The 58,727-nt window shown below is 36.4% G+C and overlaps 1 protein-coding gene, 1 long non-coding RNA gene and 1 pseudogene across 2 annotated transcripts in view; 1 reads left to right on the forward strand and 2 right to left on the reverse strand.

Moving 5' to 3' along the window:
* Positions 1-2,296, reverse strand: part of LOC141549444 (leukocyte elastase inhibitor-like) — an 8,569-nt gene extending 6,273 nt beyond the window's left edge. Inside the window, exons 1-2 of the mRNA XM_074278982.1 lie at positions 2,143-2,296; positions 1-83 (exon numbers count right to left, since the gene is read on the reverse strand). The exon at positions 1-83 is cut by the window's left edge and continues 94 nt beyond it. Coding sequence (XP_074135083.1) covers positions 1-74 — 74 coding nt within the window. The 5' untranslated portion in view covers positions 75-83; positions 2,143-2,296. The remainder of the gene's footprint in view (positions 84-2,142) is intronic.
* A 17,327-nt stretch (positions 2,297-19,623) lies between these two features.
* On the reverse strand, positions 19,624-44,118 carry LOC141549447 (uncharacterized). Its single transcript, XR_012484362.1, has 3 exons — positions 43,757-44,118; positions 20,686-20,784; positions 19,624-19,757 (listed from the first exon to the last, which is right to left on the reverse strand). It is a non-coding gene; the product is annotated as an uncharacterized LOC141549447 (long non-coding RNA).
* On the forward strand, positions 34,844-37,713 carry LOC141549445 (DNA ligase 1 pseudogene; annotated as a pseudogene).
* Positions 44,119-58,727: the final 14,609 nt, after the last annotated feature.

Here is a 58,727-nt window from a genome sequence, read left to right on the forward strand (position 1 = left end):
GTTGGATGAACTTCATTCAATGTCTTATACAGCTCAAGAGCAAAACGGGAATTCGCTGCACTCAGTTGTTCCATGATTTAAGACTACAACAACAACAACCAAAAAAACATTCAGTGATATGTCTGAGGGTCATACCAACCAACCTTGTTAGCATTTTTCCTAATCCTCAGGCCCTTCTAACTGGACTATAGAATCCTAGAATTACAGAAGTAGGGAGAGAGAGAACGAAATACTGTTTAGGCTTTTCTACCTTTTTCCTAATTTATAAAATGTGCTTTCTTGGAGGAAAGCTGGGAAGACTAATCCAAGTTTATGGTCAGTAATAATAACACAATGTCTGGCTCTACTTTTCTAAAGATGTGACAATATCTTTTCTCCAGGTGGATTGGATGTGAATAGAGAGATAAATCTGTAGTATCTTTACCATAAATTCTGTCAATGAAATATCACATTTACTGTAATTATCCATATAAGAGTCATGCCTCTTATGAGACTGCAAGATCCAGGTGGTTAAAGGGTATACTTTGCCTTTTCAATTAAATAAGCATTTACAAAGCACTTACAATGTATAGAACACCATCCTAGGTGCTGCATATACATAGGGATATAGAAAAGACAGGCCTGTAATTTCACTAGTAGGAGAAACTCCCTGGTGAAATTGTCTCTACTAAAACAAATAAATTTTCTCTATAAATTAGTGTTAAAGAGTTACTTAAAGCCTAGGGAAAGTTAGTAGTAGTATTATTAATATAAAATTTTTAGTGCTATATTTAGCTGTTATTTAAGATTTGCAAAGCAATTTACAGATATTATCTCGTTTGATCCTGGGAGGTAGGTGCTGAGATTATCCCCTTTTTTGCAGAAGAGGAAAGTGAAGCAAATAGAGATTAAGTGACTTGTCCACCGTCACAGAGTTAATTTCTGAGGACTCATTGAACCCTGTGATAAGTCAGTATCTGTCACAGGCAAAACAAAATCAAGATATCAACAAATTTGGAACTCTTCACATGATGCTCTTCTTACATAGCAGTCGTTCTGCAAATCTTTCTTAAATTGAGTTGGTATTCCTTACGCTCAGCATTAATTTCTTTTTTAAAAATGTACTTTTATCAGTTAACAAAAATCTATCGTTTCTTCTCCTTTACCCAACTGAAAATCCCTTGTCACAAATATGCAAAATTCCCACAGTGGCTAAGCCTTACCCTCACCCTTCAAAATGTATCTGATTAATTTCTCTGCACTAACATTTGGGAGGAATGCATTTTAGGGTTTTATAGAATTTTCCCTAACTTTGCCGGAAAAAAACCGAAAATGTGGATTTGAAAACCGGGAAGAACCGAGCCCTATAGATCCCGGGTAAACCTGCAAAGTAAATAATGAGGGAGGGGAGAAATGAAAGAATAGTCCCAACAAAGTTTGAGGTCCCTGGGCAATTCCAGGGAAATCCCAGGTCAATCCACCTCACTCCTCCCAGATACAGCCGCGGATCCCAGACCTAGAGATTAAAACCCTCCGGTCTATAACTTCATTTTCGCCTCTGAGAAAACAGCACTTTTCTCCTTCTTTGCCTTTCTCTCTCAGTCAGGAGAGAGAACCCTTAGAGATTTAGATGCGTTTTTAGGTTCTTAAATTTCACTTCCTGCTTTCGAATCTCAGGGAACCACCCCTAGTCTAGTTTAACAGATGCAAGAGCAGTACGGATCGCTTTAGCTGGGGGCCTAAGGTAGGAGGGATCACGGTTCCGCCCAAAAGATCCTGTGATTGGGTGGTGGAGCAAGGGGGAGGGGGAGGGGGAACTGCAAGCTGTCTGCTTTTTCTTTCCTGTCCAATTGCTCTCTCTATTCTTGCAATGAGCTTGAATGTGTGTGGATACGCATTCGAAACTGTGGGAGCGGATCCTGAACTGGACAGTTCTCCGGGAAACTCTGGAGGCCTTCCTGAATTTAGTGGTCTTCTCTCCTTTGCACCTGCCAAGTAAAGTCCGATGTCCGGCTAGGAAGAAGTCTAAAAGCTCCCGCAGTGAGGAGGGATCCTGGACAAAGGCTAAACTGCAGATTTTTGGAAACACACACACACACACACACACACGCACACACACTCCCCTTTTTTCTATTGATGTAGCCATCAAAGTGGTGCTCTTACCGGGTCACGGTCTGGGTAGAAGAAAGTGGATAAGACAGTCACCCTTCCTACAAGGAGATCGGGAGATAGCTTCTGAGACTGTCAGCCCAGGGGCTGTGCCTTCTATAGTCTGGAAGGCCACTAGAAGGGGTGGGTCCAGAGATGCTTTCGCCTGGGGTGGGGAAGGAGGAGGGAGGAAGAGCGGAAATCACCCGGGGTGGAGAAATCGGGTGTGTTCGTTTTCCCCGAAGCAGGTAGGACAAAAGTCTTTGGGTTATTAATGGGTTTACCTTTTGTCCTTTTCCCCTCTCTTCCACACCATTTTTACTTTCCTATAACCAACAGTTTATAAATCACCTAGGTCAATCAAGAAATTATACCACTAGTTAATTAACAAATTAAATTAATGAATTAATAAATATTTGTAAATATATTGTTGTTGAAGAGACTATAAACAGCATATCAATATTCAATTAGCATCTGCAATTGAAATAGATTTATTATTTTATGTTGAGCTTTCTTTTGGAGAGACATCAATCCAGATTAGGACTTGTTTTGCTGCAGAGTCATGGATTGCTCATCTATTTGTTAAGACTGTACATTTCCCAGTGTAGCCATCCCCACCCCAATAGCAGAATCACTTCTGGGCTAAGAGACTTCTTTTTGGACAGAAAGTTTGATTAGTTCATTGTAGGAATTCTCTCAAACAGTACAGACCTACACTTCCTCTACAACATGGTTTTAGAAAATTGTCTGTGTCTTTTCACCCAGGGTCACACGGCTAATGTGAATATAAGTAGTGGGTATTATTCTTCCTGATCATCATGACTGTCTCTTCACGAAGAATCTTTTAAACTAATTAAACTATCAAAACTATAGCTACCAGACTAATAGGATGGCATAATGGAAGGAACACTGAATATGGGATCAGAGGATCTGGGATTTAATTATTTATCTTTTCTTACTGTGTGACCATGGATAAAATAATTCTCTTCTAGGATTTTGGTATGTGTAAACAGGGGTTCTCAAACTATGGCCCATGGGCCAGATGCAGCCGGCTGAGGACGTTTATGTGGCCCACCCGGTTATGACAAATGGGCTGAGGGGCGGAGACAGTGTGAGGTTTTGTTTTTACTCTAGTCCGGCTCTCCAACAGTCTGAGGGACAGCGAACTGGCCCCTATTTAAAAAGTTTGAGGACCACTGGTGTAAAACAAGGAGACAGGACTAGTCATTCTCTAATATTTTTTCTACATCTAAATTCAAAAGCTTTTCCCTTTCCAAAACTCTCTTCTTCCATGTCATTTTAATTGTTTTTTTTTTCTTCTTCTTTATTTTCAGGTATTTGCAATTGAAGGTAAACATCTGTTTCTTCATTATGATATACACTGTTTTTCATGACAGGAAATGAAACTAAAAAGGAAAAATAGAAATTTGATAAACAATAATGCCTCATTTGTTCATGTTCATATGAATTGTTACATTTCATAGAATAAGTAAATTCTTCTTATATCTGGTTTAAATGCTATAACTTGTTTTTTACCATGTTTGATGGGATGTATTTCTCTTTAACAAAATATGTAATCTAACCCCTCCTTGACAGATCAAGGACATTATTATTAATGATATGTATTATGCTGTATTTGTTTTTCCATGGGGTTGCACTGTATTAAGCAGTTTGCTTTTAATCTAAATGGCCCCATACTGTTATATTTTTTGAGCATTAAATTGAGCCTGCTTTTCATATCTTTCTGTTTTTTTCTTTCTCTTTCTCTTTTTCTGAGAAAGGGGATTTGAGGGTATGTGGTGACACCTGAAATTAATGATGGTGCCCTTTCCCTCTTGCCTCTCAGTATTTAGCAGTTGTTGGCACATACTAAGGGCCTAATAAATGTTTTTTAATTCATCGGTTCTTTCCCCTTATGTGTGTGTTTATATTCTAATATTTTTATTTGGACATTCTCTCTTTTTACATATGGTCATGTTGTTAGGTGCATTGGATCCTCAAAATACATTGGGGTTCTGGACCAATATTACAAATGTCCCAAATGAATTTGGAAGCTTAGATATTTTCTAAGTCAATAGGTGAAGTTTTAGTATGATTTTAAGCCAATTAAAGCACATTAAGTTCCAAAAGAGGTAGAAAAGAGCAGGGAGCAAGCAGGTAAATTCACAGGGAAAGATATTAGAGGTGGAGTTGGAGAGTGTAGAACAAAGAACTGATCAAGATAAATGATAACATGGAATTGGTGTTCACATGATTGGTGGCAAATTTGGTAATGATGACTAACAACAACCGCCTTTGTTCAATCATAAATTTAAAAAGTACTCATTGTTTGGGTCCCAATTCAAGATCACAGTCCAAATTTTTGGATGACAAACTAGATGTCCTTGAAGCATAGCTTGGTGGAATAAAGATGTCAAGCACAACGCCCTTTCTTTCACACAAATTCTCCAAGGTTATGCCATATAACTTCCCAAAGCTTCATTCCTGAGGTGACTACATCATTCCCAAAGCCTCATGGCCTGGGGTTTATTAAAAAGTATTGACGTTTCTATTAAGGTTTCCACTACATCATTTCTAAATCCAGGTAGTCTGGGGGGTATTATTACAACATTCCTAAAGTGCTGCACTGCATCATTACTCACTCAATCAATTAGGACCCAAATCCATTTGGACTTAAGAGACAAAGTTTTCATCTTCTGTAACTACAGAGGGGTATAGAGCTGACCCTGCCTAGTGGGGACAACATTGAAGAGGGTAGATGCTAAGGGCTGATGAATCTTGGGATCAGGTAGAGGAGAGTATCTGGGTTGAGCAAGTAGTTGGAAGTGCCTGGCATGGAGCCCAGAAGAGTCAAAGTTCATTAAAAGGTAAAATAATAGGTGGCATGGAAACTCTTCCACTCCTAGGTCCAAAGGTTGCACAAATTAATTTACTTTTAAGAGACTGCCTTTGCTCCAGTTATAATAAAAGGCTTGGAAAGGTACTGAAGTACTTAATTCTAGAACAGTACATATCAAATAAGATATTTATAAGAAAACATGTTTGTACCATGGGACACATTATTTCCATACTAGTAACAAACAAATAAAATTTACTTTTTTCATTGATATAATAAAATATTCCATAAGTTATATCCCTCTTAAGAAAACTTATTACATTAAAATTATCTTCTCCAAACCATACTGAAGATGTTTCTGATTTAGTTTCAATAATCAATAGAATAAGTGAAATGTGCTCAAGCATACAATTCACTGATGATCCAGCAAGTCTTCTTAGGTATTTGGGATGCCCCTATTATAGAACAGAAGATTATCTTTATCTTCTCAATGTGAGGGATGTAGAAGACCCTTACCCAAAATGACTACTCAGAGATCACTCAGTAGAAGGCAGAAAAGTTGTTTATTGAAAACCTCTGGAGGATGAGTCTTCCCATCTCAAGATAAGAGAAAGCTTGCGGTAGGAGGGTTAAAGAAGTAGTAAAGATGCATAGCTTTTATACAAGAAATTACATCACAAGTAAGAGAGCATTGAGAAGGGGAGGGGGAGGCATCTAATTGGTTATTGCTTTATTGGAATGGAAGGTTTCTGTTACAAAGGATTACATCATAAATTGGGGAGCATTGAAAAATAGGAGCCTAACCAAATATTAGACATGGGTGCCAATGGACCTTCAAATTTTTGATTATTAAGCTAACAGCATTCAACTAATAGTCTAAATATTGATAACATTGAATAGTGATAATGTCACCATTTCAGGTCAAGTAAATATATCTAAAGTTTAAGTAAATATTGGCTAACACACAACATACTTATGCAGGTCACAAAGACATAGAAATAATGAATAATAAAATACAGAAAAACAATTTAAACATTCTGCATTCCCCACATCAACAAAATAAGGAAGTGCATTCTACCCAAGAAAGCCATGCAAAACTATTGGGATTCAGATGTGCAAGGCTTCCAAAGTATATTAGTGTCCCAGACAAGTGTCATGGAAGTTCCCAAAAGAATTTGGAAGCTTAGATAATTTCTAAGTCAAGAGGCAAAGTTTTATTATCATTCAATATTGTATCACTATACATACATATAGATGTGCAAAGACTAAGTCTGTGTGTGTATGTGTTATCTCTACAATAAAATATAAAGTAAAATCCTTTTTGGTTTTAAAGTCTTTCAAAACTTGCATTCCCCCTCCCACATTTCCAATCTTCTTAGACTTTTCATCCCTCCAAATACACTGCAATCTCCTGATACTAACCTGCTATTCCCTACATAGGATATACTGAATCTCCTGACTCTAGTTGTTTTTATTGGCTGTCCCTCATGACTATAATTCTCTTTTCCCCCATCTCCAACTCCTAGTTTCCTTGACTTACTTCAAGTTTCTGCTAAAGTCCAACTTTTAGAGAAAGTCTTAATTTTTCTCAATTATTTTTATAATACAGTATTTCTCCCCCCCAACTAAATGGAAAAACAATTTTAAACATTTTAAACATGTTTTTAAGTTCCAGATTCTGTCCCTCTCTCCTCCATGAGAAGACAATCATTCTGATATAGATTATATATGAGCAATTATTATTAATCATTTTGTGGAAGAAAACTCAAATCAAAAAAGAAAGTGAAAATAATGTGCTTCACTCTATGGTCAGATTCCATCAGTTCTTTCTGGGAAGCAGAAAGCATTGTAAATAAAAATGTATTTTATTTGTTTCAATGGCATCTAAAAACAATTTAAAACATTTTTGTTTGTTTTGAATTCCAAATTCAATCTTTCCCTCCTCTGCCCCTTCTGTGAGATGGTAAATAATATAATATATATTAAACATGTGTAATCAGAAAATATATTTCCATATTAGTCATTTTGTAGAAGAAAACAGGAAGAAAGAAGGAAAGAAGGAAGGAAGGGAAGAAGGGAAGAAAAAAGGAGGGGAGGAAAAAATAGTATGCTGCAGTCTGTATGCTGGTGCCATTCTTTTTTTCTCTGTAGTCTAAGAACATTTTTTTGATCATTTAAGGCAGATTCATCTGTGGGAAAGAGGAAGCAGTCTGCCCTGGACAGGTGAACTTCTTCTGGGAAAGGAGGTAGCCTATCCCCCAAAGAGTCCTGGAGGTTTATAAAAGTAGTATCATGGTCATGAAATGCTTAGGAGTGGTTGTCTGGTTCTGGGTGAAAGAATAAGAACAGTTGTATCAAATAGACTTTAATAATCTCTATGGGGAACAATTGTGATTTTGGGTGATGACTACTTTTAATACCTCAACCAAAGCCCTATTTACTCCTATTTGCCCTAGTTACTAATCTGATATTTCTTACCCCATAAGGTTGCTCTGAAGTTAGCACTTTGCAAACTCACAAAGTTCTATATAAGTCACATATCCAATTTTTTGGATTATTCTTCTGTGGATGTGAACCCACCTAGTTTTTTGTTACTTCTCATTTTCTTCCTCCTTAATGTGGTAAACTGCACAGACACATTAAATAAAAAATAGAGGGCTTAACAGTGAGAGCCAAGCCCATGATTTACTTTCTCCATAAATTTAGAGAGCTTAGCGTCTATGAGTATTGAGCCTAGAATGACTCAAACTTGGGGTGGGATGAGGAAGAATATATTTATTTCACTTTGCTTAGGCTGTCCTGATTAGATAATCCAGTGTTTTGTTCTTGACTGAATGAAAAGGTGAAAGCCACAAATCAAAATTTGACTAATTCCTTATTCAGGTGTTCTTTCATCATTCTCTGAATACCTGCACTTACACAGACTAGATGAATACTCTTTTTCCAGGAACAGTCACATTTTATTTTTTTATTTTATATCCATCAGCTCCAAAATTTTCTATTAAATTTTCGGAGGGGAAAAGACTTAAACTTTTTTTGTTGTTGTTGAATATAACATCTTTTAAATGGTAACCATCAAGAATTAGTTAATAGTTATTAGTTAAATAGTGATTAGTCAATCAACCATTCAACCCACAAACATTTTTTAAGCACATTATATGTGCCAAACACTACACTAATTGCTGGAGATATAAAAGTAAAAGTGAAACAGACCCTACCCTCCAAATGTTTATATTGTAGCAACTTAATATTCAGTGTTTTGCAACCAATAGTAAGGAAACTCATTTTCCTAACTAAACAGTGAATAAAAATTTCTGTAAAGAGTGTTTTATAGTTGTATTCATATAATTCTCATTCATATGCTAGATAGATTATCTTATACATTCTATGACTATTTTGAATTAACTTTGTTTTTTTATGTCTTCCTAGGTCATTTTATTGTTAATATTCAGTAAGGGATATAATTAAGTTAGGTGGGTTTCATTTCTTTTATTGGTGCCATTGTTTCTATTAGTTTTTAATTGACTTAAGGGTTGTCAGAGTATACCATGTTTTATTTACGAAATTTGATAATTTTATTTTCTCTTTGATCATGCTTTTTCCCTGAGATTTTTCCTTAACTCATCACTACAGATGATATTTTGAACATAACATTAAATAACAATTGTCATAAATGGATCTTTCATACCTTTATTATTAAAAAGGCTTCTTGATTTTTTTAAATGACATTTGGTACTGCCTCTTATTTTTAGAGAGATATTAATCAGATATATTCTATACTGAACTCATTGTCTTTTCTTAGAAATCTTTCCCTCCTCTTAATTTGCCTATTATTGTTGGACACCACTATCCAGGCATCCAAGTTCACAAACTAGTTATCACCCCCAATTCCTTACTCTCTTCCAACCTTAATATCCAATCTGTTGCCAAGGCCTGTCTCATATGCTTCATTTTCTCTTCTGGATTATTTCAATAGCCTGGTGGTTATTCTACCTACCAAAGGTCAGCTATCAAAATGATCTACCTAAAGTAGAGGTTTTATCCCCACCCACAAACTTAATGGCTCCATATTACCCCTAAGATCAAATATAAAATCCTTTTTGACACTGAAAATCTTTATAACCTTACCTTACTCAACTTTCCTGTGATCTTACACCTTTTATACCTCTACATATTCAGAAATCCAGTGACAGTGGTCTCCTTGCTGTTCCTTTGAAGATACTCTGTCTCCCAATCCCAGTCATTTTCATTATCTAGCATGCTTTCAATCATCTTTTCTACCTCCTTGCTTCTTTGGCTACTCCGTCCTTTGAAAAAAGCTAAAATCTCACCTCCTACAGGAAGCCTTGACTTGTCTCCATTAATTCTAATGCCATCTCTTAATTACTTCCATTTATTCCTTTATATAGCTTAGTTGCATTTTCTCTCTCCCATTAGACTACAAACTCCTAAAGCCAGAATTGTCTTTTACCTTTTTTTGTATCCAGCCACTTAGTACAGTGCCTAGCACCTAGCAGGTGCTTAACTGTTGTTTGTTGTTCATCCTTTGTTTTCCAAGAGGACCAATGACATCATGGGTGATGATTTGTGAGTAAATTGCTTCTGAGTGAGATAGTTGCACAAAGTCATCAGCCTTACTGTCTTCTAGTCTTCAAGTCTAATGGCAGAATAAAAGTCAAGAACTGGAACTGGATAGAAGTGCAGTATATGATCTTGGCATCTTGGATGTCTGACCAAGCTTTAAACACTTCACAGAACCTTCTTCAGTCATCTTCATGGCAATTGGAACAAATTCTTCTAATGAATGTTTATTTTAAAAAATTATTATAGCTTTTTATTTACAAGATATATACATGGGTAATTTTTCAGCATTGACAATTCAAAACCTTTTGTTCCAATTTTCCCCCTCCTTCCCCTCACCCCTTCCCCCAGATGGCAGGTTGATCAATACATGTTAAATATGTTAAAGTATATGTTAAATACAATATATGTATACATATCCATACAGTTATTTTGCTGTACAAAAAGAATCAGACTTTGAAATAGTGTACAATTAGCCTGTGAAGGAAATAAAAAATGCAGGCAAACAAAAATAGAGGCATTGGGAATTCTATGTAGTGGTTCATAGTCATCTCCCAGAGTTCTTTCACTGGGTGTAGCTGGTTCAGTTCATTACTGCTCTATTGGAACTGATTTGGTTCATCTCATTGTTGAAAATGGCCACATCCATCAGAATTGATCATCATATAGTATTGTTGTTGAAGTATATAATGATCTTCTGGTCTTACTCATTTCACTCAGCATCAGTTCATGTAAGTCTCTCCAGGCCTTTCTGAAATGATCCTTCTGGTTGTTTCTTACAGAACAATAATAGTCCATAACATTTATATACCACAGTTTATTCAGCCAATCTCCAATTGATGGGCATCCACTCAGTTTCCAGTTTCTGGCCAATACAAAAAGAGCTGCCACAAACATTGTTGCACATACAGGTTCCTTTCCCTTCTTCTAAATCTCTTTGAGATATAAGCCCAGTTAGTAACACTGCTGGATCAAAGGGTATGCACAGTTTGATAACTTTTTCTCTCTTTTTTTTTTTCCCCCTGAGGCTGGGGTTAAATGACTTGCCCAGGGTCACACAGCTAGGAAGTGTTAAGTGTCTGAGACCAGATTTGAACTCGGGTCCTCTTGAATTCAAGGATGGTGCTCTATCCACTGCGCCAACTAGCTGCCCCCTCAGTTTGATAACTTTTTGAGCATAGTTCCAAATCTCTCTCCAGAATGGCTGGATATATTCACAATTCCACCAATAATGTATCAGTGTTCCTGTTTTCCCACATCCCCTCCAACATTCCACATTATATTTCCCTATCATTCTAACCAATCTGACAGGTGTGTAGTGGGATCTCAGAGTTGTCTTAATTTTCATTTCTCTACTTAATAATGATTTGGAGCATCTTTTCATATGGCTAATGAATGTTACTGACACAATTTACTATGTTTAGCATAGGTGCATTTTTCCTGTGCTTTTTTAGATTTTTTTTTTTTAACAGAAATGATGATTGTATTATATCAAAAGTTTTCCTGCATATATCATGTGAGTTTTTGTTTTATGTTATTAATGTGATTTATTATTGTTACAACTTAATTTTGAACTATCTTTTTGTGCCTAGTTTAAACTAATCTGGTCATAACAAAAATTTGTTTAATCTACTGTGACAACCACTTTAAAAATATTTTGTTTATCTTCATTAGGGAAAGAAATCTATTTTGTAGAATGAACTTGGCAGGATCCCTTTTTTCCATATTCTTGTAAACTACAGTGTTGAAAATAATTATTCTTTGAATATTTGATAAAATTCACATAAATTCAAGTCAGGGTTTCTTTGTGAGTTTTTTTTTTTTCCAATTTCTTTTGCTAAGTTTAGATTATTTAAATTCTCTATTTTTTATTTTGTTTAACTGGAATTGTGTGTATTCATCTATGTTATTTCATTTGTTGTTACTACTTTATTGGTATATAATTGAATAAAATAACTTCTAATAATTTCCTTTCTTCTTTATTTGTTATAAATTTTCATTTTTTATACTAGAACTTTTATCTTCCTCTTATCGCTGTCTCTCTGTCTTTCTTTCTATCACACACATATGTACACATGAAGGTGAATGTACAGGTACACACTTCAAAATAGGATTGTTTTTATAATTCATCCATTTTGTTAATTTAAAAACACATGTTTTGTTTTATTTTTAAATTCAAAGTCTTATACTTTGCTTTCAGTTTTCTATTTTGTTATTAAAATGTAATTCTTTTAGGTTTTTTTTTTTTGTGAAGTGTAGCTCATTTAAAATTTATTTTTCTGTTCTTTCTTTTTTGACAAAGGTAATAAGAAATTCAAATTTTCTTTAAAGTTCTTTGATTGCATTCTAAAATTTAACAAACTCTCTTGTTTTCTTGATGAAACTACTGTTCCTATAATTTTGAACTACAAATTCTTTAAAATTAAATTTACTCTCCATTTGGATTAAAATTCTTTCTTCAAAATACATTCATTGATTATATTCTTGAGTATTGTTAGCAAAGGGTGTGTTTAATATTTTTGCTTTTCTGTATTTTAATTTTTATGCCCAAGAACAAGGTCAAATTTTGTGGTTCCATAAATAGCTGAAAAATATGTATACTTCTTTTCTACTTAGCAATTGCCAAGTATTTATCATAACTACTTCATCTTGATATATAATAATAGAGAAACAACTTGATATAGTTGATTGATAGAGAGTAAACAAATCTTGGTGACAGGAAGATCTGGGTTCAGATGTTGTCTTTGTCAAATAACAGCTGTGTGTTCCTGAGAAAGTCACTTAGTGCAATTCTGTCAAGCTATAAATTAAAGAATTACTGACTTGCTCTGACAAAAGGAGTTTCATTTCTGTGAAGCTATCCTATAGTGATGATATTATAAGTCTGAGCCAAAAAGAGAAAAAGAAAAATCAAGCATATGGACACCTTAAGTGAAACATTCAAAAGTCATCTGCTTCTTGGTGTTTAGTCATAAGGCTGATTTTGAAAGTAACTTTTGCCTAAACAATAGAACTCTCACTCCAAGCAAATGAAACTACTTTTGAAAATGTTTTATGGAATGTATGGTGAGCAGCATATTTTGTTTGAGTGGATGTAGAAGCTATCTGCCCCATTATTTCTTCTTAAGCAGTAATTTAGTTCAATGTTCATGTAAAAGCATATGTAAAAGCCATGTGATCTAGAAGGGAATTCATGCAGAAACTGAGTAACATCTACAGAAGCCAAATTATTATTGGGAGGAGATGGGAGTACAATTGTGACACGACCATACAAAACATGCCAGTAAGCAAAGATGCTTAGGTAGAGGAGACAACTAAGTCATTCTTGAATAAGAGATTCAAATATTAATTACCAGAAGATCTGTGCAAGTGTTAAGTACTGAGTTTTTAAAAAATGTTTCCCCTTTTATCTCTTGCCCTTGAAATTTTTCATTCTCTTTTCTGATTTTGTAGAATTATTTTGCAATTTTAAAAATGGCCTACAGAGGCCATAAATTTCATTACAAATAGTTTTATATTTTTAGAGACATATTCATTCCTCTGAGGACACTTTAGCTGAATTCCCAAAATTTTTGCTTTCCTGTCTCATCCTTATGTTTCACCTAGATATTTAATGTTTCTATTTGGGTTTTTATTCTGTGCTTATCCAAAATGTCATTATGAAATCTACATGCTAGTCTGTATCTTTGGATTTCATATAACATATTAGTAACTACTTTAATGCATTAAGTTTTGTAAAGAATATGTTTAGCATTGTCTTTTAAAATATGGTTACAATTAACTTTTTTTTTCAAATAAAATATTATTATTATTATTAATTTTTTGCCCTCCTGCCTTACTCTCCTCCTCACTGGGAGAAAAAAGAAATGCAAAATTCTCTTAGTAAATAAGCATAGTAAAGCAAACAAATTCCCATGTAGGCTATATCCAAATATTATATTTTTAAACATAATAGAATAGAAATTAATCTATCACCTCTCTTTATTGAGGTAACAGTATTCTTCACCATCAATTCTCTGGAATCATGACAAAGTTCTTAAGTAATTCAGTAATTAAGTAATTCAGAATTGTTTGGTTTTATAATACTGATAGTATAGTACAAATTGTTTTTCAGTTCTACTTACTTCACTCTGAATTAGTTCATTCAAGTATTCCCAGATTTTTTTGAAACTGTATCTTCTTTTATTTCTTTATCGCACAATTAGATACTATTACATTCAAATGACATAATTTGTTCAGTCGTTTAGTTACCAATTCTTTGTAACTACAAAAATAAGTTCTACAAATTCATTAAAACATAAGGACTTTTCCCTCTTTTGTTTAGTAATTTATAGTTCTAAATTGCTTTCCACAATGCCAGAGTAACTTCATCAACAATGCATCAGTGTATTCTGTCATCTGTCTTTTTTTCTTTTGTCTTTTTTGTCAATCTAATAGGTAGGAAATGGAACCTTAGAGTTGTTTGAATTTGCTCTTCTCTAATTATTCGTGATTTAGACTTTTCTTTTCATTATGGCTAGAGATAGTTTAATTTCTCTCTCTTTTTTTTTTTTTTTAGAACTGTTTATTCATATCCTTTGAACATTTTTCAACTGAGGAATGGTCTTTATTCTTATACATCTGAATCAGTCCTTTATATATCTTAGGAATGAAATTTTTTTTCCAGAGAAACTTGCTGCAAATCCCCCCCACAACTATGAATGTTTTCATTTTTAGTTTTAGCTGCATTGTAATTATGCAAAAACTTTTAACTTTTATTAATCAAGATTATCCCCAGTTTATGTTTTGCATTTCCTCTATCCTTTGGTTATGAATCCTTCCTCTATCTATAGACTATTTATAGACTTAGGTTCCCTTTCTTCATATTAAATTTTTTTTTTTCCTTTAGATTCTCCTTGATCTTTTATCCTTCCTAGTGAATTTCATTATTTTTACTTAAGTTGTACCAATCAAATAGCTCATTGATAAATCTGTAAAACACTGAATAAGTATGTGAATTTAAAAATTGTCTTTGTTGTTTCAGCTTGTTATTGTTCAGTCATTGCCATGTCTGACCCTTTGTGACCTTGTGGGGTTTTCTTGGCAAAGATAATGGAGTAGTTTGTATTTCCTTCTCCACTAGATCAATTCAAGGTAGTGACTCAGATAATCCCATTTACAAATGAAGAAAGTGAGGGAAATAGTGGTGAAGTGAGGTGCCCAAGATCATATAGATAACAAATGTTGCAGTTGGATGTGGACTCAGTATTTTCTGTCTCCAGACACAGTGCTCTATACACAACACCACTTAGATGCCTCATTCTTACCTTACCCATAAAAAAAAAAAAAATCAATCTTCTCCCAATTATTAGGTATGTATTCTTATATTACCTTTATATTTTTAATAGATTCCCAAGTAATTTATACATTTCTTAGTTATTTTAAATGAAATTTCTCTCTTGCTGCTGAGTTTTGCTGGTAATATGAAGAAATGCTGATTGTGAATGTTTGTCATATGTAGCCTCTTACTTTGATAAAGTTATTCTTTCAGTTAATTTTAGTTAACTGAGTTCTCCAAGTACCCTATCATTATCTGTAAAAAGTGATAATTTAATTTCTTTCCTGTCTATACTTATTCATTTAATTTCCTTTTCCTTCTTTAGTATAGATAACATTTCTAACAATATATAAAATAGAAGTGGTGACAACGGACATTGATATAATCTTATTGCAATGGATTCCAGTTTATCCCCAATATATATATAATGGCTTTATTATAAATATAATCTATTTAACATTTATTCCAATATTTTCTAGTATGAGCAAATTTAAAAAACAAGAATACATATGAAAAATTTACATGCCTATTCATACATTTATATGCTTTTTTTTTGTTTATAGTTTTAATACTGCACCAATCCTATAGTCCTGTTATAAATCCAATATAGTCATACTATTTAATCTCTAACACATTGCTGTAACTTTTTTGCTGACAATTTCTCACCTCAAACCTAGAGTATTGTAATAGTCAAATTATGAGTTATTAGTTTCCCTGCCTAAAAATCTGTACTTTCTTCAGTCAATCCTCTACTTATCTTAAAGCACAGGTCTCACACTGTAACCTTTTCCTCCTCGTGATTCAGCCAACTATAGTAGTTTTCTATCACTTTTAGGATCAAATATCAAATCACTTTTGGTTGTGTTTTCAAAGCCCTGTATAACCTAGTCTAATCTGTTTATAGTTTGCTCTCTTCTACATATTATGATTTAGTGACACTAGCCTCTTTGCTCTTACTCACAGAATATATTCTGCTCTCATTTTTGTGCATTTTTACTGTCACTGATGTCTGGAAATTTCCTTCTCTCCTTCTCCACTGCCTGGAATCCTTGAAATTACAGCTACCTGCCCATATTCTTCAAGAAGTAGTTGCCAATATCTATTAATGCTAGTGCCTTCCTTCAGTTGATAATCTCCAACTTATTTCATACATATCTTGATTGTACATAGTGGTTTGCATAATCTTTCCCCCATTTAGACTGTGAGCTCCTTCAGATCAAGGATTGTCTTTTATCTTTCTTTGTATTCTTAGCATTTAACTTGGTGCCTGGCTTACATAATGGGCACTTAAATGCTTATTAACTAACTGGACATATACATTTCTATTTATATATAAATAAATACACATATTTATATGCACACATACATATTTATTATATATGAACACAAATATGAATAAATGTATGTTTATCATTTTCTTTTTCACCTAACTAGTTCTGAGTCAAGTTGGTTGTCAATAGTTCCTTTAAGCAAAATCTTATAAGGCTTCCCAGGACAAATTAGATTCTCTTTCTTGCTGCTGAAAGTATAGAGCAAGGGAAAATATTTGCTAATAGCCTTAGACTCTCTTACCCAAGTGACCCTAACACAGACTTTTTCCTTTCCAACCTGTTTTCATACTCCCGACCTTGACCCTGGAGCCTGCCAGTAGGTAGGTATATTTTATTAAGGGCAACAATGTATAGGGTTGTATAATCCATGTGCAATATTTCCTAATGAAGTGCTTTACTAATTTTTCTTTCCTACTGCACTTAATTGATAATACCACGAATTGCATACACATATAGCATACTTGTGCAGCTTAACTAGGGAGAGCAGACAAGTAGCAGATGTAGCAATGTCATCGGGAAAGTGATCGCATCTTTTCAGGGATGGAAACTCTGCCACAGAACAGAATGCTCTTAATTTTATGGCTCCAGATTAAAAAAAAAAAAAAAAAAAAAAAAAAAAAAAGAAATGAATTAGGTATCATAAATTCTATTCTTCTTCTTTTGTAGTTCCTGGTATCTCTAATGCTACTGTGGCAGCAGATGCTTGGATACCTTCTTCATTGAATTCCAGAGAAGATGTGTGAAAAACACTTAATAGCTGGAAAAACTTGAATATTGACAGTCCAGAAAAGTCAGCCTTATCCTCATGAAAGGCATCACACATTCCCAAACTGCAGAGAATATGAACTATGTCATAAGATTCCTCAATCTTGACTCTGGGGATGAACAATTGTTCGCTAAGAATTTCCATCAAGGCCAATTTTTCTGGCTTTGTCCAGGTTATAAATGTTTCATAAGTAAGCTCGTTTTCAACCTGTAGAAAAGAATTGAAAATCCCAAAATCATGCCGATTATATAACTTCATATGTTCATTCTCTTTGTACTATATATCTAGAAATTTATTGCTTCCCCAGGATCAATTGCAATTTTTGGTATATTTGTCAAATATACTATGCTGGATATTGTCTTTGCCTCTTTCTCTCCAAATCATGTCCAATGCTTTCATCTCTTAAAATATAACCATTACTATTCTGTGGAATTCTATTTAAATAAATATAAACACAGGGGAAAAGGTTTTCTGTTGTGACAAAGAAATTCTTGAAGATCAGGAGAAAACATCCTCTGACAACGTAGTATAAAGAATAGAAAGGCAATCTTAGAATTTGAGTCCTGTCTCTGATATATAGCATCTGGTCAGACTCCTTAACTTCTCAATCCCACAGGTAATTCTTTAACAGATTATGTGTTGCAGATTATGTGCTGATCTTTCCTGGGAGAAGGAGTTTGTCAGATGGTAGCTTTATCTGTCAATGAAATGATAAATCCAGTTGCCAAAGTAATGACAATAAAAAGATCCTAGGATTAATAGATTTAGAGCAGGGAGTTCTCATCAATGCTCTCACTTTACAAATAACAGGAATGAGGTCCAGAAATTGAAGTGATTTTCCTCAGGTATGAAAAATACTTTACCTTCTCTCCCTCAATGATCTCAACTTGTTCTAAAAAGTGACAAATGAAAAGACAACTGCTATTTTTGACACAATGTTGATGTTTTTCCAGATAATCTCTTACTTATACCTTCTCTATTACCCAGCTAATTTTTGTTTAGTTAATTTTTGTTGTGTTCTTTGATAAATCCAAATATTATTGTTTGCTTTAGAAAGCATGAAAGATAGATTGGCAATATCATCTTTGCCCCATCATTCTCTCAGGCCTATTTTTACTTGTCAGAATCATTGCCTTGGTTAATGAAACTCTAGAGATAGGGGGTCTTAATAGAAGATTTGGACCTAGAAATATCTGGTGATGGTTCTTCAGCCTCAAACTTTTCTTGCAATCTTAGTAATATCAGTTGAAAGTTGTCTGAATATGAAAATTCATGATCTCTCCCTTTTAAGTCATCCTCAAATGGTTAAGTCTGACTTATTCTCAAGTTCCATTGAATTAGGCCTAGAATTATTTTAGGATTCCAAAAATCTTACTCCTATTCATTTTTCCAAATATTTATTGTTGCCAGAAATTTGTTTTATCACAAGACCACTTTCATTCCTTAAGCAGAGGTCAAAAGAAGAAAAATTATGAAATAACTTTTACTTTTGAAATGTGAAAAAAAAGTTCTATCTTGTTTGAGAGGCTTAAAAAAAATCCTTTTTAAAAATAGGAAACTAAAATCTAAGGAAGATACTTTAGTTTTGCCAATGTCTAATTTTACCTTTAACTAGGAGACAAGAGATAGAAAAAGTACCTGGAAATAGATAACTAACTTCATGAGACTGGATGCTTCTTTTGTAGGAGAGAGGCTAAGACTTTGAAATCCACAATCAAAGAAAAATATTCAAGATAGGTCGAAAGCAGTTACCCCATGAGAAGAAAGGGAATGGGGGGAGAGGAAGAGAAAGAAAACAGGAGGGGGAATAGAAGGAGAGAGAGAGTGAGAGAGAGTGAGAGAGAAGGAGACCGAGTGTTATGAGACATCATGCCATCTATAACTGATATTGGCTCTAACGAGAAAGGGAAAAGCAAGCAAACAAGCATTTATATAGCATTTACTATGTCAGGCATTCTGCTGAGTACTTTAAAAATATCTTATTTGATCCTCACAACAGTTCTACAAAATAAGTGTTGCTATTATACCCATTTTACAGTCAAAGAGAAATTAAATAATTTATTCAAAAATTTTCTAAATCCAATAATATTTTGAGTCTTATAATAAAGAACATCAGGAGCTGATGGTAAGTTTTAAAAAATTAACTACACTCTTGGCCTTTTGACAGGTTAGCATGGGCTAACTAATATCCAATGTCTATCGTTAACTCTACAATTAAAAAAAAAAAAAAAGAAAGAAAGAAAAAGAGCAGTTGGAGTAAGGACAAATAAGGATGACAAATTGTCATTGTAGCCACTAAGTCTTACCTTTTTGCCTTCATCAACAGGAAACACAAACATATAATAATATGGACTGGAATATTATTTACTTATGTGAACATTAGCATCTAGCTCTTTTATATAGAACCCCAGAAATAACTCTCTCTCCATTATGCTGTATTCCTCCTTAAAGGAAACAAATGAACATTTTATTAAAACCAGATTATGGAAAAAGGCAGGAAAAAAGCAAAAATAGCTTATTAAAAAACATCTGTAGTTTTAAACCATTCATTTGTCTTTACAAATAAAGACATTTTGCATTTTGCTTTTTACATACTGAACTTGTGACAATTCTAGGTTATCTATGAATCCCTTCCTTCACCCTCCCTGTTTCCATCCTACCTCTCTGACTTGATGACTTCTCAGGGAATCTTCATAGAGGCAAGATTATCCTTCCATTGCATTTTAAAGTTGGTGGTCACAAAGATCAGCAGGCTAAGTGGATTCACTGAATCTTTAGGAAGAGCCTCTAAAACTTTATCTTTAAGAAATTTAGAGAATAGGTTTCATTCCTAGACATTGCTAGACATTGAAATGAATGTCCAATGATCCTGGGCAAATTACAGCTAACTTTTCCCTGCCTCAGTTTCCTTATCTGTAGAATGAGGATCATAATGGCATCTACATCACAATTTTGCTACTAATATCAAATGAAGTAATACTTGGAAAGCACTTAGCATAGTACTTTAACTTATATTTGTTTATACATTTGTTTCCCTTTTCATCAATAAATACAGGAAAGATGCAAACATGCAATCTGATAAATCAATAATATGTTGGGCACAATCAATTGGAAAAACTCTGAAGCATTCTGTGACTAAAAAGCAGTACAAGAATATAGGCTATACCCTAGTACGGACCAAAAAAGTAAGCAAAATTTAGAAAGTGGGAAAGGGATGATTGTGTGCCAGTACTTCAGCATAAGGTTGTCTGGAATGGAGGACATGACATGAGTATCAGTGTTTAAAAAAATGACTGTGGTAAAACAGGATAGGAAAAATATGGTAGAGCTCTAGGATTCTATACTGGCATCACTATATTTGATCACTGGTAGTGCCAGAAACCATTAGATGTCTGTGATATGGATGAAAAATGTAAGACCATGCTAGGGTAAAAAAAATACAGAAATATTTTGGAGTTCTTTTTAATGATGACTTTTTTTTTTTATGGATTATGAAATTGGAATGGGTCACTTCATAGGATAAAGCATTACTTTCAAGAAAAATTGAGAGATCCTTTGCAGGTCTTTTAAGAAAGAGATCCTTGGTGAGATGCAATTAGGACCAGAAAGCCTCTGAGGTTTTATAGTTCAATAAAGATGTAGCAACCAATATGGATATTCCTAAAAAAAAAATAACTAATAGGCAACATAAAAAGATAAATTTATGAGCTTCAGTCTTCTCTTTTACCCAAGTATTTATGAGTTTTCTAATGGCCTCTGCCTCTTCAGAAAAGCAAACATCTTCCAGTAGTGAGTTATAGAACTTTTCACAGCATTCTTTAAAGGACTAGAAAAGAGCAAGGAAGAAAAAAAAAGTCAGAGACATTTCTCTGGCATGTTTCTAAAAAGCAACAAAAAATTATAATTTTTAGGAATATATAACACATTTTTATTATTACTATCTCATCAAATATACACACATATACATGTTCCCAATAAATAAGATCATATATATATATATATATTCATAGCCTATTCCAAAGAGGTCTCAGAGACAAGTTATATACTCCACCTCATTTTTCCCCTTCCAATGTTCATGCAAGTTAAAATGTAATTTTAGTATCCATAGTATCCAAATATCCAAGGATACTATTAACATAGTATCCAAGCAAAGGCAGCAAGGTATAGTGGAGAGAAGATTGATCTAATTTAGTGGTTTTAGAAGTGTGGTCCAAAAAATCCTGAGAGTCTCTGAAATCCTTTCTATAAATTCAAAATTAGTTTTTATTTCTATATGGTAAATATCTATAAATATAATCCACAAAACAAAAACTTCTTTGGACAGATCCTCAACAAATTTTTATAATATAAAGGGATACTGAGAACAAAAGTTTGAGAACCACTAATCTAGTCTAAGACTTAGACTCCATTTTCCTCATTAAACATCTGTTTTTTATTTCCATTCCTCATTACCACCTTATGATTAAGTAGAAACTTACTGGTAGGAAATTAGAGCATTTTGTCCAAAGAGCCTGTTGGTAGTTCCAAGCAGGTAGTATTTGTTTTATTCATTTCAGTGAGAAGTGATTGGAAGCCCAGGTTAATATCTTTATCTCTGTCTAAAGAAAATAGCTGAGAAAAAAAGGTAGGGGTAAGGAGGGGAAGGGACATTAGCTTTTTCAGTTGGCCTCTGATAAACAGAAAACAAACCTTTCCAGTGAAAGCTTTGTGAAATCTTTGCTTAACTATGGAGAAAACTGATTAATTGTGAATCGACTATGTGAAGGATATCCTAGAAAGAAATATTTGCTTTTACCCAAAGAGAGGGAGGGAATCGGGGAGTGGGGAACCTAGCAAAACCAAACATCTGACTAAATAAAGGATATCATTCTGGAAGAACAAAAATATAGAGAAACGAAAAGTAGCTTTATCATCAAAGCCAAAAAAAATAGTTCTTTAGACTCAGATTCCAATTAGAATTGTCCCATGGGAATGAAATTTTGAGATTATTTTTCTCCATCTGCACTGATAAAATCTGCACTGGCCCATCTGGAACTCGAGTATGGTTTGGAATTTGGATTCATAAGACTTAGGTTTGAATCATGGTTCTCCCATTTAAGAATTGTGTTGTTGTCAAGTCAACAAGCATGGGTAAAAGTGTTGCTCATTGTGTTAAGTACCTAAGATAAAAAAGAAAGTCAAAAACAGCCCCTGCCCTCATGAAACGTATAGTCTATTGAGGGAGACAACCTGCAAAAAATTATCTACAACAAGAAATGTAAAGAGATCACTCAGTAACCTATTCAAAATTAATCTCATGGGGACAAGTTATATTTTTCCTTTTTTAATATTCCCTCTTTTTACTTTTGACCTTCTTCAAAGACATCAGCTTTCCATTTTTATTGTTGTTTCCCTTTCTTCTTATAAATATTGGCCAAGCCACATCAATCTTCTTGCCAAACTTCTCAGGCAAATGGCCTAGCCCCTACCTCCATTTTTTTTTTTTTTTTTTTTTTTTTTTTTGCTATCAATAAATGCCTTTAACCTTTAATCGATTTACTTCATGCTATTTTAAGATATATAATTCCCATCTTGATTACTCAAGCTACATTTAACATCAGAAATCTTTCCATGGCCTCAAATCCTTCACTTTTTTTACTCCTCTTACAACTCTATGAGATGGGACATTGAAAGTATTTATGATCCCATCATTTCCTCTTTATAGATGAGCCCCAAGGTAATAATAAATGTCAGAGCCAAGCCTAAAACCAGGTCTTTCTTGACTCCACATTCAGAATCCTTTCTAATACCACAGGCTATCCCTTTCAGTTTATTAATAACCATGAAAACCTACTACTCTTTTCTCACTCATTCTTCCTGCCTGATTTGAAGCATATGACAATGTTAGCTGCCTTATTTTTTCATTTTCAGATGAAATTATACATCAGATTCAGATGTATACATTAGCATACAGAGAATAGATATTTAATAAATATTAAATCAAACCACAATCTCAGATATTAACAAGGAAACAAAAGAATGGACTACATAAAAACAAATTCAGAATCACTGTGTAGCCCATGATCTATACTGAAAATGTAACAGACACTCTACAACTATATTTCCTACCTGTTCTTTGTTCTTTGATTTTTACATCCTCATGCAAAAAATCTTACAAAAGACATACAATTCTTTTCTAATTGTTCCTAATAGTTCTTCATATGGATCCCACCTATGACCTCAAGGGGAGGGAGTGGGCAGTAAAGATGTAAGATTAAGTATATTTCTATATAAAATGAAAATGTGAGATGCTTTGACTTACAAAGGTTTACCATGATGGAAAAAGTGAAAAACCTGCTAGAATCTGAATGGGCACAATCTAAAGACCATCCCAATGGTTGACCATCCCTGATGCCCATCCTGCTTCCTCTTATGGAAGAAAGACCATTATACCCCAGGCTCTGGATACTGATCTAATGGCCATGTTTCAATTATATTCTTTGTTCCTGGGTTCCCAGTTATTTCCCCCAAAGTAATTCAAAATAAGCTCTTATATCTTCCTTTCTATGAGCAACACACATCAAATAAAAGTATGATTGACTTATGCCTAACTAGTCTGTGTCATTTTCTTTGTGAAAACTTTAGTATATGGTAAATCTAATTAACTTAGGCAAGCGACTTTATCTCTCTGAGACTACTTCCCTATTTAAAAAAAATAAAGGGATGGGACAGAGAACACTTTCTCTAGGGAAGCCAAGTTGGCAGAGTAAAGGCAGAGACTTACCAAATCTTTCTAAAATTCCCTCCAAACAATTTTAAAATAACACTTCAAATTCTTCGAGCAGGAAAACTAAGAAAAATAGATGATGTGAAACAAATATTCTAGTCCAAAATAAGTTAGAAGATCAGCAGTAAAGGACTGTCTCACTGAAGTGAAAGTGGAATGATACAGGTCTTTCCCCAGCAAGTTAGCAGCAGGTGTTGAGGAAAACTGAAATCAATAGTACTATAAATGGTAAGAGCTTGGACAGCTGATCAGGAAATAATAGGGGACTCTGTTGGTAGAGGTGGGGGAGCAGCCTCTGTTGCATTGCCCATATGTAATTTTGGGTCATAGTCCCAGAGTAAGGAGGAACACTAGCATAATGAAGGTTGTAGTTAGAAGGGAATAAGGAACCTGATCAAAGTCCCAGGACAGAAAAGAGTGCCTGTGGTCACTTACAGACAAGAGTAGAGACCAGGAGAACAATGATGATGTCTCCTTAGATCTTAAAAGCACCAAAGTGCTTATAAGTTACTCAGAATTGGCTCTGAAAATACCTGAAGTTTAGAACAGTACCGTTCCCAGCTCAAGAAGCACAGGCCAACTTTAACAAAGTTAAAAGTCCAGAAATAGGGTTAGAAAAATTGATCCAACAACAACAACAAAATCTAACCATGAAAAAGTTATGATTTTGACACAAACTCAAAAGAAGAAAGACAAGATGTCAAAACATTTACTAACAGAGCCTTGAAGAAAAATATGAATTGGACACAAGACCATCACAAAAAAGATTTTAAAAATCAAAAATGAGAGGAAAATTTTAGAAAAGAAATGAGAGTAATACAAGAAAATCATGAGAAGAGAGTCAAGTTTGGTAAAAAGAGGCACAAAAATACTGAAGAAATGAATTCCTTTAAAAGCAGGATTGGCTGAATGGAAAAAGTGGTACAAAAGTTCACTGAAGAAAGTAATTACTTAAAAATTAGTATTGAGCAAATTGAAGCTAATGAATTAGTGAGACATCAAGAACAATTAAATAAAATTAATTGTTTTTAAATAGAAGAAAATGTGAATTCTCTCATTGGAAAAACAACAGATCTGGAAAATAAATTGAAGAAAGATATTTTAAGAATTTTTGGACTACCTGAAAACCATGATAAAAAATCATCTAGACATCATATTTTAAGAAATTATCAATTGAGATGATATGCTAGAACCAAATATCATGAAGTCAAGCTCACAAGATTCAGCTGCTTTCACAAAGTATCAGAGCACTAGTGCTTGGCATGTGATATATTTCAGAAGGCTAAGAATCTAGAATTACAAGCAAAAATTACATGCCCAACAAAACTGAATATAATCCCTTCAGAGCAAAAAATTAATATTAAATGAAATAGAGGACTTTCAAGCATTCCTAATGAAAAGAGCAGAGCTGAATAGAAAGTTACATTTTCGAATACAATACTCAAAAGAAGCATAAAGAAGTAAACATGAAAGATAACTCACAATGAATCAAGAATTGTGAAAAAAGGATTAATAGCTTAGTAAAGGAGACACAAAAATGTACTTTAAAAAACACCTTAAAAACAGAGTAGGACAAATGCTAAAAGAGACACAAAAATAAACTGCAGAAAATACCTTAAAAGGAAGAATTGGAACTTAAAATTAAAAACAAATGTTAAAAATTGTTTTTACTTGTAAATGGAAAGCAAAAAAATATTAATGAAGTAATTGAATTTTTTTTTTTTTTTTTAGTTATAGGATTTTGCCTGCAAAAAGGAAAAAAAGAACCAAAAGAAAAGATGGTTAAGTTCAGTCAAGATTCTTATGAAAACCTTCTTGAAACTGACCAAAGCCTGAATTATTAGAACAGGGATTCCTTTAAGGATAAAGGATGTGAATATCAAAGAATACTTAAAAAAAAAAAAAAAAAAAAAAAAAAGTTACAAAGGCTGAAATTAAACATTTAAACAAAGTTTAAAATCATGCTAGAAAGCAGGAATTTGGAGGATTTCAAATCTTTTGACAAGAAAACCTAGGTTCCATTTCTAAATGTATTACTTTCTAAATACAAGAAAGTCATTTCACTACTTGTCCACATTAGTATAGGAAATCGAAGCCCAGCCTCTGAAACTTCCTGAGAAGTTACCTAGCAGAAGACATCCACCAACTGCTAGTCTATAGAGTTTCAGACGTTATTCTGAGTTCATAGCATAAATTTCCTTCTGAAATTCAAAGATTCTATAAAGATATATTTGAAAAGGATGAGGAGAAAGTCCCATTCTAGTTCAGCAAAATTCAAGAAATAACTCATATATTGTTCTGGAGTTACTATAGTTAGATAGTTTTTGGCTTTTTAGATTTTTTTTTTTTTTTTTATGCTACCTCCATAAGAGGTCCAAAGAATTTTGTAAAGAATAAACGTTTTCAATATTTTTAAAATCCACAAGATTAAAATCTTAAAATGTTACAAGCCCTGATCTTTTTTTTTTTTTTTCTTTTCTTTTAATTGTGCATAAGCAGGGGATAACTTAGCAGTCACTGACAAAGGTATCTCTTCTTGCCATCCTCAAGGAGAGGCAGTGTGGAGCAGCAGAAAGAATAATACATTTAAGACTTCATACTTCATTTTTAATCCCACCTCTGCAATTTCCTATCTTTGTAAACTTGGACTAGTGGCTTCATCACTCTGGCTCTGTTTCCTTCTTGTTGTTTGTCCTTTATTCTTTAAGAGGACCATGCCATCAGGGAAATAATGCCATGCATAAGTGAGAGAGGGCTGTACAAGGTTACCTGCCTCACTTTCCCCTCCAAAACAATCTGGATCCAGTGGCCAGACGCAGATCAGGATGACTGATTTTTCCTTTTCCAGTTTATACTACAGCTTTTCATTTTTACTAAGTTTTTCATTTACACCTTACTTCTTTTCCTATTTCCTGCCTACAATTTCAATTCATGTTAATTAAAGATATTTTATGTGGCAGTCCAAAGTTATGAGTTTAGAGCTGAAAGGGATCTTAACAATCATTAAAGAATAAGATCAATTTTTTTCTAGATACTTCTAAGTGCCCCACTATCTCTTACTACACATTCCCAAACAGAATTTTTACCTGCACAGATTTTTTTTTTTTTTAATTCTGTCCTCTTCTTCCTATTCACACGGCTTCCTAATTGATTTCCCTGTTTCAAGTCCCTGTCCTTTCCAGTTCATCATTTGCATAGCTACCAAAGTGTGATTGTGTCATTCAACTAATACTAGCAGCTCTTTATATCACACCTTGGATCAAAGCTAAATTTCTTTATTATTTAGAGCACTTCCCAATGAGCCCTCTAGTTTTATTTCCAGTTTTTTTCTAGTTTTATTATCCATTGCTTTTGTTCATATACACTATAACCAATCCATGTTGACATTCTTCCTGTATCTAGCATTTATCATTATCTCATTATCTTTTCCTGTTATCTTAGATAATCTGAGAAGTACATAGTATTACCTCAGAGTTGTCTTAATTTGATTTTCTCCAATCAATAGTGATTTAGAGTATTTTTTCATATGACTAAAAATGGTTTTAACATTTTCATCTAAAAACTGTCTGTTTGTATCCTTTGACTATTTGTCAGTTGGAGAATGGCTTGTATTCTAATAAATTTGAGTCAACTCTATATATATTGTAGAAATCCCTCCCCCAATTTTCTACTTCCCTTCTAATCTTGGCCACATTGGTTTTGTTTGTACAAAATCTTTTTAATATAATCAAAATTATCCATTTTGCATTTCATAACGTTCTCTAGTTCTTCTTTGGCCATAAATTCCTTCCTTCTCCACAGATCTGAGAGGTAAATTATCTCTTGTTCTCCTAATTTGCTTATAGTATTACCATTTATGTTTAAATCATGTACCCATTTTAACCCTATTTTGGTATAGGATGTTAGAATGGCCAATGCCTAGTTTCTGCCGTACTATTTTCCAAATTTTCAGCAATTTTTGTCATATCTTACCCAGAATCTGGAGTCTTTGGATTTATCAAACACTACTACATCACTATAGTAATTACTATTATATCTTGTAAATCTAATCTATTTCATTGATCCACTACTCCATTTCTTCCTGTTCCTCATATATACCATTATACCTCTCTTCTGTTGCTTAAAATTCCAACTGCCTAAAATTGCTACTTTTTTTTTTTTTCTATAGGAAGCTTTTCCTGTTTTCCTTCTCCCTGTTGCTGGTGTATTGTACCTCAGAAATTATCTATATCTATTTTATATTTACCTACACATGAATATGTATATCTTCTCTGATAGAAAGTAAAATCTGGGCAAGGACTTCTACTAGTTGAATACTCCTCCCCCTCCCAGGTTTACAGTTTATGGTCCATTAGACTCTCCTTGTGCTCCATGAAGCCCAAGTCAATAATTCCCATGATGATAGTTAAAACTTACAAGTCTTCCATCTTACCAGAAGAAGTTGGTGACTCCCTGCTCATCCAAGCCATGTAAACAATCAAGCAGTCCATCTGGACTCTAAGTAATTTAGTGATATAGTCCAAGAATTAAAGTTATAAGTCACTCAATCAGAGACATAATGAATAAGTATATGGTAGATATGACTAAGTTCTCTGACTCCATATTTTGTATTCTTCACACCATATCATAATAGATAAGAAAAAATTATGATTATACAGTATTTGTTTTCAGTGATGCTCTAACTTCCCTTTTGAAGTCTTCCAAATTCCCAGCTTCCAAATGCCCTTTCATTTCCTTTCTTAAAATATCAAAACAAAACAAAAAACCTTATAGCTTTTCATTTCAATATTTTTTACTTTAAAATTCTTTATTAAGTTTGTTGATGTTTTTAATTTTCATATCACATACATTTTCAAATCTATATCTTCATTTTCATTTCTTCAGCAAACTATATCTTGTAGCAAAGACTAAAAAAAGAGAGAAAAAAATAGTTCAGAAAAATAATAAACTAACACAATGGCCATGCCTGACAATTTATGCAATATTCTATACTCATATTCAGTGAAGAAGGCACATTTTCTGACATACTTCCTGGCACTGTTTGTGTTTTGTAATCATGCAACAATCAGTTTAATTCCCTTTTGTTCTAGCTATTTATTGTATATACTGCTTTTTTTTTTTTTTTTTTTTTTTTTTTTTTTTTTTTTTTTGGTTCTGCTTACTTCCCTTTGCATCAAGTCCTTCTGAAGCCTTCTCATATTTTGAATTCTTCATATTTGTCATGTCTTAAGGCATAATAAGATTCCATTACAAATGAAACATATGAAAATGTCTTTAGCATTCCCAAATCAGTGGGCACATATTCTGTTTCAAGTCTTTTAAAAGTGCTACTATGAATTTTTTGATGTAAGGAAATTTCTTTCTGTCTTTGTTTTCCATTGAGTTATATGCCTAATAGGGGATATCTGATCAAAAGGCATGAATACGGTAATCACTTGGCATAATCCAAAATTATACTTTTTTTAGAATGTTCAGGCCACTTCAGAGATCCACCAACCAAGTATTAATGTGACTCCCGGCCCACCAACCTCTCTATTACTGATGATTTCCTTTTTTTTTTTTTTTTGGTTACATCTGTCAGTTTATTGGCTGTAAGATGAAACCTCAACATTGCTTTGATTTGCATTTCTCTCATTAGTGATTTGGAGCAATCTTTCATATGATTGTCAATAGTTTACAAGACCTTTAAGAATTATAATTTAATTCCTCCATTTTTTTGCTCTCAATTATTAGGTTTAACTCTCATAATGCTATTTAGGCTTTTATCTTCAGTGCCTTCACTTTTTGGATTATTCTATTCTATTCTATTCTTTTCTTGATTTCTCATGACAATGGAGTAGTAATCAGTTACTTGAACTGATACTCTTTACATTTGAAGGTCTTTCTCTTTTGAGGGAAAAATCAGTAGTTTTATTTTAGACATGTGGAATCTGAGATGCCTATGAGACATCCAAAAGGGAGTTGGTGATGTGGGAATGGAGCTCAAGAGAGTAAGGCTGGCTTTGTGATAAGGGACTCATTTGCATAGAGATAACTTAATCCTAAGGAACTGAAGAGATAATTTAGAAAGAGACGAAAAGAGAATAGAGGAAGGAACATTGGGAGATGTACTCTTTTTTAAAGTCATTATCTTTTGCTTCTGCCAAATTTTCTTTCACTTAAGCATTATCTAAAAGCTGTTATTCTCTTAAAACAACCACTACTTCCTTAGAGAGATTATCATATATTCAATATTTTTTCTACTTTAATTTTTGTGGTAGTGTTTTAATCCTGAGTTGAAGCCTTCAAGTTCTCACCTACTTTAATTGCTCGTATTGTCTTTTGAAAATTATAATTCTATTAAGAACAATTTTTGAGTTTGTTAATATCTATTATCTCTGGAGAGTTTGTACAATGTCTTTTTTTCTTCAAAAAAAATTTTGGTTTCCTTTCCTACATGATTTTATTTTTGTTTTTTGTTTTATTCTGACCTTTTAATATTTTTTACTCATTTTTCTTCTTTTCTAGCCTCTTTGTTATTTTATTTCCTGTGATTTTTTGTTTTTTTTAAATTTCCCTCAGGCTTTGTCCCTGGAACTTTTTCCTCTTTTATCCTTTATCATTATATTCTCAGATGCTTGTCTCTTGTATTTCTTGAGCAATAAATTAATAAAATAATCGAGAAGTATTTGTTATGTGCCCATCGCATTTAAGACAGGGCATCTAGGTAGTAATGTGGGAGGAGTGCTAGGCTTGAAATCAGGAAAACTCATCTTTATGAATTCAAATCTGATCTAAGACACTTAATAGCTGGGTGATCCTGGATCAGTCACTTAAACCTGTTTGCCTTAGTCCTTATCTGTAAAATGACCTGGAGAAAGAAATGCCAAATCATTCCACTATCTTTGGCAAGAAAACCCCAAATGAGATTATGAGTAGCTGGACAGCACTGAAATTACTCAACAATTGGTATTCAAGACACTGGTCTAGGCACTAAAGACAGAAATGAAATAGTCCCTACCCACAATGGACTTATAGCTATTAGCAGAAGACAATAAATATGCATAGAAATAAAAATGTAGAATGTGAAAATAATATAATATAAATATAATGTAACATATGAATATAATATAGAACATAAATGTAAAATATAGACCAGTATTACCACTAATAATCATTATTATTAAAGGCTAATATTGACATAGAACTTTAAGGTCTGCAAGACATTTTGTATATTTGATTTCATCTGATTCTCACATACCCATGTAAATGAGATCATATTATTATCCTCATTTTGCAGATGACAAAACTAAAGATGCAAGAAAAGAAGGATATGCTTAAGATGATTTAGCTAATAAACATTTGAAGCAGTACTTGAACTCAAGTCATCCTGACTTGAAGTGATTCCAGGTTCAATTCTAAACTCCTTATATACTATATACACAATACATACAATATAATTTTTTAGGAGAAGGCAATTAGGTTTCAGTGACTTGCCCAGGGTCACACTATTACGGAATGTATGAGGCTGAATTTGAACTCGGGTCTTCCTAGATCCAGAGCCAGTGACTATCCACTGTGTCACCTAGCTGCCCTATAAAAAGTAAAAAAAAAAAAAAAAAAAAATGTTGGGGGAGTATACATTAGGATATGGGAAAATCAGCTAGCGCCTCATTTAAAAGAGGAGTTTGTACCTCTTCAAAGGAAACTAGGGATTTTAAAGAGTAGAAGTGAGGAAAGAGAACGTTTTAGGACACAGATTGTTGTATGTGAAAAATAGTAAAAATATTAGTTTGGCCAAGTCTTAGAGTGTGGGGAAGAATTATATAGAAGGTAATAAATCTAAGAAATTAGGTTGGAAACAGATTGTGAAGGGCTTTAAATCCTAAACACACATATGTTCATTTGACCCTAGAGGTAATAATATGATTTGAGTGTAGTATATGCTTGATATAATCAAATCTGTGGAAATTCAGCTGTATGTGGAACAAATTGGGGAGAGGAAACATTTGGTTCAGGGAGACCAATCAGGAGGCTATTGTAGTAGTTTATGAAAGAGGTGATAAAAGACTAAATTATGGTGGTAGCTATGTCAAGAGAAGGGGGAATAAATGAGAGAGACTCTGTAGAGATAGAATCTATAAAACTACTAATTGCAGATATAGGGTAAGGAAAGATGCAAAGTCAAGGATGAATGTTAAGCCATATGGGAAAGATTGGGGTACATTCAATAGAAGAAATAAGAGAGTTACATCTGGAAGAAAAGTTGAGTTCAAGTTGGGCTTAAGATATCTTTAGGATACAACTTATATTTTTATCTTAGGAAGTGCTTCTGAAGAGGGGACCCTGAAACTCTAAAAATCCTTAAAGGAGAAAATCTCCTTCAATTGCCTTGGTGAGGGACCCAAGGAACAGTTTCATCTTTGTTATCTGGGTGGGGTAGGCTCAGTCCTGAAACTCATTAAATTCAATTCAAATTCCAGCTCAAGCTGGAGCCAGCAAGGAGCCAATTTGGGACTCCACTCATGAGTCCCCTTCAGCTTGTAGCCAAAACTCCTATTATAAAAGAACCAAACCAAAACCCTCTCTTTGCAGAGGTTCCAAACATGCCATGCTTGGGATGCCAAGGAGCCTCTGTCCACTGGAATACTCTTTCCAGTGCCATACTCTTTTTACCCTCACCTATTTCCTAACCAGACTTTATGCCTCTCTGTCAGGATTTCTAACGTTACTTCTATCCACATAATAAACCTCTTATCAATCTAGATTTTCGGGTCCCTAAATTCTTTTACAGATAATCTCTACCCTGCCAGAAAGGAGTCCCCAAAACTCCCTATCCTGGTGCCATTTTCACTTAGTAAATAAAACCAGAAGAAGTGACATTTGAGCCAGGCCTTAGGAGTTGTCGAGGATTCCCAAGCAAATGTAGAAGGGAGACAAATGGATTGACGTGGTAAGAAGAGCATTCTAAGCAAAAAAGTTATATAAGAAAAGATACTTAGCTGATGACCATATTGCATGTTAAAGACAAAAATAAGTAAATTTAATTATTTTAGCACTGAAACTATTTGAGATTAGTTTATCCCAGCCCTTTCTAGAGAACAGCAAACAGGTCTGTTAATTATAAAATGACTCATCCAGGTCACATTGTAGTGGCAGAATTGAGATTAGAATACAGAACACAACTCCCAGTCCAATGTTCCTTACAGAATCTTGATGCCTTTATTGAAATCTGCATAGATATACCTCAACTTTTTTTGAAGTTAAAAGGGATATTTAAAATTGACATTGAGTAAGCATCATGGGTTAAATGGACAAAGGGCTGATTTCAAGTTATATTTCTGTCATATGTTTTCTATGTGACTTTGGCCAAATTTCTTAATCCCTCAGCAGTCTAGAATTATAAGTCCCAGAGAGGATGTCTGCCTTCACTGCTAGAGGGAGCTTTCTTACTCTAATGAAATCATGGGTCCAGTCTTTATCTGTAAAACTTTTAAAGGAACTGCTTCTAAAAGCAACTATCCCTTTTTTAGATTTGGTCTGATTTAGTATGAAATTAATTTATTTTTCTTTTCTTAGATAAATACTGAAGAGTTTAAAATAAAAAAATCATCAAATGTGAAGACTATATCGATTTAATACATTTCATTATCTTATCCATAGATTGGATTTAGCTGATTTAAACCTATCCTAGTGTTCCGTTGAACTAATTCTGCTTTACAGTGACAAGATTAAGTTACCAATTATTCATTACCTATGGAATTCTTTTCCACCCCTTTTTAGTGGTTAATTTTTCTGGATTCTTAACCTCTAATACCTTCTCAAGTATATGGATTCTAATCAGAGGTATAATTAGGACCAATGGAAGAGGAAGAATACTTCCTCCTTGGAGGGCTGCATGTCTATGTCTGTTTGTTTACATATATTCCAGCTCTCTACTCCATCCACCTCTCTATATCCAAAATGAATTTGACATCGTTGAGAGCAGAGACTTTCATTTCTATCTTTGTATACCTGTATTGGGCCTGGGACATGCTAAATTCTTAATAAAAGCTTATTGAATGAATGCATAAAAGTAACTCAATGTTAAAAAATACATAAAATATAACTCTAAAATGTCTTTAAAACCAACTTTTAAAATTTTTGTAATGTAACTTTAGTTATAACTCTGATGATGGTTTTTAATGCCTGGGATGTATGCAAAAAGGCAAAGACCAAATCTGATCCCTGGGTTATAGTTTGCTAATGTTTAAATTAGATGAATCCTTCCTCCTCTGACAATGTGTGATCCTGTGACTATACCTGAAGAAGAAAAACCATAAGTATAAAAAAAGGGTATTTCCCTCTCAGTAATTGCACTTTTTTTCCTTTTTTCCCCCTCTATTAAGCGTAAGAAAGAACAGGAGCATAACATTTTCAGATACATTCTTTCTATGAAGTACAAGAAAAGACACGATCTACAGGGATGAGGTCCAGGGTAACTAGATAGGATTAGCAGAAAAAGCCTGAAGTACTGATAAGATTACTCCCTGATGCACTCAGGGAAGAGTATTGATGGGGGTCAGTCCCACCTCCCAGTGAAGGTGTTGGGTAACCCCACCTTTCTGTATCCAATCACAAAACCAAGTTATGAAGTCAAATCCCCTAAGGTTAAATTTCCCCCATTGCTCTGCCCAGGCCTAAACCATCTTTGCAAAATTCCTTTTGGGTTAGCCTACTACAACATTTCACTTTTGGTATCTTTCTTCCCATCCCTTCCTCCCCATGCTTCATTCCCCCATGTGTTCTCTTTATTATAGCTAGCTAACTCTTTCTGGGTGCAAAACTCCTATATGGATTTAGCCTGCCAGTCAATGTATACTCCCACACCATGGTATATTCCCTTTCTCCTAATTAATTTTCACTAGGAAACTTGTCTTTTCCCTTGTTAATTGTTTTCTTTTTTTTCCCCTTTTTCTGAGGCTGGGGTTAAGTGACTTGCCCAGGGTCACACAGCTAGGAAGTGTTAAGTGTCTGAGACCAGATTTGAACTCCTGAATTCAGGGCGGGTGCTCTATCTACTGCACCACCTAGCTGCCCCTCCCTTGTTAATTGTTAAAAAAAGAAAACTCTGGTGGAGTCTCGGCAGAGTTGCCTAAGGACGAGGCAGCAGAGAGGAGCCCCCGGAGCCACCATGCAGAGATCCATCAAGTCGTTTTTCCAGCCTACGAGCGAGGACAAGGTGAAGAAGCCGGAGGAGCCCCCCAAAAGCAGCAGGGAAAGAGAGCCAGCCTCCAACGCTGCCTTGAAGGAGAGGAATGGCGCGGAGTCGGAGGGCGAGTCACCAGTGAAGCGGCTGGCCAGGAGGACGCCCCGAGTCCTGGGCGGCGAAGGCGAGGAGGCCCACGAGGAGCCCGAGGAGGCGGCCCGCGCAGCCCCCCGACAGGAGGAGCTCAGCGGTCCCTCCCCGGCCAGCTCCAGCCACTCCCCCTCATACTGGCGCCCCAACAGCATATTCTACCCGGCCTGGATCCCCAAGCGCCGCACAGCCCGGAAACAGATACAGAAGCGGAAGCCACAGGAGCTTTCCGATGACCCGGAGGGCAGTGAGCCCAAGAGGCACAAGAGGGAGGGAGGTAAGAGTGCGGGAAGGAGCCCAGAGCGGCCCCTGCCGATCCCCGAGGCTGAGAGGGGGGACCAGCCTCCCCCAGAGGCCTTGGGGGAGGCGGCTGAAGAGGCGAGGGAAGGACAGGTGCCCGCCGAGGTGCACGCCCAAGGCATCCACTGGCGCCTGCACCAAGACACCCAAAGCTTCCCCCAAGGAACACGCTAGGGCGCCACCCCGGCGCCCAAAGCTCACACCAAGGCGCCCACGCAAGCAGCCAAGGCACCCACCGAGACCCCCCCCCCAACCCCAAGGCGCCCAGCGAAGCACCCAAGGCCTTCTGCAATTTCTTCCTCTCCCCCTCCCCTCCCCCCCGAAAACCAGCAGCGACAAAGCAGGCCCCGCAGGACGCTGAGGCGGGAAGGCCGCAGAGGAGACGTCCAGCACGGCCCCGGACCCAACGGCCTACAACCGGAGGAAGAGCGGCTATCACCCCGTCAATGACGCCTGCTGGAAGCCTGGCCAGAGGATCTCCTACCTCGTTGTGGCGCAAATCTTTGAGAAAATCGAGGAAGTCTTTGCTCGGCTCCGGATGGTGGAGACTCTGCGCTCTCTGGTCGCCCTGTCCCCCTCCGACATTCTTCCGGTCCTCTACCTGAGTCTGAACCAGCTGCCCCCCCCCCCCCCCAGCACAGCCTGGAGCTCGGCGTGGGGGACGGTGTCCTCCTCAAGGCTGTGGCTGAAGCCACAGGGCGGCAGCTGGACACCATGCGGGCTGAGATGGCAGAACTGGGGGACGTGGGGCTGGTGGTGGAGGTCAGCTGCAGCACCCAGAGCCCCTTGCTGCCCCTGCCCCACCTGACGGCCGCAGGGGTTCTGAGCAAGCTCCGGGACATTGCCCGCCTCAGGGGCAGCGTCTTCACATCAAAGATAGCCATGAACAAGCTTATGGCCTGCCGCCACTCAGAGGCCCGCTTCATCGCCAGGGCCCTGAGTGGGCGGCTGCGCCTGGGACTCACCTGGCTGTCGGTGCTGGCTGCGCTCGCTCAGGCCGTGAGCCTCACACCCCCCTGGCCAAGAGTTCCCCCCTGCCGTGGTGGATGCTGGGAAGGGCAAGTCAGCAGAAGCCAGAAAGTCCTGGCTCGAGAAAAAAAGGACTGATCCTGAAGCAAACCTTCTATGAGGTGCCCGACTTGGACCTGATCGTCCCCGCCCTGCTCAAGCATGGCCTGGACCAGCTGCCCCAGCACTGCCAGCTGACCCCAGGGGTACCCCTGAAGCCCATGCTGGCCCACCCCACCCCGGGCATCAGGATGGTGCTGAAGTGCTTTGAGGAGTCGGCCTTCACGTGTGAATACAAGTATGATGGGCAGAGAGCACAGATCCACGTCCTGGCCAACGGGGACGTGAAGATATTCAGCCGCAACCAAGAGGACGACACGGGCCGGTACCCGGACATCATCAGCCACGCACTCAAGATGAAGCGTCCCTCCGTTGTCTCCTGCACCCTGGACTCGGGAGGCCGTGGCCTGGGACCGGTGCTCAGCCCCCGAAAGCGCAAGGAAGTGGAGGAGACAGATCCAGGTCCAAGTGTGTCTGCATGCCTTCGACCTCATCTACCTCAACGGGCAGTCCCTGGAGCCGCTGTCCCGGAGGCGGCAGCTGCTCCGAGAGAACTTCATCGAGACAGAGGGCGAGTTCGTTTTTACCACGTCTCTGGACTCGAAGGACATGGAGCAGATCGCCGACTTCCTGGAGCAGGCAGTGAGAGATCCTGTGAGGGCCTCATGGTCAAGACCCTTGAAACCAACGCCACCTATGAGATTGCCAAGAGATCCCACAACTGGCTCAAGCCGAAGAAGGACTACCTGAAAGGCGTGGGCGACACCCTGGACCTGGGTGATCGGGCCTATCTGGGCCAGGGAAAGCTGGCCGGGCGCTACGGGGGCTTCCTGCTGGCGGCCTTCGATAAGTACAGTGAAGAATTCCAGGCCATCTGCAAACTGGGCACAGGCTTCCGCGAGGAAAAATTGGAGGAACTTTGTCAGAGCCTCCAGGCTCTCGTGATTCCTGCTCCTCCTTCCTATGTGGGGCTGAAGGGGCCGTACCCCCTGACCACCGGCTTCAGCCGACCACTGTGTGGGAGGTCAAATGTGCTGATCTCTCGGTCTCTCCATCTATTCAGCAACCCGAGGCTTGGTGGAGAGCAACAAGGGCATCTCCCTGCACTTCCCCCAATTTGTCCAAGTTTGAGAAGACATGAAACCAGAAGAGGCAACTTCTAGTGCTCAGGTGGCCTGGCTGTTTGAGGAGCAGCAACAGATTCAGAACCAGCAGGACTCTGAGTCCTTCGACTTTGGGCTTGAAGATTTCTATTAGCCCCCCCAGCTGACCTTGGGGAGCAGAGCTTGGGTGCTACCAATAACCAATAAAACTTTGGGTCTTCCCCCAAAAAAAAAAAAACCAAAAAAAATAAACCTCTTTCCTTGTTAACTATACGCTCTCCCAAATTTATTTCATATTTACCATTCCTAGTACCTATTTTACCTCTTTATTTTTTTCTCACAAATTCTGGTCTCAGATGCTACCTAGCTATATGATCCTGGCCGAGAAATTTGACCTTAATAGATTCAGTATCCTTATCTGTAAAATGAAATGGAGAAGAAAATTGTTGTGGGCATAGCCCCTCTAAGATTCCTTGTCTGATCTACCTTTGATACAAGATTTGGGCTTGTACCCAGCCCCCCCCAGGAGATCTGAGCTGGCTTGGATAACCCAACCCCCAACTGCTGGAACTCTATCTTTCCAGAATCACTAAATCAGTCAGGACCACTAAATGTCTTTATTCTAGATCTTTACCGTCACCTCCAACGCCAGGTCACGAGTGTGAGTGAGCTTGAGTTCCACCACCCAAGTTTCTCTTACTCCTCCCACACAAGTCACTTCCCTCTCTTTGTCCCACCAATCAAGTCAGCACAGAACAGCTGGGGAGGGTCAACCTTCAAACAAGTTAATAGGGAACCGTCCAATTGGCAATTAGTCTCACGTGCTTCATTATCCAAGTGCATTGCTCAGTTCTAGCCCTTTACATCTCCCGCTTTCTTTTGTTTTAGACCACAGGAGGTCGCGCCATCCCTGACTTTTCAGGAGGGGAGATGAAAGCACTAAATAGGAGATAATCACGCCCTCCCTGACATCTCAGGAAGGGAGATGAAAAGCACCAAAGAGAAGTGGGGATTTGCTAGCGGGTTTCTGGATTGAAGGGCCTTTAAAATTAGAGACAAGTATGCACAAACCCATCAGCATGGGAGTTATTACACAAGCACATAGCAATAAGGCAGAGGCTATTAGTGGTGACTCTCCCCACAGTCAGTGCAGACTCGATGTGGTGTAACAAACAGGAATTGTACATGCAAGTAGTGATATAACAAACAATATAAATCAACATGGTATTGTAAGAGATTTCCAGAAGTCCTAGAAGGAGGGTATGTAAACACCAGACACACATACCCCTTCTTCAGCAACCAAGAGATAGTCCAAAACCAGTCTATTGTCCATTGCTTCACTGTTGGGGAATCCAATGATCCCCACAAGGTTTTGAAGTCTAGCAACAGTCTTATGATGCCTCAGAGAATCCAATGATTCCTGAGGATTTCAGTCCTACAACAGTCTTATGATGCCTCAGAGAATCCAATGATTCCTGAGGATTTCAGTCCTACAACAGTCTTATGATGCCTCAGAGAATCCAATGATTCCTGAGGATTTCAGTCCTACAATAGTCTTATGATGTCTCAGAGAATCCAATGATTCCTGAGGATTTCAGTCCTACAACAGTCTTATGATGTCTCAGAGAATCCAATGATTCCTGAGGACTTTCAGACCTACAATAGTCTTATGATGTCTCAGAGAATCCAATGATTCCTGAGACTTTCAAGTCCTACAATAGTCTTATGATGCCTCAGAGAATCCAATGATTCCTGAGGACTTTCAGACCTACAATAGTCTTATGATGTCTCAGAGAATCCAATGATTCCTGAGACTTTCAAGTCCTACAATAGTCGTATGATGTCTCAGAGAATCCAATGATTCCTGAGACTTTCAAGTCCTACAATAGTCGTATGATGTCTCAGAGAATCCAATGATTCCTGAGGGTTTTCAAGTCCAACAGTTTTTGATGTCCATGGGTCAAACGCCATAACTGCCAGGTTCTTTCAGTGGTGGGCACAGTCAGCAATGGAACCACCCAATGTTTCTTGGGCCTTCTCCTTTGTTTCAAGGGTCTGCTCTGTCTCTCTCCGATGGACAAGGCGAATACGGCTCGTTGGCACCCATCTGATTCCTTCTCCATCTGTGGAGATACAAGCAAACCCTCTCCCCCAAGCAGTTAATCTATCTGGTCCCTTCCATTCACCACTTTCTGGGTCTCTCCACATCACTTGGCCATTATCTAAAGACAGTGGAGCTGCTCTCACTGGACACCTCTCTGCTGGAGCCAGTGCATCTTTGTCAAAAATTAAAATTTAATGGTATAGAGAACTAAATTTAGAAGTTCTCTAGGGTTACCCGTGGCTCCCCCTTTCTTTTGTTTTTGGAGGAGTGTCTTAATATCTCTGTTTCTTCTCTCTACTATTGCCTGCCCTTGAGGATTAAAGGGTATGCCCGTGGTATGTAAAATCTTATACTGTGCACAGAAGTGTGTAAAATGTTTAGATGTATATGCAGGTCCATTGTCTGTTTTTATTGCTTGTGGCTCACCCATAATTGCAAATGCTTGTATAAGGAATTCAGTGACCACTCTGGCTGTCTCTTTTGCTGCTGGCATTGCAAATGTGAATCCTGAAAAAGTGTCTACCACGACGTGGATAAAAGATAGACGATCAAAAGATTTATAATGGGTCACATCCATTTGCCAAATTTCATTAGGTATCAAACCATGAGGGTTCTTCCTGGAAGGAGTGTAGGAGCATGGAAAGGAGGGCAAGCTGTACAGGCTTTTACTATGCTCCTAGCTTCTTCTCTTGTTATCCCAAACTGCAAACGTAAAGCTCGAGCAGCCTGATGATATTTAGAATGAGACTCTTGTGCTTTTTGAAATAAAGGAGTACTGGCCAGCATGGTTAGAAGGCTATCTGCCTTTGAATTACCATCAAAAATAGGACCTGGAAGTCCACTATGGGAGTGGACATGCAAAATATAAATCTTACCTGGATGCTTTCTCACTTGCTCTTGAAGCTCTTTAAAGAGCTGATATATATTGGAGGCTACAAATTTTATTTGGGCTGTGGCAATTCTTTGTACCACACCTACTGAATAGGCTGAATCAGATATTATATTTATGTCTCCCGGATAATAAGCAAGAGCTAGAATGATTGCATACAATTCATTCTGCTGAGTGGACTGAAAAGGAGTTCTGATTACTCTCTTTATAGTTAAGTCATGAGAATACACAGCGCAAATATTATGATTGGATGCATGTGTAAAGATAGTTGGTCCTTTAAGAGGAACTTTAGAAACCTTTTCTTCAAGAATCCATTGCCAATTATGTAGCAGTCTGGTTATCTTTAATGGAGACCCGTGTGCAAAATTTGGAGCCATGGTTAATAAAATTTGCCACTCTGGGATGGTTTCGCAGCACACATTAACTTGTGCATTAGTATAAAAGGTGTATATTTTGTCAGGTCTTGTCCCAGATAATTGTACTGCTCGTTTAATGGCCTTTAATAAAATTCTAGCCACAAGCACTGGGTAAGGAATAAGGCTTTGTTCTGGTTGTGCTGGGAGGTTCACCCACTCTATCACACTGTCTCCTTGATGAAGGACTGCTGTGGGGGCCTCTTGTGTAGCAAAAACTGATATTTCCAAGAGTTTTTGAGTGACTCTTTCAACCACATTGGATAAAGCCAGTTCAACTTGTCTCAAAGCCTCTTGAGCTTCTTTTTTAAGCTGGCGTGGTGAATTTAAAGCACTGTTTCCCCTTAAAATGTCATATAATGGTTGCAATTGACAGGTAGTCAAGCCTAGCACGGGACGCATCCATTGGATATCTCCTATCAATTTCTGGAAGTCATTTAAGGTATTTAGCTTCTCTGTTCTTAAGGAGAGTTTTTGTACTGTAAGCACCTTAGGATATACTTCATATCCTAAATATTGAAAAGGAGCATGTCTTTGAATCTTTTCTGAAGCTATGTGCAATTTATAATTCCTTAGTATTTCTATGGTTTTTTGTAGACATGCTTCTAACATTTGTTCCTCAGGTGCACATCCCAATATATCATCCATGTAATGTAATAACATTACTTTTGGAAATGCTTTTCTTACTGGACTAAGAGCAGCAGCAACATACATTTGACACATAGTAGGGCTGTTTTTCATTCCCTGTGGCAAAACTGTCCATTCATATCTTTTATAAGGCTCAGCTAAGTTAACGCTGGGCACTGAAAAGGCAAATCTTTTCATATCCTCCTTATCTAGAGGGATAGAATAGAAACAATCCTTAATGTCTATAACCCACAGAGGCCATTCTCTAGGCAACTGAGTAGGAGATGGAAGTCCAGGTTGAAGAGTTCCCATAGTTTCCATCTGTTCATTTACCTTTCTTAAATCAGTCAACATCCTCCATTTTCCAGATTTCTTTATTACAACACATACTGGGGAATTCCAAGGACTTAGAGAAGGTTGTAAGTGTCCTTGGTCAAGTTGTTCCTGTACTATATCTAGTAAGGCCTGAATTTTATCGCTACCTAAGGGCCACTCTTCTATCCACACTGGTGTATCAGTTTTCCACTGGATAGGAACAGGTGAAAGTGTTGGCAGGCCTTCAACAGCAGCCCTGCCTAAAAAACCGAAGTACTCATTTTTAACCCTAATTGTTGTAAAATGTCTCTTCCCCACAGATTGATGGGGATTTTTTCAACTATAAAAGGAGTAAAAACTCCTGTTTCACCTTCAAATACCCATCTTAAAGGGGTAGCACTAACTTCAGCTGCTATTGATCCTCCTACCTCATGCATGTAGGTGTCTGCCTTTTTCTTTGGCCAGTGACTGGGCCAGTTGGCACCTCTAATGACTGTGTGATCTGCACCTGTGTCCACCAGTCCTTCTAATGCTATGCCATTTATATAGATGGTGAGCATAGGTCGGTCAGCTGTCACAGCTGCTGTCCAGTATATTCCTGGGTTTTTCTGCTTGGAGTCAGAACGTGGGTGACTGTCACCAGGTTGCTTATTAGGAGTCTGTATCAATAAACCTGATGCTACTACTTCCCCTGGTTGATAAGTCACACATTGTCTCCCTGTGTTAGTGACTGGGATATTATCTACACATTCCCCAGTTTCCCACATCAGAGTATGAATGAACACTGTCTTGTAAGTACTCTCAGGAGGTGAAATGGTCAAGCCTACTGTGCCTGGAGGCCAGGGATCCATAGGTTGGAGAGGAACAGATTTCACCTCTCCAGGGGGTATCTCAATTGTCCCAGCTGCATACAACTCTATCCTCCCTAATTGTAGTCCCTTTCTCCCATCATGTTGGTTCCTGGCTGACTGATTGTGTAATCCCTTTCTCCCCTCAGATGGCTTCCTGGCTGATTGGTCATGTCTGGGTATTGGACTTGGAGGCACTCTCTGGGTGTGGCATCGGCATATCTTCTACTCTCTTGACCTGCAGAATTATACTGTTGAATCACGGGAAAAATTTGAAGTTTGAAATCATTATCTACTTCTTTTCCATTTTCAATTGCTTCAATAAGCCCTCTTTTTAATCTAGTTACAGGAGTGGGCAGTTGTTGGGAGGGGGGGCTTTGTGTGGGAGGAGGGGGGGCGCTGATGATGTCACCGCCCCTCCCACTACTCCTCCTCCCTCCGTCCCTGAAGGAGGAATTGATGTGGGCTGATCAATAATCTGCTCTCTAGGTGGGGTTGAAATTTCTTCGGGACAATCAGAGTCAACACACTCAGATTCCTCATTCAAATCCCCTTGCCCTCTGGCAATGTCCTGAGTTTGCCTATCTTCTATCTTTTGTTCCTCATGCTTCCTTCTCAGTGCCTTTTTAGAACTTTTCCTTCTTCTAAACTCTTCTCGATAGCTTAAGTCTAATAGAATCAAGTTGTATAAATAAAATACCTCTGGGAAAATTTGACAAAGCCCATTTTTTGAGTAAAATTCTTTCATTTCAAGTCCCACTAGCTTCCATTTATCTATACGTAGTTTCTCTTCATTTAAGAACCAAGGGGACGTGCGACTCAATGAGTGTAAGAGATTATTCATTTGTGGGATGGGAACAAGTAAACTTTTCTCATCAATTATCTTAATTATATCCTCTATAGCATTTCTAGATGAGGCAGGGGCTGGGGTTGGAGCAGGGTCAGCTGAGGCCCAGGATTTACCTAACATCTGCCCCATCTCAGTTACTAGAGATTGCTGATTTAGTCCTTAACAAGGTAAATTCCTTATTTCTATTAGAATACTCACCTAATCTCCTGGTCACAGGAGGACTTCGGTGGAAGTAGGGTGCCAGCCACACGTTGGACGCCAAATGCTGGAACTCTGTCTTCCCAGAAATCAGCAGGAGTCAGGACCACTAAATGTCTTTATTCTAGATCTTTACCGTCACCTCCAATGCCAGGTCACGAGTGTGAGTGAGCGTGAGTTCCACCACCCAAGTTTCTCTTACTCCTCCCACACAAGTCACTTCCCTCTCTTTGTCCCACCAATCAAGTCAGCACAGAACAGCTGGGGAGGGTCAACCTTCAAACAAGTTAATAGGGAACCGTCCAATTGGCAATTAGTCTCACGTGCTTCATTATCCAAGTGCATTGCTCAGTTCTAGCCCTTTACACCCAACTATCTGAAAAGCACACCAAAAATCAGGAATCCGCCCATTACTTCTTCAAGCAGATAAAAAGAGCAAAGCTAGAATCATCTTTGGTCAGAGATTTGAAAGATGCCAGCCAAGTTGCTTTGCATCAGAGATTCTCCGTCCCAGCCACTGCTGTTGGTGTATTTCTCCCTCTATCTAATGCCTTTTACTAACCAGACCTTGACCTTCCTTCTGAACCTTGCAATAAACATCTTTTACCCATCTAGGTTTTCGGCCTGTAAATTCATTTATAGGGGACTCTCACCGCCACTAGATGCCAAGTTTTCTAGGTCCAGAGTGTCCTTTATGCTGTTTTGTTAGAATTTTCCATATGTGTGTGTATGAGAGAGAAAGAGAGGGAGAGGGAGGGGGAGAGAAGGGGAGGGGGAGGGAGAAAGAGAGAAAGATCACTTATGGTTATGCAAAACAAATTTCTACATGTTTCCTCTGAAATCAAGGTTGGTCATTGTGCTTATAAAAGTTCTTAAGTTTTCCAAAGTTGTTTTTACAATTTTATGCTTGAACAAATTATTCTCCTTAGCCTATTCATTTTATTCTGTATCAATTCAAACAGTTCATATAAGTCTTCTGATTTGTCTCTGAAACCATTTCATTATTCAGGTTTATACAATACAATTTATTAAGCCATTACTCAATTGAGAGGCATCCTTTTATTTTCTAGTTCTTTGTCCTCTGTTTCTGTCTCTTTCTTTCTTCCCTCTTTCCTTCTCTCTCTCCCCTCTCTCTTCTCTCCTTTCTCCTCTTCTCTTTTCTTCTAGTAAGTGGTAGTAGGGAAGAGGAATTAGGAGGGAAAAATAGTTGCTTGATAATTGGAAAATAAAAAAATTTTTTAAAGGAAGTCATTTGTTTAATATGCTTAATTTTACATATCACCTAAATGTGTAATGAAAAGAACCTTCAAAATGATCTAGTCTTCCTCTCCTCCTCCTCCTCCTCCTCTTCCTCCTTCTCCTTCTCCTTTCTTCTTCTGCAACTGAATTGTCTAAAGTTGATGATGCTAATTAGACTTGAGCCCAGGTACTGAGGCTTGAAAGCTGCAATTTCATTATTTTTCTAAGTGACACTAAGAAGAATATATTGTTCAGAAGTTGTTTTTCATTCTAAATTAAATTTAGAAAATATCAAAATGTGAGCAGCTAGGATTACTGTTTTGGTGCCATTGGAGTGATTGAAATTTTGAATAAAAATAATTATCATATAGTTATACTGACCAATCTACTGACCGATCTACTCATTAAAGCACTGTTGATGTATCTTAGCTGACCTTCAGCTGATTTACCTCCCATGGTTGCTGTGAGGATAAAAATGTGATAATGTTTATAAAGCACTTTGATAGTAATAACTTCTATCTAGAACGTTAAATTTGGCAAATACTGTATTCTAGAGACATATTTACTCAACAAAATTTATTGTTTCTCTATGAATGTTCCCATCTATCAAACTTCTCTATTTCCCCTGTTAAAGGTATCACTATTTTCCCAGGTTCTCAAGGTCAAAATTTCAGTTGTCAATTTCTCACAAATCCATTTCTACCTTCACAAGTATTCCTGCATCATGCCCATTCTTTAACATCTAAGTTCTGGTCCTCATTATCTTTTCTCTAGAATATTGGAATAGCTTCCTAAATTGGAACTTTTATTGCTTTAAACTTTCATCATTTCAATTTCTTGATATACTCCCACAAAACCATTTTTCCTTAAGCTCAAATCTGACTATATGAACCTCTACTCACCATTCCAATCCATTCTATGTGAAACATGATTCCTTAAGAAATGACCAACAGGATGATTTCAGAAAAATGCCTGGAGAGACTTACATGAACTGATGCTGAGTGAAATGAACAGGACCAGGAGATCATTATATACTTAAACAACGATACTATGTGATGATCAATTCTGATGGATGTGGCCATTTTCAATTTAGCATATTTAACATGTATTGGTCAATCTGCCATCTGGGGGGGCGGGTAGGAGGGGAAAAATTAGAACAAAAGGTTTGGCAATTGTCAATGTTGTAAAATTATCCATGCATATATCTGGTAAATAAAAACTATTTAAAAAAAAAGAAGCATGATTCATTGAGTTCATATCTAATCATATGATTCTCTAAATAAAAACTATTTAGTCTGCAGGATCAAATAGTTTAACTTGCAAAAGCTTACATAATCTCATCTCAATTGATCTCTCCAGACTTACTGATTATTGTTCCCTCTTCTGCATTTGGTTGTGAGTGAACCAAAATGTCCTTTTTTCCATTCTTCACATAGGATACTCCATCATCCAATCCCAGTGTTTTTTTCTGTGGCTGTATCTAAAATTTTCCTGGAATTTACTTTATCTTGATCTAGAATTCCTTGCTTCTTTAAAATACAACCCAACCACCATTTTTTGCATGACCTTTCCTGATTTCCCCTTTCCTCCTATTACCTTCTCTCCCAGACTATTTTGCATTGAACTGTATTTTATACATTTTTATTTATTGTTGTCATTGTTTTTTCCTTCATTCTAGGAGAGGACAGTGATATCAGGGAGGTGATGGCATGGCATGTAAGTGAAAGGGATTTAGTGAGGAGGTGCTGTGCAAAGGTAGTTGTCTCACTTTCCCTTCTAGAGCCATCTGGGTCCAGTGGCTCCAAACAGATCAAGATGAATGGAGGTGGCCCTGGATGCAATGGGAGATCTTGATCTTTTTAAGCTAAGGTCTTCAAGCAGGTCTCAATTTGACTGAATCCATACCTATTCAATGATTAAAGGTAGGTAGCAATTGAGTAAAAAACAAAAACAAAAACAAAAAAAAAAAACAACTAACTAAATAAATAGATCTGGGAAGGGAAAGCAAGGCAGATGACCTTGTACAATCCTCCCTCACTTAAATCCAATTCACTTGCATATCATAGCATCATCTCCCTAATGTCATGGTCCTTCAAGAATGAAGGACAAACAATTTGTATTTATAACTTTATATTTATACTTTGTATATCTTATATACCCTTGTTTTCTCTCTATTAAAATGACTTTCCCCCTACTTTTTATATATTTGTCTTTATTACTTTTACATTTATGCTGTATTGTACATGATTTAGGTATAAGGGTGATACTATAAGCAAATTGGTAAACCAAGAGATAATTTAACCGTCAGATCTTTGGAGAAGGGAGGAATTTATGACCAAAGAAGAACTAGAGAACAATATGAAATGCCAAGTGGACAACTCTGATAACTTTAAATTTAAAAAGTTTTGCACAAACAAAATCAACATACACAAGATTAGAAGGGAAGTGCGAAGCTGAGGGAAAAATTTACAGCCAGTATTTTTGATAAAGACCTCATTTCCAAAAGATATAAAAATTGTATTAAATTTATAAGAATATGTCATGGAGAATTCTAAGAAAATGGTGGAGTAGGTTGGTGAATTTCAAGGTCTCCAGATTTCCCTCACAAATAGAACAAATTTGCATCTCAGGGTAAACATAGACTGCAGAAAAATCAAGAAGATTTGGGGAAAAATAGAAGTCCTCCAGTACAAACCCAAAAAGATCTGAAGAAAGACTCTGGACAGGGAATTAACTTGCGTGAAATGCAAATACTTCCAGGATAGCTTCTTAGAAAAAAACAGGGGGGGAGCCCTGGAGAGCCCTAGGTATGATTGAAGCCTCAACAGGAACCACAGAAACTTTCACGTCCTGGCCTGTGTGTGGAATTGGGGTTTGAGTTCCAGAAGACTGAATGAACCTCAGCTGATCATGAACTCACCTGTGCTACAGAGATTGGTCCTGGGCAAGAAGGAACCAACATATCTATGAGTGCAGAGGCAGGAGGAGGGGAGCAGATAGGATACTGGTTGTGGGCACTTAGTTGGAAGGCAGAGCTCTTGGTTTGGAATTCCAGGACAGAAGGGAAGACTCAAGTGAAGTCAGAGGCAACATCCCTCATCCAATGAGTAGAGGGCTTACACTATTATTTTTTATTTTGAAAAATGAGGGGGGCAGCTAGGTGGTGCAGTGGATAGAGCACCAGCCCTGAATTCAGGAGGACCTGAGTTCAAACCTGGTCTCAGACACTTAATATTTCCTAGCTGTGTGACCCTGGGCAAGTCACTTAACCCCAGCCTCAGGGGGGAAAAAAATCTAATTGAGAAATATTTTGAAAAAATGAACTGAATCCCAACATAAAAACTTACTATGGGAACAGGAAAGACTAGTGTTCATCTTCAGAGGAGTACACTGAAGTAAAAAAAAGCTTCTTCTACTCCCAAAGAATAACATGAAATTGTTCCCTGCCCAGAGAGAATTTATAGAAGAATTCAAAAAAAAATTTTTTTTAAATCAAGTGAGAGACACTGAGGGAATTTTTTTTTTTTAAAACCACCCAAGTAAAACGAGAAGATTATGAAAAATAACTAACTAGAAAAAGAGATATAGCATCTCAAAGATGAAAATAATTCTTTGAAAAGTAGAATTGAGCAAAGGGAAACCAGTGAAGTGGAGACCAAGAAATAACAAAACAGATTCTAAAGAATAAAAAAAGAACAGAATGTCATTCTGAATGACAGATCTGGAGAACAGATCAAGAAGAGAAAACAAGAATAATTGAACTGCCTTAAAGTTGTGAACAAAAAAAAAAAAAAACGAACCTTGATGAAGAAATAATCCAAGGAAATTGTCCTGGAGTGATAGAATATGAGGGGAAACTAGAAATAAAAAAAATCCACCAATCACCACTTCAAAAAGATTCGTTATGGAAAATATATAGAATATTGTTGCCACATTTTGAAACCCTAAGGTCAAAGAGAAAATTTTGGAAGAAACAGGAAAAAAGTAAATCATATGCACTGGAGTTACAATTAGAATTGTATGGGATTTATTGGTAACCACAATAAAAGACCACAGGTCCTGGAATCATATGCACTGATAATCAAAGAACTAGGCCTGCCGCCAAAAATATCATGTCCAGCAAAATTATCTACAATATTGAATGAGAAAAAAATTGACATTCAACAAACTTGCCTATTTTCAAGACTTTCTATTAACCAAATCTAATTTTAATAAAAAATTTAACATATAAGAGCCAATATCAAACGTAATTTTCAATGAACTCAATATGTACAAATTATTTATGTTCTTTTCAAAGTGGAAAATATATACCATATGTTTAAGATTGACATCAGCAATACAGTAGCTCAAAAGTATTGAGGCAGAGTTAAAATAAAAATGAGTAGATGCCCATCAATTGGGGAATATGGTATATGAAAGTAATAGAATATTTTTCTTCTATAAAATTGATAAACTAATTTTATGAAGTCCTGGAAAGATTTACATAAACTGATGCTGAGTGAAAAAACAGAACCAAAACAGGTCCAGTGTTTGACTTTCTCTTTATAAGCTAGCTACATGATTTCTGTGGATCTCAGTTTCCCCTCTCTGTAAAATAAAGGTATTAGACAAGATGAGCTCTAAAGTACCTTTAAATTCTAAATCCTCTGAATATATAAGCTCATAAGTCTATAAGGGAGGTGGAGTTTATAGTCCATGCTGTTCACACCTGAATATATAGTAACAGCAAGATTGAGAGATGATCAATTATGACAGACTTGGTTCTTTTTAGCAGTTCAAAGATCCAAGGCAATCCCAATAACCTTTGGCTAGAAAATGCCATCTGCACCCAAAGAGAGAACTATGGAGACTGAATATAAATTCATTTTCCCCCTTTTTATCCTGTTTTATTTTTCTCTCATAGTTTTTCCCTTTTGTTCTGATTTTTCTCTCACACTCTTATTCATAAGGAAATATGTTAAAAATAAATTTACATGCATAACCAAGATAATTAATAATTAAAATAATTAAAGAACATGCTGTATTCACACACACATATTTTCTATGTTGTTTACTATATTATAATGTGAACTCTTTGGTACAATGGATGGAGTGCCAGTCTTGGACTAAGGAGGACCCAAATCCAAATTCACACATTTGCTATCTGTGTGATCCTGGACAGGTTAAAAAAATGAACTCTTCCTGAGGAAAAAAAACTGTATGATTGTGTGTGTGGGTGTGTGTGTGTATGTGTGTGTGTGTGTGTGTGTGTGTGTGTGTGTACTCCCATGCAAGTATTTCCAAAACTTAGCAGAGTTCCTGGCACATAGTAGGCTCTAAATATATATTTGTTAATTGATTTTTAAATAGGATAAATAAGGAAAAAATACCTTCGTCTAAAAGAAGGAGCCTAACTATGAAAACTAAGGCTTAGGGAAAGATTTTTTTAAAACAGAATCTGAGAGTTGGAAGGAATCTCACAGTCCATTTTTTAAATTAATTTTATAATTATAATTTTTTGACAGTACATATGCATGGGTAATTTTTTATAACATTGTCCCTTGCACTCACTTCTGTTCCGAATTTTTCCCTCCTTCCCTCCACCCCCTCCCCTAGATGGCAGGCAGTCCTATACATGTTAAGTCTATTTATTTTTATTATTCATACATCTTCCTCTGATGATTCATCAAGGTATGAGGATTTTTAATGGCTGTGTCAGTGAAGTATAAAGTCCCTGGAAGATCCTATCAAGCTGAAAAAGCTTTGTGTACAAGGCCAAGGCTTTATCTGCTCCATTTGAAAACCTGCCTTTGATTTATGGAGAGAGAGTCATCACCAGAGGTTGGGTTACTGAATGGGGCTATTAACTGACACAACTCATATAACTGTCTGTCAAAGTGGGAAGAGTTTGTAATCTGCAGAGGTAGAAGTAGTACCCACATTGATGAAATCTTGGTTCTCTTGGAATTTGGAAAAAAATGTTAAAGCAATAACGGTTCAATCAACCATGTGGAGGGCCTCGATTTGAAAGAATGAATAAAGGGAAGTTCTACAGGTCCAGTGTTTGACTTTTTCCTTATAAACTAGTTACATGATTTCTATGGATCTCACTTTCCCCTCTCTGTAAGATAAAGGTATTAGACAAGATGATCTGTAAAGTACCTTTAAATTCTAAATTCTCTGAATATATAAGCTCATAAGTCTATAAGGGAGGTGGGGTTTATATTCCATGCTGTTCACACCTGAATAGCATTAATAGAGTCAAAGGACCTAGGTTAACATCCTGCCTCTGACATTTAACTTGTTGACTTGTTCAATCGTTCAATTGTATAGACAGTTCATGGAATTTTCTTGGTAAAGATGCTGGAGTGGTTTGCCATTTCCTTTTCCAGTGTGTTCCCATTTTATAGATGATAAACTAAGGCAAAAAGTAGTAAAGTGATTTGCTCAGAGTCTCATAGCTAGTAAGTGTCTGAACTTAATAACTTCCTAACCTAACGCTTTTCTCATTTTAGAATTAAGGAAACTGGGTTAAAATATTGGACTTGGTGTCAAGGAGACCTGAAATCATGTCTCAGATGCTTATTAGTTGGCTTGACCCTAATTAAATCACTGAAATGGGAAATAGCAATAGCACCTACCCTTCAGGCTTTATCTTTCCACACTGCACACCTCACTACTTTGACATTTAATTTGTGGGTAAATCAATCTACCTCAGTTTTCCTCATCTGTAAAAAGAGAATTACACCAGAAGTTATCTGAACTTCCTTCCTAGTCTATATTTATAATACAAATTATATAATTTCTCTAGGCCTTAGCTTCCTTATCTGCCAAACCTAACAAATAAAGGGGTTGGACCAGACAACCTCTCATGTCCTTTATTCTCTGGGCTTGTTCTATCACCTGAATTTATTTAATCTCCCTGAGAATCAGTTTCCTCATTTGCAAAACAGTGAAGGATTTGAACTGGTTGGCTCTAATGTTTCTTCCAGTTTCAAAGCTATGAAACTGTCCTTCACTCAAGTCTATTAATCTTTCTCCTATTTCCTAGTCTATGAGTCTTCATTAAATATTATTTCCTGCCTTCCCTGCCACAATTGAGGGATGTTGTCCTGACATAGAATACTGAGTGTGAGTCATTGAAGCTAAAAGATCAGGGCTGGATCTGTGTCACAGTCCAATGAAATCCTATATCTATGTTTCATTGGGGTGTGGAGGACACATCAGTTCTCACAGGTACTACCAAACTGGAAAAACTTCAATGATTTATTCAAGGTTTTGCAAGCAGTAAGTATTATGAAGAATAGAGTCCAGTGTCTTTGCTTTACACAATAGACATAGACACAAAAGTAATTTACTTCCTTCACTCCTAGACCTCAAAACCAACAGCACATGAGGCTGCATTAATGGTGAGAGCAACAACAGAGATCTTCGTTTTATTCCCTTTCTGTTCAATTCATGGCAACTTAGTGATATGACTCTTCATAAATAATGTATCATTATGACTGATCGATGACACACTAAGTTCAGCACCTTTATTCAATTTTCCTGACTCTGGGCCAACTATTCATATCCTTTTACCTTTTTATCCATTTATTATTTGGGAGTAACTTGTCAAATTCTTATTTTTTAAACCCAGTTGTCTTTAACATTTTAGAGGATTTAAACTTTAATGTAGAAATAAACCTTTACTCAAAGATTGAAGCAGCAATGGAAAGCACAGAAGATTCAGTGACCACTAAGTTCTGTTTCCCTTCTTCTCTTGACCTTTCAGTGCTATACTTTGGAACAGGAATTAGGTTTATTCTCCATGGCCCTACTGAATAAGATCTGGAGTAATGGCATAGTGGAAAGAGAATGAAGGATTTAGAGTTAGAGCCACATGTCAACATTCCATATTTGCTGGTGTAGGGGCAGCAGATGGTAAGGCAGTCAGGCAGGCCCAAGTCCAAATCTGTTTTCCTCTACTTAGTAGCTGTATGACTTTGGGTAAATCAATTAATCTCTCTTAGCTTCACCTTCTTAATCTGTAAAATGGAATAATAGTATCTATCTCTCAGGGTTGTTGTGAAGTTTAAATGAGAAAATAATTGTAAAATGATTAGCACAGTTCCTGGAACATAGTAAGCATTGTGAAAATATTATCTCTTATTATTATTACTACTCACAAGATCCTAAGCAAGTTACTTTGCCTTCTAAAGTCTCATTTTTAACTTCTTTAAAATTAATGTGTTGCAATAGTCAATGGCTATTGCAGCTTCTGGGACAAGAACACAGTCTGACAAAAATTTCTGGAAAAACTAGAATAGTATAATAAACTAAGCATTGACCAACACATAATACTCTATACCAAAATAAGGTCAAAATGGGTTCATAATTTAGACATAAAGAGTGATAATATAAGCAAATTATGAGAATAAGGAATACTCTACTTCTCAGATATGTAGAGAAGAAAGGAATTTATGGCCAAAGAAGAATGAAAGAACATTATGAAATGCAAAATGGATAATTTTAATTATATTAAAATAAAAAAGGTTTTGTGCAAACAAAACTAATGCAGCCAAGATTAAAAGAAAAGCAGACAGCTGGGGAAATATTTCTTTACATCCAGCACAAAAAGGCCTCATTTCTAAAATATGTAAAGAATTGACTCAAATTTATAAGAATCATGGGGTGAACAGACATTTTCAAATAAAGAAATTAAAGCTATTTCTAGTCACATAAAAAATGCTCCAAATCATTATTTATCAGAGAGATGCAAATTAAAATAACTCTGAAGTACTATTTTACTGGTCTCAGTTTGGCTAAGATGGAAGGAAAAGATAATGATAAATGATGTGGGAAAACTGGGATACTAATACATTGTTAGTGAAATTCTGAACTGATTCAATCATTCTGGAGAACAATCTGGAACTATGCCCAAAGACCATAAAACAGCATACCTTTTATCTAGCAGAATTTGGATTATTATCTGTATATTTGGTCTGTATCCCAAAGAGATCATAAAAAGGACCCACATGTACAAAAATGTTTAGAATAGTCCTTTTTGTAATGGCAAGGAACTAGGATTGAGCCCCCATCAGTTGGGGAATGGCTAAAATATTATGGTATATGCACTACACACCTGTCAGATTGGCTAAGATGACAGGAACAAATAATGACAAATGTTGGAGGGGATGTGGGGAAATTGGGACACTAATACATTGCTGGTGGAGTTGTGAAAGAATCCAGCCATTCTGGAGAGCAATCTGGAATTATGCCCAAAAAGTTATCAAACTGTGCATACCCTTTGACCCAGCAGCGCTACTACTGGGATTATATCCCAAAGAAATACTAAAGAGCGGAAAGAGACATATATGTGCCAAAATGTTTGTGGCAGCTCTTTTTGTTGTAGCTAGAAAACTGGAAGATGAATGGATGTCCATCAGTTGGAGAATGGTTGGGTAAATTGTGGTATATGAAAGTTATGGAATATTATTGCTCAGTAAGAAATGACCAGCAGGAGGAATACAGAGAGGGTTGGAGAGACTTAAATCAACTGATGCTGAGTGAAATGAGCAGAACCAGAAGATCACTGTATACTTCAACAACGATACTGTATGAGGATGTATTCTGATGGAAGTGGAAAATCTTCAACATAAAGAAGATCCAACTCACTTCCAGTTGATCAATGATGGACAGAGGTAGATACACCCAGAGAAGAAACACTGGGAGGGGAATGAAAATTGTTAGCACTAATATCTGTCTGCCCAGGTTGCATGTACCTTCGGATTCTAATGTTTATTGTGCAACAAGAAAATGATATTCACACACATGTATTGTACTTAGACTATATTGTAACACATGTAAAATGTATGGTATTGCCTGTCGTCGGGGGGAGGGAATAAGGGAGGGGGGGTAATTTGGAAAAATGAATACAAGGGATAATATTATAAAATATATATATATATATATATATATAATAAAAAAAAATTAAAAAAAAAAAAAAAAAAAAAGAAAAAAAAATATTATGGTATATGAATGTAATGGAATATTATTGTTCTATCAGAAATGGCAAGCAGGCTGATTTCAGAAAAGCCTGGAAATTTAAATGAACTGATATTAAGTAAAGTGTGTAGACTCAAAAGAACATTATACATATCAATAACAAGATTATATGATGATCAACTGTGATGGACTTGTGGTTTTTTTTTAACCATGAGGTGATTCAAGCCAATTCCAATAAACTTGTGATGGAAAGAGCCATCCCCATCCAGATAACAATGGAGATTGAATGTGGATTAAAGCATAATATTTTCACTGTCTTTCTGGTTGTTGTTTGTTTGCTTTTTTTTTTTTCTTTTTCATATTTTTTCCCTTTTGATCTGATTTTTCTTGTGTAGCATGACAAATATGGAAATATTTTTTAAAGAATTGCATGTATTTCACCTTTATTGAATTGCTTGCCATCTAAGGGGAAAGAGAGGAGAAGAGGGAGGGAGAAAAATTTGGAACACAAGGTTTTTCAAAGATGAATGTTGAAAATAATCTTTGCATGTATTTGGGAAAATAAAAAGCTATTATAAAATAAATTAATTTTAGAAAAAAAATAAAACTTAATGTGTTGAAATATTAAATTTTCTCAAAGATATCTTTCCACTTAAGCCAAGATCATGAGTTTCAGAAATGAGCACAGGGTATAAAAAAAATATCTACACAGTATTTCCAATTGACAGGATCAGTGGACAGGCTGTTTCTTCTCAGTTTGAACAAACTCACCTTCAGTTTATAAAAGCTTATCCCCAGAGTCTAGGCCATTAAGTGAAAGAGCTGTTGCTGACCTATATAACTCATGTTGGTCAAAGTATGGAGAGGCTTTGATGTAGAGAGATAGAATTCCTGGGGCAGTAAAACTCAGGCCCTCAACTGAGATTGAACAAATTCTTTCTCTAATATCTTGTCTATCTATAGTTTGAGGTAAGGAAGGGAGGGACTGATACACATATGTGAGTGAGACTATTTTGCTGATCTGTTCATGAGTACAGCTCCATGAAACAGTGGATAATGTTGAAGCTGCAGTCAGGAAAAACTGAGTTCTAATCTGGCCTTGGGCATTTACTTGCTAGATGACATTGCTTTGTCTTTGTCTCAATTTCCTCAACTATAGCATGGGGATTATAATGGCAACAGAGTTTTGTGAAGATCAAATGAGATAATATTTATAAAGTACTTAGCACCATACCTGGCAAATGTTTATAACAGCTAGCATTTATGTAAAATCTACTATCACAAGTAGAGTTCATTTTTGTGATGGGCTGGACTTGACCATAGACTGGTTTGAGCCAATAACTTCTGCTGGATCAAGATTTCATAACCTAAGGCTGATTGAGAGGGACTATATGGTAAACAGAGATCAAAAAAAAAGGGGAGAACAAGGCCAGATCGTCCAAACCTAAGCTTTGAGTGATTCTTTCTGGGGTTCTTGGATGAGGTAGTATTACTAGTACTGGGTCTATCCCAAGGAGATCAAATAAAAAGTATGCATGTACATATATAAAAATTATAATAGCTCTTTTTGTGGTGTCAAAGAATTGAAAACTGAGGGGCTGCCATCAGGGAAAGGATGAACAAGTTTTGATAGATGGATGTGATGGAATATGTTTCTAATATAAGAAAGACTTAAATGTAGGAGGACACATATAATTAATATAAAGTGAAGTGAGCAAAACCAGAACAATTTATATACTAATAGTATGTAAAGACAATCAACTCTGAAAGACTTAGTAACTCTACTCAATACAATGATATGTCACAACTCCCAAAAGTCATGATGTAAATTGTTATCCACTTACAGATAGAGAACTAATAAACTCACAGTACAAAGTGAAACATTTTCTTGTTTTTATTTTTTATTTTTGTAGCTTTGGAGGGAGATTTGTTTTCATATGCATTTTGTTATTGTTCAGCCATTTCAGTCATGTCCAACTCTTCATGACCCTATTTGGGATTTTCTTGGCAAAGATACTGGATTGATTTGCCTTTTTCTTTTCCAACTCATTTTTACAAATGAGGAAACAGAATCAAACAGGGATAAGCAACTTGTCCAGGATCACACAGTTAGTAGGTTTCTAAGGCTAGATTTGAACCCAAGAAGATGAATTTTCTGGACTCCAGACCTGATACTCTTTCCACTATGCCACCTAGCTGCCCATTTTATATGTATGACGGGTATTATATTTCTTGTCTTCTCAATGAACAGAGAAGGAGGTTAGAAAGAGGAAAAATAATTTAGGACTTAAAATAAAAATAAATTTTCAAAAAATGTAGTGTATGAGAATGGGATTTATTTTTCTGGACTATGGTTAAAAATATAGGAATGGTATAATACAGATTTGGGATGCAATGACCCCAATAAGAATAAAAAAATTGTATTTTCCTACACTATTGCAAGCCTGATTAAAAACGACATTAAACTGTAATAGATGAAGAGAGAAAAATGACACATATATGACATTAAGCTACATCATAGAGTAGCTACCTTATACTATAGGAAATATAATCTCAGTAGAAACTTTCAGAAAATTTCAGGAGACCATATTCAAAAAAGTATCACTATTAAAACCCATATCTATGCGTAGAATATAGAAGAAAAGACAAGACCTTAATCAAAACCCCTAAAAGGGGTTATAGAGCAGCATTACATATTAAGAAGTTATACTCAAGGGAGAAAGTATAGGGACTAGAGAGAGGAAAATAGTGGAGAATATTTTTAAATGAACAGAAATAGAAGCAAGGTTGATGTTTTCACTGGAATATACTACATATTTCCTAGATAGAAGGAATTAGCTAAATTGGGAACCAGTGTCCAAATGTGGGGAATGCAGAGATAAGGTGAAGAACTTATAGGAATGTATGAATTCTGTTTTCTATATTTTATTATTCATTATTTCTATGTCTCTGTGACTTGCATAAGTATGTGTGTGTTAGCCAATATGTACTTAAACTTTAAATATATTTACTTGACCTGAAATGATGGCGTTTATCACTATTCAATGTAATCAATATTTAGACTATTAGTTGAATGCTGTTAGTTTAGTAATCTAAATTTTGAAGGTTTGTTGGCACCCATGTCTAACATTCAATTAAGGGGAAAGGGCTCCTATTTCTCAATGCTCCCCAATTTATAATGTAATCCTTTGTAACAGAAACCTTCCATTCCAATCTCTCCAAATAGCAACAACCAATTAAATGCCTCCCTCTCCCCTTCTCAATGATCTCTTCCTTCTGATGTAATCACTGTGTATCTTTACTACTTCTTTAACCCTCCTACCAAAAGCTTTCTCTTTCTTATCTTGAGATGGGAAGGCTCATCCTCCGGAGGTTTTCAATAAACAACTTTTCTGCCTTCTACTGAGTGATCTCTGAGTAGTCATTTTGGGTAAGGGTCTTCTACATCCCTCACACAAACTTTCTCACAAATGTATTATTGTATGTAGTGATGGAGGACTCTGAAAGCTCAAATGATAAATCTATGATTTGCTTCAATATTAGTTTCATTCTAAAAAGCATAAGAAACAATAAGGATAAGTGTTGTTTCAGATCTAGAAATGATGGGAATCTTTGCATTATCACACATGTATAGCCTATATCAGATTGCTTGCTATCTTGGGAAAAGAAGAGGGGATGGAGAAAAACTTGAAACATAAAATCTTGTAAAAAAAAATCTTGTAACTTTAACTGTTAAAGATTCTTTACATATAATTGAAAAAAATCT

This window comes from Sminthopsis crassicaudata, chromosome 1, assembly GCF_048593235.1.
Source record: "Sminthopsis crassicaudata isolate SCR6 chromosome 1, ASM4859323v1, whole genome shotgun sequence".
NCBI classification, from domain to species: domain Eukaryota; kingdom Metazoa; phylum Chordata; class Mammalia; order Dasyuromorphia; family Dasyuridae; genus Sminthopsis; species Sminthopsis crassicaudata.